We start from the raw sequence: 72,089 nt of genomic DNA, 5'->3' as shown, positions 1-72,089 counted from the left end.
TGGTGGATCACAGGATCACAAGCCTCACCCACATGAACACAGCAACTCTGGCAGCATTGAATACTCAAATGCCTGATTGAATCTTTCCCATCTGTGCGGTTGTGAAAGAATCCTGTTGATGGAAACTCAGTGTATGCAACATAAACACTAATAAACAGGCCTTTAGAAGCGCCAATGGTGCCAGAAGTTCATCACTGTTTATTTTGATGACAAAAACACATAGGGGCTAACCAATCAGAGGAGAGGACACGTAGCTGTCCTCTTGACCAGTGAGACCAGTTTCTTTGCTGCCTCTATTTCCCGCAGACGCCACAAGATCAGGTCAAGAAACTATTTTTCATGAAAGAAATACATAATATGTTGTGCTTGATTTTTGTTTTGATTCAGAGGACATGGCAGCTCCTACACTCAGTCCCAGTGAGTAATGCATTCAGTTGTTTTATCTCAGTTACATTTCAGCAAAAGATCTTCAGTTTTAAGACCCATCAGTTATATTTTTGTGTGAGCTTAAATGTTTCTTAAAAAATCTTATGTTTCAAGTCCCTGCAGCCATTTTCATGTGAGCTTAAAAGTTTCTTAAGCTTTTGCAATTATTTTATGCTATTTTCTTCAAGGCGTCACTAATGAGCTCAAAGAGTTGAGGATTGTGCTAGTGGGAAACAGAAGAGCTGGGAAGAGTTCATCAGGAAACACCATCCTGGGCAGAGATGAGTTTGATACAGTAGGGAGAACAGCTCAGTGTGTGAAGAGACAGGGACAAGTAGCAGGGAGGCAGGTCACTGTGGTGGAGGCTCCAGGATGGTGGAAAAATTATCAAAAAGAAGACACTCCTCAACTAAGTAAAATTGAGATTGAGCTCAGTGTGTCTCTGTGTCCTCCTGGACCCCACGCTCTGCTGCTGGTCATACGTGTGGATAGACCACTCACACAGACAGAGAAAAGATCAGTGCAGAAACACCTGGAGCTTCTCAGTGAGAGAGTGTGGAGTCACACTATAGTGCTGTTCACCCGTGGAGACTGGCTGGGAGACACACCCATTGAGCAGCACATTGAGAGTGAAGGAGAGAGTCTGCAGTGGCTGGTAAAGAAATGTGGGAACAGATATCATGTCCTCAACAATCAGAAGAGAGAAGATCACATGCAGGTTACACAGCTGATGGAGAAGATAGAAGAGATGGTGGCAGGAAACAGAGGACAACATTATGAAATGGAGAGACGGAGAGGAAAAATATTGGAGGAAAAAAGGAGAGGAGATGAAGAGATAGTGAATGATAAAATGATGAAGGTGAAGATAGAAAGAGAGTCTCTCAGATTACAGATGGGTGAGTTAAGAATCTCATATTCAAGAACTTCCCTTTTGTTCTGGTCTCCAATGGATTGTACATTAGCTTTCTTTACACAGTTACAGACATTTTACACAGCAGATAGGAGACATAATCAGTGCATTTATTCCTAACGATAAACACATTGACAAAATTGCCAAGTGTCATTTTTCAGACATTACCATTAAATACATTATTAACTATGTGGATTAAGTATGCATTTGACGTCATGTTGTCTCTATAGCTGACTATGATTATAAGTTATTCAGAATAACTATAACCTCCACTGATTGACTTGTGCTTCTTCATGTCAGGTGATTCTCTTCATCTATCAGAGTTGAGGATTGTGCTGGTGGGATACGTAGAGGGTGGGAAGAGTTCATCAGGAAACACCATCCTGGGCAGAGAGGAGTTTGATTCTGTAGGGAGAACAGCTCAGTGTGTGAAGAGACAGGGACATGTAGCAGGGAGGCAGGTCACTGTGGTGGAGGCTCCAGGATGGTGGAGGAATCATACGTTAGAGGAAACTCCTGAGCTGACAAAAAATGAGATTGAGCTCAGTGTGTCTCTGTGTCCTCCTGGACCCCACGCTCTGCTGCTGGTCATACGTGTGGATACTTCATTAACAGAGACAAGGAAAAGATTAGTGCAGAAACACCTGGAGCTTCTCAGTGAGAGAGTGTGGAGTCACACTATAGTGCTGTTCACCTGTGGAGACTGGCTGGGAGACACACCCATTGAGCAGCATATTGAGAGTGAAGGAGAGAGTCTGCAGTGGCTGGTAGAGAAATGTGGGAACAGATATCTTGTCCTCAACAATCAGAAGAGAGAAGATCACATGCAGGTTATACAGCTAATGGAGAAGATAGAAGAGATGGTGGCAGGAAACAGAGGACAACATTATGAGATGGAGAGACAGAAAAGAGAAATATTGGAGGAGAAGAGGAGGAGAGATGAAGAGAGAGTGAAAGAGAGGACGATGAAGGTGAAGATAGAGAGAGAGTCTCTTAGATCACTGATGGGTGAGTTCATTATCTCATTTCAACATCTTCCCTTTTGTTGCTCGTCTCCAATGGATTGTACATTGGCTTTCTTTACACAGTTACAGACATTTTACACAGTAGATAGGAGACACATGATCAGTGCATGTTTTGCTAGTGATAAACACATCGGGCCCTATTTAGACGATCAGAAACGCAAGTAGGACGGCGCCAAATGCAAGTAGCTGTGTGGGCGGCTCTATGGCGCAGTTGCTATTATAACGGCGGAAAAAACACACTTGCGCCCAGCGCAAGTGTCAAATGGGTTGGTCAAAAGGAGGTTACTCAGCCATAGGTGTGGTTTGGGTGAAATATGTAATAAACCAATCTGAGCGTCATCTCACATTCCCTTTAAGAGAGAGGAGTGCATATTCCATAGCGGCTTGTTATAATTATGGCGGAATTACCTGGTGGAAGACCGGAAAAGTTCACAGCCGAGGAGACCGACGTGAGATTTACACCAATTTTTTGGCAAGCCATGTATAATTACAAGGAAAATAAAGTATTAACCACATGAGGAAATCATTGTGATATCCATATCCAAGATATTTTAAAAATAGGCATACATCTAGCGTACACATTGACCCAAATGATTCAGGCTAATTGAAGCTGCGTGACATTTGATTTATTGTATGGCTGTGTAAAAAGCCGGGAGATAGATATATATGGGGATGCGAGAAACCCTCCAAAAGTTAGCAAAGTCAAGCAAGCATGGGAAGATATTGCCGTGATTGTTTCTGCTACGGGGCACCCGAAAACGCTATAATGACGTCCGGAGACGTGGGAAATCCAAGCTGTCAGGTAACACACGTTCTCGTGGCCTCACGGGAGGTGGATCTGCCTCGACCCGGGACCTGATGACAGCAGAGGACATCGCCACGTCTACCCTCACGCCTGAGCGCGTGCAGGGATTTGGGGGCATAAAAAAAAACATAAATAAAGTCCACATACACAGAGATGAGTTTACAAGATTTATAATAATCCTGGCATGAAATAAATGCAACAAAGCCATACAATAAATCAAATGTCACGCAGCTTCAATTAACCTGAATCATTTTGGTCAATGTGTACGCCAGATGTATGCCTATTTTTAAAATATCTTGGATATGGATATCACAATGATTTCCTCATGTGGTAAATACTTTATTTTCCTTGTAATTATATATGCCTTGCCAAAAAATTGATGTAAATCTCTCGTGTAGAAGAGAGAAGTAAAGTGTAGGCTACTGTGCAGCCAAGCACGCGTCCTTAAAATAGCGTTCTGAATACCCGCCACAGACTTTACACATTGCGCCTCTGACATTAGACTAGCTTTCTTCTGGTCAACGGCGCACGGCGTTGTTTTGAAACTGCAAAATACCACTTGCGCCTTTCTGTTCCGCCCCCGCCCATGTCAGCGCAAGCTCATTTCGACGAGCGCCTCTTGAGGGAAAATCCTGCTGTGCGCCGGGTGCAAGATAGGAATGATACATGCGTCGGTGACAATGTCAATTGCGCTGGGTGCAAGATAGGAATGATACATGCGTCGGTGACAATGTCAATTGCGCTGGGTGCAAGATAGGGCCCATTGACTTAATTGACAAGTGCCATTTGTCATACAAGTCCCTAAAACATAATGTACTATGTGGGTCAGGTATACATTTGTAAGCCTCTATAGCTGACTGTGATTAAACGTCATTCAGAATAACTATAACCTGCAGTTACTGACTTGAGCTTCTTCATGTCAGGTGATTCTATTCATCTGTCAGAGTTGAGGATTGTGCTGCTGGGATACAGAAGAGCTGGGAAGAGTTCATCAGGAAACACTATCCTGGGCAGACAGGAGTTTGATACTGTAGGGAGAACAGCTCAGTGTGTGAAGAGACAGGGACAAGTTGCAGGGAGGCAGGTCACTGTGGTGGAGGCTCCAGGATGGTGGAGGAATCATACGGTAGAGGAAACTCCTAAACTGACTAAAAATGAGATTGAGCTCAGTGTGTCTCTGTGTTCTCCTGGACCCCACGCTCTGCTGCTGGTCATACGTGTGGATGAAACATTCACAGAGACAGAGCTAAGATCAGTGCAGAAACACCTGGAACATCTTGGTGAGAGAATATGGAGTCACACTATAGTGCTGTTCACTTATGGAGACTGGCTGGGAGACACACCCATTGAGCAGCACATTGAGAGTGAAGGACAGAGTCTGCAGTGGCTGGTAGAGAAATGTGGGAACAGATATCACGTCCTCAACAATTTGCAGAGAGAAGATCCAATGCAGATTACACAGCTGATGGAGAAGATAGAAGAGATGGTGGCAGGAAACAGAGGACAACATTATGAGACGGAGAGACAGAGAATAGAAATACTGGAGAAGAGGAGGATAGAAGAAGAGAGAGTGAAAGAGATGATGGTGAGAGGACATCATAACAAGAGTGGTGAGTAACTCAGACAGTCAACCATAATCTCAGTAAACTTGTTTGCAAAGACCCCAGTGTGGGGCAACATGATCTTCCACCCCTGAGGGGCTCATTCAGCTCTATATGAAACCACAGTGTGGGGCAACATGGTCTTCTACCCCTGAGGGGCTCATTCAGCTCTATATGAAACCCCAGTGTGGGGCAACATGGTCTTCTACCCCTGAGGGGCTCATTCAGCTCTATATGAAACCCCAGTGTGGGGCAACATGATATTCTACCCCTGAAGGGCTCATTCAGCTACAGTATATGAATCCGAACCACATAGTCATATCAACCTCTTCAAATACAACCTTATTAGTTTTGTAATGGCAGGACACATTTGTGTTAACATGTATATAACTTGTTTAATTTTTACTTCTCCCTGTCAGTGACTGCAGACTTCCTGTCTGAACGCTGTTCTTTCATCAGATCTGCATTCAGCTCCTTCAGATCACAGACAGGACCAGAGGAACGACTGACACCTCATTTAAAGAAAGCAAGCAGCCTCAATCTTATTCCACCCAACAGTAAGCAAACAGTTCAGATAAATCTTTTAAGCCAGGGGTTTTCAACTGGTTTTGTCCCAGGGACCACCATTCTGACTAGAAAGTAATCCGCGGCCCACTGATGTGCCTGCGCGCTCGCATGTGTGCGTTCGTCCGTGCATGTGTGGGGAGAGGGGAGACGTGTCAGTGTAATATCAGGGCATGGTGAAGTCCACACAGCCTGTCTATTCGTGGCGAAATGGTAGACAGCGACAGTCTCATATCATTCTCTTGCCCTGTACTTATTCTTAAAAAAAAAATGCTCTCACACAGGTAGTTTGAAAGTTTGCAAAATACACCTCATTGCTTTTGCAGCAAGGTCTGGAAATCCGGCCTGGTAACTTATCCAGAACTTAGCACAGGCTACCATAGACTGGATAGGTGCAAGGCTACATTCTGTCAGCGTAAATCACCTTTATATTATTTTAGACATATTTTTCTTATTTCAGACATTTTCAAGAGTAATCTGGAAATGTGTTATCAAAGCATTTTTTTATTTTATTTTTTAAATCGCGGACCCCCTGCAATACCGCCGCGGACCACCAGGGGGCCACGGACCACCGGTTGAAAACCCCTGTTTTAAGCGGTTCATCCAAAGAAGGTGAACAGTTCATTTGTAAACAGTTGTTAAGGTTATTTATAGGTCAGTCATTTACTGGGCATTTATTTGACTTATTCTGATGTGGCTCGACAGATTGCATGGTACCTGTGTACAGATATTTGTGTTTGTCAGTTACAGTTTTATGTTGTATCGATTTTGAACATGTCCATGCTCAATCACTAAATGTATCGGTGCGTCAGGCACCTGAGGACACACCCAGATGAACCAGTCACCTGGCAATGTGTAAGTTAAAGTAACACTATGGAGTTTCTGGAGCCGCCAGGTAGGGGGCTACTTTCTGCTGGACTATTCAGTAAATTATTTGCTGTCTTGCTTTGTCTTATGTTGCACTTGCTTGATGTTTGACTGTGTTAGGAAAGTTGTTGGCAAGCTAGGCAACATAGCTATCACAATTACATTACAAAGAAGCCGATGCAAGAGCACTTATTACTAGTATCGATGTCCAAGCATGTTTTAACAAGCTTGCTAACATTGCTAATGAGATGTCTTGCTAGCGGCTCAACTTAGCGAAACCTCTTGAAATTTGCTTACTTTGTTAATGACAAATTAGCGAGTCAACAACTACCCTAACAGAGACAATATCAATGCAAGTACAACACAAGACAAAGCAAGACAGCAAATAAGTTACTGAATAGTCGAGCAGAATAGTCCAGCAACAAGTAGCCCTCTACCTGGCTGCTTCAGAAACTCCATAGTGTTACTTTAATACTAACGCCTATGGATGGTTAACAAACATATTCAGCTCAGCATCAGCTGTCTATTACTAAGTCTAATGTTAGTTTGCTACTAACATTGTAACTTGAGGTTGACTTGATTAGATTTGCGTTCATAACAAATTATATTTTTATCAAAAAGAACTGCTTACAATTCGCTGTCCCAAGACTCAGGAGGTCTGTATTAGCGCCATTGGGCCAGAAACAAAAAAACACAGTCCTTAAACCAATACAGTACATACACTGTATCTCTAAATATTTTTAGAAGAGGAGGGAGTGTGTGCTTTTTATACTTGTTTAGCAACAGACTGTGTACAATATAAAACATTTTGATTCAAATCAATTCAATTTTATTTATATAGGACTAGAACAAGAACATTGTCTCAAGGCACTTGACAGAGCTTTATTTCAAAACCTTAATTATTAATTATCAAACATCATTCTCTATGACTGTATTTTGACACTAGATGTTGGCAGGTATGTTGATCTGCAAATGAAAAACACAGAGCACATAGGAGACTCAAGATGTTTACACAGCATTGTAAGCAGAACATTGTGTTCTGTTATCCTCTTGTATTATCTTTATTATTGATCTCTACATGTTTCATCATGATCAGACTTCTTTACTGACATTTGCCCTGTTTTTAATAGTGAGTGGAAAATCCAGGAGAGACTCTGACCACTCTTTCACGAGCTCTGCATACAGCTCCTTCAGATCACAGACAGGATATGACAGCAGCCCTCTCTGTGAATCAGTGAGATCTACAGCTTCTTCCCAAAATTCTGGAATTGGATCTTCGAGTTCTAGAGCTGGTTCTGTTCGGAGCTCAGATTCCAGAGGATTAAAGTTCTCGAACCTTTCTATAATGAAGAAGGCCCATGGACACCTTTTTGAGGCACAGGAGGAATTTAACAAGGGCAACAAGAATTAGAAGAAGAGATCAAAGAAGGACAAAGTTGACTCTGATGTGTTGTTAACCATAGACTTCCTGATTACATTTGTACTTTTCAGTGAGCCTCTTGTTTACACAGAACTATATGTTCTTTCATCGTCTCATATAGTTTGCTAATTACTGTTCTGACATACAGTGCCTGTTTTCTCTGCCTTATAGCTGGTGATCAAATGTGTTGTGGGATAATGTTTATCTTTACTATGATGCTGTCTTGGAGACACACCCATTGAGCGCTATATTTTTTTTTTTTTTAACATGAAAGTGGCACAAACGATGTAGAGCAGTACAATTCTTTGATTCTAACTTGTTAGAGTTGATAACAGCTGCTGAATCAAGCTGTGAGCTGTTAAATTGATCTGAACTCTGAATCCAGTGTGAACATAATATTTTTTTTTTTTGCATTGTTATTTTTAAACTTGTAAATTGTTGAAAACTTAAGCTCAAACTTTATCTTACCGTAAATAAAGACGACAATATCACTTGTGAATCAGTTCTGCTCTTCTGCCTGACATTGAGATCCTGCTTGAATGAAGAGTGCTCAACAAATAAAATGTATTATTACAGTGCATGAAATGCCCTGTATTGTTATTCCTAGGCTTCTTCTTCTTCTTCTTCTTCTTCTTCTTCTTCTTCTTCTTCTTCTTCTTCTTCTTCTTCTTCTTCTTCTTCTTCTTCTTATTCTTGTTACCTTTTTCTGCGATTAATTCAGCCCGAACCGCTTAACGTAGAAACTTCATTCAAACTTTGTCGCGTAGGTCTTGTAAAGGACACTTATGCTATGTATTTTTCACTTTTCTAAACTTTATACTTTTTAAGATATTAAATAAAAACGAATCGAAATTTTCCCATTGACTTACATTGGGCCATTATGACATCATAATAGGGTCTTTAAACTGGCTTGCACCTGCGCTTCACTGACAGCTGCGCCAAATCAAAGGAACCCCTTCTCTGTCCCTCTCAATTTAACTGTAACTAGGAACATTAAGACACCTTCCATTCTCTACTTTTTTTCTCTCCATCTCTCCATCTTTCTCTCTATCCCTCTCAGTCTACTTTCTCTCACACTCAATCTCTCCTTCACTCCATTTTTATCTCCTTTTTTCAATATTTTCACTCTCTTTTTCTCTTTCACTCTTCTTTCCTTCTTCCACTCATCTTTCCTTCTTCCACTCTTCTTTCCTTCTTTCACTTTTCTTTCCTTTCTTCACTCTCCTTTCTTCTTTCCTTCTTTCACTCTTCTTTCCTTTTCTTCTTTCCTTCTTCAACTATTATTTCCTTCTTTCACTCTTCTTTCCTTTCTTCACTCTTCTTTGTTTTTTTCTTTCCTTCTTTCACTCTTCTTTCCTTCATCCTCTCTTCTCTCCTTTCTTCACTCTTCTATCCTTTCTTCTTTCCTTCTTCCACACTTCTTTCCTTTCTTCTTTCCTTCTTTCACTTTCATGCACTGGTATTTCCTTCAGGAAATGCATTTTCTAGTTATTATTATTATTATTTTACATTCACTCCGTCTCTGGCACACGTCCATGTGTGATGAAGGGAAACGTTTTGTCCTCAACCCCTCATTGAAACAGAGTCACTGTGTTTACCAAACAGAACATGGAGATATAGAGGGCAATTCTGGGAGTGTTTGAATTTTTGAGTGGACATAAAGTGTAGTTTGAAACTTGGCCTCTAGAGGGACTGAAGAGTGGTGTTTATCGCTCAGGCAGGGCACTGCCCAGGGAGACTAACAGTGCAGAGTGTGGAACAGTGTATCAGTGTTGAAGTGAAGTGAAAGTGAACTGAAAGTGACTTTATGGCAGAGGTTGGTGTGTGTTGGTTGTCTGGTGAGGAGCCCTGTCCCTCGGCTGTTCTGTGCAGGAGGCACTGTAGGCTCTGGAATCCAATAAATCAACATATACAGATATGCACATACATATAGACAAACACACAAATAAATGAATGTGTTTATTTGTTTTTATGTAACATTTCCGGTTGGGGGGAAAGGTAGAAGGGGAGAAATGTACGTTTTTGGTCAAGACTGCATAACACATGTGTTGAAATATAAGCAAACGAGCGCTCAAATGGCTCAAGTGTAATCGGAACTATAGTAACATGACATAGTTCCGGGGGGATGTTTTAAATCGAAACACCCCATGCTGTTCATCGACATTGGTGTCGTAAATGGCTCTATGCTGCTGTTTCTATAGCAGGTGTGTTTGCTTATTCATGGAGCTCACATTAGTTTTAGTATGAGAACTATCCTCTTGGTAAGTGTCTCAGATTCATCTAAAGGGCATGCCAACCCTCTTCATAGCAATGCATTGACGTTAAGTGTCAATCCTCGTGAAAGTTCAACGATCTACAGACCATCTATGACCATAATATTCAGCACATTGCTGTAGTTTTTGCTTTGTTTCCACACGGCGGTATTTCAGTAACACTGAAAATCTTCTTATTCCACTTCATCGTTGCTCATTCTCTGGCCTTTTACTGCATGGACTGTCAGAGGCTCAGGAGCCCAGAGGTCACAGGGGCCCAGAGGTCACAGGAGCCCAGAGGTCACAGGGGCCCAGAGGTCAGAGGAGCCCAGAGGTCACAGGGGCCCAGAGGTCACAGAATTCCGCACCAAGCTGCTCTACTGCTCTACAAGGTTGACCCTTGACCTGAGACCCAGTAATGTCTTTAGCATTACACAAAGCAAGTCTCTGCAAGTTTTTGTCTGATAGACAAGAACTCACTCACAAAAATCTTCTTCTTACTGTCTTCTTTTCAAATATATAGTTCAACACTATAATAAACTATAATATACTATAATATTTTATAACTATACTATATATTTCGAGGACTACATTTGGTGCTACGGAAGCACATACATATAGGAATACAAAAGAAAACCCATTTATTTGTGCAGTCATATTAAACTGCCACAAGAGGGCCCTAGCACTCAAGTTACACCCTACATTTGCTATCAAGACTATCAAGTGATTGTCTTTGCTGATGGCAGACAGCCTGTATAACTTGTGGTTATTTACACAATCCCTGGTTGCCTGGTAACCCTGTACCATTCAGAACTGTGATGGTGGCAGGATGTGCAGGTCTAAAGGGACTTCATCTGAGCCCAGTAAATGTGCCCACTTCATGCTGTTGAGTCCCATGGCACAGGTGTCAGTGTGGAGGGAGGTGCTGTTGAATCCCATGGCACAGGTGTCAGTGTCGAGGGAGGTGCTGGAAAGGCTTCTCTGATGTCACCTCAGATAGTAGAACTCCACCACTCTGCCCTCATCATGCCTCCTGATATCACCTCAGATAGTAGTCTGTGTGCAGGGGCAGTGTGTTCTGGACAGTCTGCATTCCTGATCGCAGTCAAATGTAGGAGAGGATGGACAAAGTACTGAGCCAATCAAACTGCTCTTTTACAGTCACGTGACACATCAGAATAAGAGTCACAAGTCACAGGAATACCAAATCTCTCAATTCTCATGAATCCTAAACTCAGTAGCTGCTGTGTTGTGGGTGTTCTTTAAAATGGCTACACTGAGTAACTGACCTGAATGACTGAAAGAATAAATCCTTGTTTAATGGAGGGAGACATAAAAGCTATTACAGTATGACTCGATACTCCCATGTTGGAATGTGACCTGTACAGACAGCAGGTATTAACCAATCAGAGGTGGATATATCAGCTCCTCCCAAACCAGCTCTACCTGTCTGTTCTGTTTTAGCTTTCACTCGTACAGAAGAGGCGACGGAGTCAGGTAAGGAAAAACACATTTTAAATCTTTAATCAATAAAGACCAATAGCAGAGGAACTGAGACTAAGTGAAAGCCAATAACAGAGGACTGAGACTAGTCCCCTAAGTGACGGACAATTTTTATCTTTCTCTCTGACTGTGGTAGGAAAAGTCTACAAGTCAGTAATCATTACACAGTTAAAGGAGCTTGCAAGTTGGCTTCTCCGAGTCCTCTTTGAACAAGAGGTCATGGACCTATCATAGCAGCTCAAAGCATGTACAATATATGTATGTGTGTGTGTGTTTGTGTATATGTTTGATAAGTTTGGCTTCTCTGAGTCCTCTCTGAACAAGAGGTCACTAGCCTGTCACAGCAGCTAAATACATGTCAAATATAAACTGTGGGTATTTGTGTGTTTTAAATATATAATATGTGTGTGTGTGTGTGTGTGTGTGTGTGTGTGTGTTTGTGAGTGTGTGTATATGTGTGTGTGTGTGTGTGTGTGTGTGTGTGTGTGTGTGTGTGTGTGTGTGTGTGTGTGTGTGTGTGTGTGTGTGTGTGTGTGTGTGTGTGTGTGTGTGTGTGTGTGTGTGTGTCTGTGGATGTGTGTATTTCATATATTTTATGTGAGTGTAAACACTTTTTTGGTCATTAATAAGCCGTTATAAATGAGTTGTAACACAGTTTTTATACATCGATGCAGGCTCACTATTTAGGAAGCTCCCCATCTTGGCAACCCACTGTATATCCCTTAATTGGGTATACTAGCCCATTGCACACTCCCTACTAGTGCACACTCGTGTTTCAGTTACAGTACTGGTTACCACCCCACTCCTTTTGAACGTGTTCTCCCTATGTGTATGTGATTTGTGTATGTTGTGTCTGGATGCTCCCTTTTGGCTCCCTTTTGCCAGTTATTAATGTCATTAACCGATTAATATATGGTGATGTGTTTCACACTTTACAATAAGGCTCCCTTTTGCAAGTTATAAATGTAAGTAACTGATTTATATATTGTGATATGTTTCACATAGTGCTGTCAGTTTAACCTGTTATTAACGGCGTTAACGCATGCCCATTTTAACGCGGTTAATTTTTTTATTTTTTTATTTTTTTAAACGTTCTTTTTGCTCTCTCAAACTGTGTAGTAGGCTAACGTTACGTTTGAGTGAATGGTGAGCACGAAATGGATGATAAAAATCTTCTGAATAGAAAGTTTACCTTTAAAGGTGTTGTGCAAAAAAAGCGAGCAACACTGTTGTCTGAAAATGTCAACAGGCAGCTGGCTGAAAGCACAGAAGTAGTAGGCTTACCTTTTATTGGTAACCTAACTGTTAAGGTTCATTGTTTTTGAGATAAGAGGCCTGACTTCTATGTTCACAGCAAACTTGAGAAAATATTAAGCCATGGTTTAACTGCACTATAGGCTGAGTCCTTGTTTATCTGAAATGTGCACTTTCTAATTTTATTTTGTACCACCCGGTTTGGCAATGTTGTTTTTCAAAAAAATAAACCATTGCATAAAGCAAGCCAATCCACTTTTCCATGTTTATAAGAGCATAAAAAACAAAAAAAATGATTGAAGGGACATTTAGAATAGATACAAATTTGGATTAATACATTTACAATTCATCACAATTAATTTTGAGTTAACTATGACAAAAATGCAATATTTTAATCGTTTGACAGCACTAGTTTCACATTTACAAACAGGCTCCCTATGCCAGTTATAAATGTTAGTAACTCATAAGATTAATGATTAGAAAGCAACTTGATCATGGATGGATGGATGGATGGATACTTTATTTATCCCAAGGGAAATGTAATGACATCCAGTAGCATCCAGACACAACATACACAAATCACATACACATAGGAAGAACACGTTCAAAAGGAGTGGGGTACAAAGTGTTTACAACCTAATTAAAAACCTAATCATAAACCATTTATAAACCTTAATAAAGGGAGCCTTATTGTAAAGTGGTACCTATGTGTGTGTGTTTGTGTGTGCGTGTGTGTGTGTGTGTGTGTGCTTGTGTGTGCATGTGTGTGTGTGTTTATCACACTATTTCCGTCTAAGCAGCAGAACGAAATGAGGCAGTTGAAAGAAAAACACAAATTAGTCAGAGATTTACTTTCAAAGCACAGAAACCAAAAACATGATTGCATGTAATCATATAATCATGTTTTTTTCATTATATTTCTCAATTCTCTCAGATATCAGAAATTGTACTCCACCTTTGGGATTGTTTTGTGGCGAAATTAGTTGTCTGCCAATTTGTCCAGGTAGCAGTTTGAAGCTTAATTCCATCAAGTTTGTGGTTATTGTGTTGAAGAACAGAGGCATTGTTCATTACACTAAACTGATCTCTGCTGGTCAAATTGTTGCATACCTCAGAGGTAGACACTCAATGAAAAACATAACATGGACTAATTGTCTTCGCAGGAGGGAAAGAACATGTCTGCTCCTACAGTCAATCCACATCTGGGTGAGAATATATTTAGTATTTCCTTCAAAACAATAACACAGATAATTCATTATAAAACTTTACCTTGTTGCTGACATGCTTGTACTTGACTTCCTGACAGGTAAAGACACTCATCTGTCAGAGTTGAGGATTGTGCTGCTGGGCTACAGAGATACTGGGAAAAGTTCATCAGGAAACACCATCCTGGGCAGAGAAGAGTTTGATACTGAAGTGAGAACAGCTCAGTGTGTGAAGAGACAGGGACAAGTAGCAGGGAGGCAAGTCACTGTGGTGGAGGCTCCAGGATGGTGGAGTATTCAAGACATAGAGCTAACTCCTGAACTGAACAAAGAGGAGATCGAGCTCAGTGTGTCTCTGTGTCCTCCTGGACCCCACGCTCTGCTACTGGTCGTAGATTTGGATGAAACATTCACAGAGACAGAGAAAAGACCAGCACAGGAACACCTGGAGCTCCTCAGTGAGAGAGTGTGGAGTCACACTATAGTGCTGTTCACCCGTGGAGACTTGCTGGGAGACACATCCATTGAACAGTGCATTGAGAGTGAAGGAGAGAGTCTGCAGTGGCTGGTAGAGAAATGTGGGAACAGATATCATGTCCTCAACAATCAGAAGAGAGAAGATCACATGCAGGTTACACAGCTGATGGAGAAGATAGAAGAGATGGTGGCAGGAAACAGAGGAAACCATTTTGAGATGGAGAGACAGAGAAGAGAAATATTGGAGGAGAAGAGTTTTCTGAGTTACATTTCCTAAAGGAAATAAAAGTGATTCCAAATGAATATGGGAACAGACAAGAAAGGATGCAGACAAGGAGGGTTATAGGCACTTTAGGAATTACATTGAATGTTTGCACATGACACATGGGATCAAAAAATAAAATGTTTGTGTTTATAACTAAGCTTTTAAAATATATGTTGCTCAGTAAAGTCAGCACTGATCCAAATTCTTACTCCTAGCTCAGTTCAAACACTGAGCAACCTTCAAGTGGAATAGGGTGCTTATAATGGCTAACCCTTCTCCTAGGTCAGAGAGGTTTGGTAGGCATTACAAATTCACGAACAGACCAGTGCAATGATTAAACATTTGAAATACTGTATTTGTTAACACTGTGATGCTGTTTTATCTGAACCTCAACACCTGTGTCACACCACCTCAGCTGTGTCACACACGGCATTAAAGGAATGCAGACTAAGAGGGAAAACCTTTAACTGCACCAAGTCAAAACAGTCATTATAAGCCATCTGAGAAGTTCTGAATAATAAACATGTGTAGATAACTAACCTACAGTGTTTTATAGATGCATCTGTTGCTTGCTCTTGGTGTTAATACTCAAGTCCAAATGCTAATATAGGAGTTGATCAGTGACAAGCGAGCACACCTGAATTTACAATTTGCTGTTCCTCCCTTCCTCTAGGGGCGCTGATCACACTGCTGATTACTACATACCTGGTAGGCAACACGCATTATCCATCCCATCCCTACATTACCTTGTAGTTATTGGTGTGTCTGTATTTCAGTTTCACACCGTTCACATGATGAAGCTCAACTTCCCCCTCGGTATCCAAGACTTATGTATGTGTGTATGTATGTGTGTGTGCTTAAATAATATGCACATTCTCTGTCATGCAAGGGCCGATTCAGCTTTGAATATGTGTGTTTATAGTAGACCCTCTCACTGTGTAGATCACAGGGCTCATTCTAAACACCACCCCTTTAGAATGAGCCCTTTGATCTACACAGTGAGAGGGTCTACTATAAACACCCTTTAGAATGAGCCCTTTGATCTACACAGTCCGAGGGTCTAATATAAACACCCTTTAGAATGAGCCCTTTGATCTACACAGTCAGAGGGTCTAATATACACACCCTTTAGAATGAGCCCTTTGATCTACACAGTCAGAGGGTCTAATATAAACACCCTTTAGAATGAGCCCTTTGATCTACACAGTCAGAGGGTCTAATATACACACCCTTTAGAATGAGCCCTTTGATCTACACAGTCAGAGGGTCTAATATACACACCCTTTAGAATGAGCCCTTTGATCTACACAGTGAGAGGGTCTAATATAAACACCCTTTAGAATGAGCCCTTTGATCTACACAGTCAGAGGGTCTAATATAAACACCCTTTAGAATGAGCCCTTTGATCTACACAGTCAGAGGGTCTAATATACACACCCTTTAGAATGAGCCCTTTGATCTACACAGTGAGAGGGTCTAATATAAACACCCTTTAGAATGAGTCCTTTGATGTACACAGTCAGAGGGTCTAATATACACACCCTTTAGAATGAGCCCTTTGATCTACACAGTGAGAGGGTCTAATATACACACCCTTTAGAATGAGCCCTTTGATCTACACAGTGAGAGGGTCTAATATAAACACCCTTTAGAATGAGCCCTTTGATGTACACAGTCAGAGGGTCTAATATAAACACCCTTTAGAATGAGCCCTTTGATCTACACAGTGAGAGGGTCTAATATAAACACCCTTTAGAATGAGTCCTTTGATGTACACAGTCAGAGGGTCTAATATACACACCCTTTAGAATGAGCCCTTTGATCTACACAGTCAGAGGGTCTAATATACACACCCTTTAGAATGAGCCCTTTGATCTACACAGTCAGAGGGTCTAATATAAACACCCTTTAGAATGAGCCCTTTGATCTACACAGTCAGAGGGTCTAATATAAACACCCTTTAGAATGAGCCCTTTGATCTACACAGTCAGAGGGTTTAATTTAAACAGACAGGGAGAGGGTCTAATGAAAGGTGACTAGATATCTGATCCAGGGACATTTTCAGTTCAGACACATAAAGACCTCCAAAACATGTAATGTTTTTTGTCTTTGTAAACGAGAGATTGGAAGCAGTTTATCTTACCCTTGTTCTCGTAAATCGCAAGGGGCGTGTCATACAAAGAGTTTTCTTCTTAAAACTGATCACAAAGTGGCTAAAATGAAGATAGGCTAAGGTAAGGTAACACCTTTTATAATAAGAACCAATATCAGTGATAAGAACTTCGTTGACATCATGCAAAAGCTTCCTTGAAGTAGTACTATGCTCTGTGACTGGCTGTTAAGTGACGGGGCCTGCACAGATGGCGGACAGGTGTAGGTTTTTTCCAGCGTAGAAAATGTTAAGGTCATTGATGCAACTGAATGCATTGCATTGTTATATTTAGTGTGAAAATCAGATAGAACTATGAACATACAGGTCAGGCCCATAGACTCCAGGATCTATAACACACACATCAGGCCCATAGACTCCAGGATCTATAACACACACATCAGGCCCATAGACTCCAGGATCTATAACATACAGATCAGGCCCATTGACTCCAGGATCTATAACATACAGATCAGGCCCATTGACTCTAGGGTCTATAACACACAGATCAGGCCCATAGACTCCAGGATCTATAACACACACATCAGGCCCATTGACTCCAGGATCTATAACACACACATCAGGCCCATAAACTCCAGGATCTATAACACACACATCAGGCCCATAGACTCCAGGATCTATAACATACAGATCAGGCCCATTGACTCCAGGATCTATAACACACACATCAGGCCCATAGACTCCAGGATCTATAACACACACATCAGGCCCATAGACTCCAGGATCTATAACACACACATCAGGCCCATAGACTCCAGGATCTATAACACACACATCAGGCCCATAGACTCCAGGATCTATAACACACACATCAGGCCCATAGACTCCAGGATCTATAACACACACATCAGGCCCATAGACTCCAGGATCTATAACACACACATCAGGCCCATAGACTCCAGGATCTATTTTTTTTTAGACCCATTCCGACTAAATATATTATACAGATAGATAGTACTCTATCATCAGACAGGTCTGGAATTAGACTTATTAGAGTACTATGCCCTTCTAATGGTTTTACTATACCAAAAGTGATTTAACAAAGAAACAAACAAACAAAGCGGTGGGCTATGTGAAAAGTATATTAAAGGCACAATATGCAACAAGTATGCTTCAGGATTAGGGTTAGGATAAGCAGTTTAACCTTAAAATAACAGCTTAAAAAATATTGGGGCGCTACAATGACTTTAAATATGGAGAATTGCGTCCGTGCCAATGGCATAGCAGGGTCGATAGGCATATAACTGCGTTCTGTAGTTTTGCCTGCCGATGCCCGCCGACCTGACTTTGATTACCTTCTGCCGATCTAGTAAGTAGCTTATTTGCCGTCTTGCTTAGTCTTGTGTTGCACATGATTGATGTTTGACTGTGTAAGGACAGTCGTTGAGTAATTAGTTTGTCATAATGTCAAAGTCAGCACATTTCAAGAGATTTCGTTAGTTTTAGCTGCTAGCATACCTTTAGCGAATAGTTATTAATCCTTAATGCACCTTTAATATAATATCAAACGAAAAGTTTTGCTGACATGTCCTCCTTTAGTAATGATGGACTCATGGCTCTCATAAACTACACAAGCCACAGATGTAATAAAAACAAATGTAATGCAAATATTAAGCAAGAATGTATAATAATGTCACCCCTCTCAAAATGCTGATTTATGAAATGGTGGAAGTGGTCATGGAAGCCATGCATAAGCGTCAAAACACAAACACAACAAAAAGATCATCATCAATAATGTTTAATGTAATAAGTTTAAACCTGAATGAAAATATATACTTTAATATTAATAAATATGTACAGGCTATGTGCTCTCTGCATACAACTTTTACTGCTGAGATATTCAAGACATTCAAGATTTGCCCCACGCGAATATCCCCCCCCAAAAATATTTAATATCACGAAAGGTAAAGGTTTTAGAGCCTAGAAACCTTCATAGAGCATATATAAACATGTGTATTCCGGTCATTTTGAGAACAAATTCAAGTGTCTATGACTTTCAGAAGCTGAGATACAGATGCTCTGGTCAAAATCTCGATGTTCGCTCGGGTTACAGTAAATGACAGCACCCTAATTTTGTTCCCCATGGTCAAATTAGCCAGAAACCGTTGAGAAATGTCATGCCGGTCATACTTCATACTCAACCTATGGGCTGCTACTGGAGTAACAAGGAAAACTTCACCAGGGCATTACACATAACACACTGATTTTAACACAAGGGGCACAAATACATTCTAAATTTAAACATAATACATTAATAACAAAACTACACATAACATAGAACACACATCATTCTGGGAACTACATACAACCAAGTAGCACACTTCTCATGTCCTATACTTGACTAGAAATAATGATAACAAGAACATTTTTTTCTACAGTATGTACAAACAGTACAATATGTACATTATATGTGCTGCCTGTGTATAACAGCAGACAAGATGTCAAACAGAAAGTTCATTCATCTTTATTATTCATGTCCATGGAGAATCAGCATTCAGTTGTTGAGGCTTTTTAAGTTCTCCATAAACATGCTCCTGCTCTCTGTTCACGTGCTTCTGTTCAGCCCACTCATAGATGAATAACTTAATGTCCAGGTCAGCAGCATAGTTTGTCCCAAGTCCCAACCATTCCCAAAGCCTTCACTGTTGAGAACCTACAGTGACTCAGTCTCTAAACTCTTACCTCAGGTTTGAGTCCAGGCTTGAGATGACATAATGTGTCCCAATTCCCAACCATTCTATTAGTGTATATGCAAACGTCTCTGTTTTATTTCTCCCCCTCCTCCATCTCCCAACTCTGAAGTGATCTTTGTGCATGTATAGTCTCCAACAGTCCCTCTATCTCCCTGCTCTTCTCCTCCATATGTCTGTTGAACTCTCCCTTTTCATTGAGTAGTGAAGTGCTGAGTCTCTGAATGGCCCGTCTCTCTCTCTCAGACTCAGACTCCATATTGCTAAGCAGCCGTCTCATTCTTTCCATCTCCCTGTCCTTCTCCTCTATCTGTCTATTGAACTGTCCCTCCATCTTCTCCTTGGTGATGGTAATGTTTTTCTTTAGTTCAGGCAGGATGATCTTCATGAGGTTTTTCTCTACTTCAGCCCTGGCCTCTCTCTCATAGCTCTCTCTCATATCCTCCATCTCCTCTCTGTGTCTCTCCTCCATCTCTCTCCTCTCCCTTTCTCTCTTTTCTCTCACCCTGATCAGCTTTCTCTCCATCTCCTCTTTCTGTGTTATCTCTCTGGTTAACTCTCTCTCCATCTCCCTCTTCTTCTCCTCATCCCTCTCTTCTTTCATCTTTCTCTCCAGTTCTGTTGTTTTCTCATTTAATATTCTAATTTCTCCTTCATGCTGCTGAATCTCTCCCTCCATCTTTGTCAGAGACTCCTGGAGATTTTTATCAAGTTCCTGTCTTTTCTCTCTCTCCTTTCTCAGTTTCCTCTCCTCCACCTCTCGTTCTTTCTGTATCTTTCTCTCTATCACTCTGAGCTGTTTCTCTGCCTCCTGGTAGGTCTCACTGCTGTAGAATCTCTCTCCGTTTCCAGACACCATCTCTTCTATCTTCTCTAGCAGCTGTGTGATTGTAGTGTCATAAGGCCTGTCCTTAACGTTGAGAAGGTGACACCTGTTCCCACATTTCTCTACCAGCTGCTGGAGCTCCTGGCTCCCTGTCTGGAGCAACTCCTCCACACTCCTCTCTCTCAGCCCCTCAGCATGGGTGAAGAGGATAAGTGTATGTCCCCAACAGCCCTCCCCAAACATTTCCTCCATTTTCTCCAGCATCTTCCTCTCCTCTCCTTCAGACGGCTCCTCTGGAATCACCAGGAGGAAGGCGTGAGGTCCTGGGGCAGACAGACGGACACAAAGCCCCACGTCCTGTCTCAGGTCCTTCTCAGAGAGTCCACTGCAGAACCAGTCTGGAGTGTCCACCACGGTCACCCGTCTCCCAGCCACCTCCCCCTGTCTGCTCTCACTGTGCTGGGTCTCTGTGGATGTGTGTGTGAGTGTGCTGGCCTGCCTCCCAAACTCCTCTGTGCCCAGGATGGTGTTTCCTGCTGCCCTCTTCCCAGCTGTGCTCCCCCCCAGCAGCACCAGCCTCAGCTCAGACACAGCAGGAGACACTGAGGGCGCTGGACCAGGACTCTCTCCTCCCACTGCAACACACACACAATCACAGTAAACCATCACACACAGCTCAGTTATTACATAGTCACAACAAGCAAACTAAGTCTATCATTCGTTAGTGAGCAAAATATTGACTACTTCAGCCCTTGCAGCCAGTTGTCTGGTTGCCATGGTTACTACTAACTAATAACTAAGCAGCTTCCCGATCTTGTGTTAGCTTTAGCTAGATAGGCCGACTGCAATGCTTCATTAAATATTCATTCTTAGAAAACATCCATTTAGCATCCAGAAACGACATATGTCCACATGTCCAGGGTTGTAAGATCACATTGCCTGAATGCTACACATGAGTTCTCCAACAGCTGTGAGAATGTTCCACCCATGACCTGAGCAGAGACACTGATGACTTACTGGATGGAGGCTCACTCTTACTGCTTCTTCTCCCCCTGTGAGGATCTGGATCTGAGAGCCCAACAGAAACAGAAACTGGATCAGAAGCCCATCCAACTACAGTGGTAAAGCTATTAGTTTCACATGCTGGACAGCAGGACTGTTTAGTGTCCAGAGTGTATTAGGTTTGCATTTCTCATACTCACCATCTACAGGACTCTCTCCTCCCACTGCAAACAGACACACACACACACACACACACACACACACACACACACACACACACACACACACACACACACACACATAAAGAGTTTAGAAATCAGAAGTCTTTGTAACAGATTATCTAGTTATTATAACCTGTAGAAGACCAAATCAGGACATTGACAATGGCAGAGTGTGAAGATCATTATTGAAATGTGGTAAATGAGCGAAGTCTGTCTGTCTGTCTGTCTGTCTGTCTGTCTGTCTGTCTGTCTGTCTGTCTGTCTGTCTGTCTGTCTGTCTGTCTGTCTGTCTGTCTGTCTGTCTGTCTGTCTGTCTGTCTGTCTGTCTGTCTGTGTCTGCCTGCCTGCTTGCCTCTCTTTCTCATAGATTGGGACGTATTATCCCTCCAGACCAAAGGTGTATGCCCTGGCAAGTCTTTCATCAATCGAAGACCCACCATGTTTAGTGTTTCTCATTTATATTTTAAATCCAGTGTTGGATTTTGGACTAACTGGAGTAGGTGGTGAAGTTGTGAAAAAATGGCGCAGGGGATGGTTGTTTTGGTAGAAAAATATGTATAATGATTTATTTTCCCGGGGAAATAAGTCTCCTGTATCGACACAAGCCAAGTTAATGAATGTGCCCAAAACTATATACAGTATTTTCCCCTTCCACACACCACACATATTATTGACATACATACAGTACATAGGAAACATAACATAAAACAAGCCTCCCCTCTCCCCTTGTGCACGCTTCCCCATACGAGCAGCAGGATGGGAGTAGTGTGTGAGAAAGTGAGAGTAACTGTGTGTATGAAGTATCAAGGGCTGTGTATGGAACAGAGAATAAATGATATGAAATAGTGGGTACCGCACTTCTTGGATGGTGATGATAATAAACGGGTGAACAGTGACAATGGTGGTTTACGTGTTTTCTGCTCTACCGTGGAAAATCGCGTCACAATCACGACATGAAGTCAGCACCTGCACTCGTCTCCTGGAGGGGTTGGCTAGTAAAATACATAACCAGGCAAGTGTGTGAGTGTGTATGTTTGTGTGTGTATGTTTGTGTGTGTGTGTGTGTGTGTGTATGTGTTTTTGTGTGGGTGTGGACGTGGACGTGGACGTGGACGTGGGTGTGGGTGTGGGTGTGGGTGTGGGTGTGGGTGTGGGTGTGGGTGTGGGTGTGGGTGTGGGTGTGGGTGTGGGTGTGGGTGTGGGTGTGGGTGTAGGCAGGGACGGACTGGCCATCGGGCATACCGGGCGTTTGCCCGCTGGGCCGGGGTGCAATATGGGCCGATGGTCCCGAATTTTATTTTTTATTTTTTTCCCCCATATAATGGTCTGACCGGCTGGCCCACGAAATTAGTTCATCAGCGGCCCTACTGACACTGGGCTGGCCCAATCACATCCCCTGGGCTGACCCAACACAAACCCCTTTCGATTTGGACCTGCCTACATAATGCATTAGGACGGTAAACAGCGTGGCCCATGGCCTTGACATGCTTGACACGCGCACGCTAGTCTGCGGCCCATTGGCCGTCTTCTTGAGTGACTAGGGTCTCGTCCAATCATAACCTTTAGCTAAACTTTGCCATCAGTTCCCGTGGATGACAGTGCTGGTGGCTACAGCCAGGGAGATACAATACAACGACCTACGGTAAGCTTACTGATCATGAATTAAAACGTCTCTAAAATATGTTTGACTTAGAACCTATGTTCTATGGCCAAGTTCGTTTGCATAGCTAAATACAAGACACGTCTGTAGCTGTTGCTAGCCCTCAGCCTACTGTACTCTGAAACAGCCAGCCGTTAGCCTACACTCTATGTTGTGTGTTTGAGTGGTGCGCGGTGCCATGTCAATTGTTCCGAAACCCCAGTATTCCCAAACCCTGGTATTCCGAAAATATGCCAATTTGTCCAGATACCGAATTATGATAGCCCGTTATACGCTCCAGTTTTCCCGTCCCCCCCGAAGTTCAGGGGCGTAGTTCAAACGTTAATGCCACCTCATCAAGCGCGTTTCCTACAGGAGGAAATAGACTCCCTTCTAGAAAAGGGAGCAATACAGCCTGTCCTCTCGGAGACGAGAACAGGGGGTTCTTCAGTCGCTATTTTCATGGAAAATATCGACCGATCTTATACCTCCATATTCTGAACAAAGCTTTAAAGTGTATGATGTGTATTGCATTTAGATTAATTAAGACCACCACCTTAACACACAAACTCTTTTTGAACTCATACAGTAGTAGGTTCAGTGACGTGCGGTGAGACAGCTGTCTTCTGGAGCTTCTGCGAGCCCGTGAATCAATGTTTCGTTGGAATCATGATGTAACGTTGTTGTAGCGGGAATACAGCAATGCTATTTGTATTTTCTAATTGGCAGGTCATATGTATGATTCTAGACTTCGCTAAGCACTGAAGCGACTGAAACGGTGAATTTTGATCACATTCAGCGAAGTTAACAGGTAAAACGGGAGAAAAATAGGGCGTCTTTAGGCCGTCCTGCCTAAAAGTAGGGCGTCCCGTTTCTTCTTATTTTTTAGTAGACTATAGGGCAGACGCCCTGCTAGATATAAGCCTGGTTGGTGTAGACATTCGAGATTAAAAAGGTGTGTTATCGAATTTAGTGGGCCGGTCTGGTTCAAAATGCCCGGGCCGATTTTTTGTCCCAGTCCGCCCCTGGGTGTAGGTGTGTGTGTGTGTGTGTGAGTGTTATGTCTCTCTACCCCTCTTTCAGGGCAACATGAGTCAGACTCCATACCTGTGGAGTGTAAATCGGTGAGAAGGAGGGATTTCACCTTCTCACAGACCTCATTATGCATAATATTTACAAATGATGAAGACAATGATCTTGCCAGCTTTTATATCCCTTCAAATATAGAGGTGTTTTCAAAACATGAAATGAATCACAGATTCACAAACATGAAGACTTACTATTTGGATATTCCCCATCCCTACTGCGTCTTCTCCTGATGGGAGGAGGATCTGGATCTAGGAGTCCAACACAAAGACAAACTGGATCAAAAGCCTATTCAGCTACTGTGATGTTTGACAGTGTGAGACATGATTCACGATACTGTGGAGGTTCTCCTCCTGATGCAAGAAAACACAGACAGATAGAGATTTACTTTAGCTACTGAAGTGTTTGACACTGTGAACAGCACTGAGTGAGACAGGATTAATGATACTGGGGAGGCTCTCCTCCTGATGCAACACAACACAGACAGATAGAGACTGAGATTTAAAAGGGAAAACAGGAACTGGAGCTGAGATGAGTGAGTACATCAGAGTGTTAATACCATGTAAGTTAAAGTAGCAGTTCATTTAGTGGGTTATTGGTTTAGAAAGAGGATCAATTGAATAGGTCATTTGGGCCTCAACACACGGTCTATGTTGCTCAACACCTACACATCTCTTATCTTGCACTCACCTGTCAGATGTTCTCCTTCTCTCTCAAGCTGTCTGCTTCTCTCCTCCACCTGTCTGTTTCTCTCCTCCAGCTGTCTTTCTCTCTCCTCCAGCTGTCTCTGTCCCTCCTCCAGCTGTCTGTCTCTCTCCTCTAGCTGTCTGTTTCTCTCCTCCAGCTGTCTGTCTCTCTCCTCCAGCTGTCTTTCTCTCTCCTCCAGCTGTCTGTCTCTCTCCTCCAGCTGACTGCTTTGTTCTTGTAGTTGGGTTCTCAGGTCCTGTAGTTGGCTGTTCCTGTCCTGCAGTTCATTTCCCAGTGACTCCAGTTGTCTTTTACTGGTCTCCACCTCACTGGTCATGTTCTCAAGTAGCCCCTCTCTCTCCTTCTCTCGTTTAGTCATGTTCTCTAGATCTGTCTCTCTCTCCTGGAGGAGATTATTATTCTCCTCTAGTTGTTGTTTTGTCTTTTCCATCTCTTTATTCTTATCTTCTAGTTGTTTGTTTGTCTTCTCCTTTTCATCATTCTTCTCCTCTAGTTGCTGCTTTGTTTCCTTCATCTCTTTATTCTTCTCGTTTAGATGTTTTTCTGTCTTCTCCATCTCTTTATTCTTCTCATCTAGCTGTTGTTTTGTCTCCTCCATCTCTTTATTCTTCTCCTCTAGTTGTTGTTTTGTGTTCTCCATCTCTTTATTCTTCTCCTCTAGCTGATGTTTTGTCTCTTCCATCTCTTCATTCTTCTCATTTAGTTGTTGTTTTGTCTGTTGTATCTCCTCCAGTCTCTCTCTGCTCTCCGTCAAAAGTGTAATCTTTTCCTCCTTGTTCTCCTCCAGCTGTCTGTCTCTCTCCTCCAGCTGTCTGTCTCTCTCCTCCAGCTCCCTGCCTTGTTCTTGTAGTTGGGTTCTCAGGTCCTGTAGTTGACTGTTCCTGTCCTGCAGTTCCTTTTCCAGTGACTCCAGTTGTCTTTTACTGGTCTCCACCTCACTGGTCATGTTCTCCAGTAGTCCCTCTCTCTCCTTCTCTCGTTTAGTCATGTTCTCTAGATCTGTCTCTCTCTCCTGGAGGAGTTTATTCTTGTCCTCTAGTTGTTGTTTTGTCTTTTCCACCTCACTGGTCATGTTCTCCAGTTGATTGATTCTCTTCATTAACTCTTCATCAGTTGCCTTCCGCCATGAGAGCAAAGCTGAGCAGAAACATGTTGTAATATGTGTGGTGTTGTAGTGTTGACTATTTAGTAAGTACACAATTTCATTATCTAATACAAATACAGTCTATAGTTAATTTCCAATCAGTCTACAAGTTTATATTCTTGCATTTGTGCCACACTCATGGAAGTGTGAGTTTTTGTGAAATGTGTGTGTTTGTGTCTGTCCGGGTGTTTAAATGTGTGTGTGTGTTTGTGTGTGTAGATGTGTATGAAGAGAAACTGATCAGTATTCCACCACTATGTTTATAATTTGTCTGTGTGTGTGTATGTGTATGTGTGTTTAAAAAGAAGTTGCATTCAAGTCAGCTGTAAAATTATCACATATACACACTTAGGCCTGATGACCACAATGACCCCCCTCCCTCGTAAAGAAACCAACTCCTCTCTGGTACTTACCCAACTGCTGAGCTAAATAAAACAGAAACAGAGATGAGATGAGATCATTAATGAGGCTCAATGGAGACAAATTCACACTATAATAATCTTAATTCACACATTACATCAACACCAATGACAGTGGTTCCCACACTTTAGCTCTGTGTGTGTGTGTGTGTGTGTGTGTGTGTGTGTGTGTGTGTGTGTGTGTTTGTGTGTGTGTGTGTGCGTGTGTGTGTGTTGGTGTGTGTGTGTGTGTGTGTGTGTGTGTGTGTGTGTGTGTGTGTGTGTGTGTGTTTGTGTGTGTGTGTGTGTGTGTGTGTGTGTGTGTGTGTGTGTGTGTGTGTGTGTGTGTGTGTGTTTGTGTGTGTGTGTGTGTGTGTGTGTGTGTGTGTTTGTGTGTGTGTGTGTGTGTTTGTGTGTGTGTGTGTATGTGTAGGTGGGCGTATGTGTGTGGGTGTATGTATGTGTGTGTCTGTGTGTGTGTTTGTGTGTGTGTGTATGTATGCATGCACATGCACACTGAGGCCTGTCCCCCCTCCCTCCTAATGAAACCCAAACACACTAACTCCTCTCTGGTACTTACCTCTCAGAGCTAAAGAACCAGAAACAGAGATGAGGTCATTAATGAGGCTCAATGGAGACAAACTCACACTAGAATGATCTTCATTCACACAGTACATAAACACACATGACAATGGTCCCCACACTTTACCTGTGTGTGTGTGTGTGTGTGTATGTGTGTGTGTGTGTGTGTGTTTGTGTGTGTGAGAGTGATAGGAAAATGCCACCAAAAAAGAAAAGAGACAAGTTTTTACACCACCTAGAGAGCAAGTAGCTATTAAAAAGGCCCAGGTCGTTGTTAGTTAGCTAGCTAGTATGCCAACTACACACACAGGGCAAACCTGCTAGCCTAACATCACCACCCATTCTACAATGGAAACATGTTTTGAAAGTTGTTAGTGTAGAGCTTGTAACTTTTTCTTGTATTAAATCTATCCCTAGCGTCTGCAATCTTTGCCAGTGTGTTAGCAGCAGCTGGTCTATTGAAGCAAGAAGGATGAAGCTATCCTGCCCACAGGGTTCAGATTCATAACAAGCTACGTATTCCAAGTCAACAGCTCCCAATCTCATTTAAAAATGGCAAGTGAAAGCAGAGATGCAGACTCAGCGGCTACATCCGATAAACCTTATTATTATTTGCTGGATTTTTACACATTTTTACTGTCTGATAAAGATTCCGACAGTAAAAATCCTCCTCCTGTGCTGAAAAAGCAAGTCTGGACATCAGCCTCATCCGTCTCTATTTTAAAACGGCATGTGGAACTGAAGCATCCAGCTAGCCTAAAGGTTTTCTCCAAGTAATTGAAAGTCAAAAAAGACCAAGAGCCCCTGCAGCCCCAAATGACCCAAACCAAATTGTCTGCAGCCTTCAAGGGTATGATTTCCCAGCAACAGGTAGACAAACTCATAATTGACTCCATTGTTGGAGATTTACAGCCTCTGAGTAAAGTGGAAAAGCCCTCCTTCATCAGACTAGTGAATGTTTTGCAACCAGGCAGATGTGTGCCTTCAAGAAGGCAGGTTCAGCAACTGTTAAATAAAGAATTCAATGAGGTTATCAGTAACCTTAAAGCTGAACTTGCTGATATTGATTTGCACCACAGCAGATTGTTGGTCAGCTGTCAACAAAGGATTTATGGGCATTACCATTAGTTGGCTGGACAAAACTGATATATCACAGAGAGGGTCATCAGTCCTTGCATGCCGCCGTGTCAGAGGAGCACACACATATGAGGTGCTGGCAAAAGTGTTGGCAGATGTAGTTTCAGAAGGAATTTCAATTTAAAACAAAATTGTGTGCACTGTGACGGACAACGCTTCAACTGTTGTTAAAGCATTCAACTGTTTTGGAGAGAGTGTTGCCATTACTGATGCTGCTGATGAAGCAACTGAAGATGATGCATCAGAAGAATCTGGCCCTGTTAGTGAGAGCTCAGATGAGGATGATGGGATTGAGATTTAGAGGATACTTGCCTTCCACCTCACAGAAGGTGCATGGCTCACACCTTAAATCTGGTTGCCAAAGACACAGGTATCTGAGGTATCTGAGGTATCTGACGAACAGGTATCTGACAAACAGGTATCTGACGGACAGTACAAAACCCGAACGAGGCCCTTCTTTTCAAAGGTATCTGCTCTATGGAACAGAGTGAAAAGAAGTCCAAAAGCCTTCCGATTTTGTTGAGGAACAGTTTGGGATTGGCTTTGTAACACCAAATAATACACGTTGGAACTCTATGATCCTCTCCATGCAGGGACTGTCTAATATCAACTATGATTGCCCAGGCCAGTCTGTCTACGGATCCTGAATATGACAGAATCCTCCTGTAATAAGTTTGGCTAGATTTGGTTTCATAACTCACTGAACACCATCATTCATACAGAGATAATCTGCATTTAAGCACCTGACAATCAACCCTGTATATGTTGTTGGCTGATCTGACTGTGGATCACATAGCAGATCTCAACCTGACCCAGTCACCACATAGTAGATCTCAACCTGACCCAGTCACCACATAGCAGATCTCAACCTGACCCAGTCACCACATAGCAGATCTCAACCTGACCCAGTCACCACATAGTAGATCTCAACCTGACCCAGTCACCACATAGCAGATCTCAACCTGACCCAGTCACCACATAGCAGATCTCAACCAAGTCACCACATAGCAGATCTTAACCAGACCCAGTCACCACATCTGGGTGCCTTAAGCAGAGCGGTTTTCTGGTCACTGGGTTGATGTCACTGACCAGACTGGGAAGTGATGGTATGTACTCATTGGTATGTGCTTGTAGGTGTGTGTGAGTGTGTGTGTGTGTGTGTGTGTGTGTGTGTGAGTGTGTGTGTGTGTGTGTGTGTGCGTGTGTATGCGTGTGTGTGTGTGTATGTGTGTGTGCGTGTGTGTGCGTGAGTGTGAGTGTGAGTTTGAGTGTGAGTGTGAGTGTGAGTGTGAGTGTGAGTGTGAGTGTGAGTGTGAGTGTGAGTGTGAGTGTGAGTGTGAGTGTGAGTGTGAGTGTGTGTGTGAGTGTGTGTGTGTGTGAGAGTGTTCATGAGTGAACTACTCTTCCATCTTCAAATAGTCTGAAACACAATACTAGTGCTTTGATCAAATGTGTGACATTAAAACACAGAACCAATCCATTAATGTATAACATGTGCATGTGTGTGTGTGTGTGTGTGTGTGTGTGTGTGTGTGTGTGTGTGTGTGTGTCTGTGTGTCTGTGTGTGTGTGTGTGTGTGAGAGAGTCTGTCATACATCTCACATATTTCCTGCCATATTACTACAAGATTGACAACATAACATGTCTATCAAAACTGACAGCTTTTACAATATATCATCAATCCTATTAGTGTTATCAATATGTCATCAATCCTAATATTGTTATCAATACATCAACAATCATATTAGTCTTATCAATATATCATCAATCCTATTAGTGTTATCAATATGTCATCAATCCTGCTATGTTATCAATATGTCATCAATCCTATTAGTGTTATCAATATGTCATCAATCCTTTAGTGTTATCAATATGTCATCGATCCTATTTGTGTTATTGATATGTCATCAATCCTATTAGTGTTATCAATATGTCATCAATCCTAATATTGTTATCAATACGTCATCAATCCTATTATTGTTATCAATATGTCATCAATCCTGATATTGTTATCAATACGTCATCAATCATATTTGCGTTATCAATATGTCATCAATCCTATTATTGTCATCATTACGTCATCAATCCTATCGGTGTAATCAATATACATCAATATTTTGTGTGAATTCGGTGCCTTCACACAGTCCATGCCCTGCGTGTACATAGCGGCGGGTCTGCAACCAATCATCTCCACTCCTCACTCAAATGGCAAAGATCCACCAATCATCTCTACTCCACTCTCTCACTCAGCAGTAATCAGATCTCAACCAATCATCTCTCACACTCACCCAGAGACTGGACAGATTCCTCCATCCTCTTCCTCTCTTCAGCAGTTATATTCCTCTTCATCTCCACCCTCAACACTGTAATACCAGAGTAGAGAGATGAGCTCTTTAAAACAGGAGGCTAATAGACATGAACACACATGGAGCACACACACACACACACACACACACACACACACACACACACACACATACACACACACATTCACACACACACACACATGTGTATGTGTATGTGTGTCTATGTGAGTCTTAATGTTTGTAGTATGTGTGTGTGCGTGTGCGTGTGTGTGCGTGTGTGTGTGTGTGTGTGTGTGTGTGAGTATGCGTGTGTGTGTGTGTTTGTGTGTGTGTTCATGAGTGAACTACTCTTCCATCTTCAAATAGTCTGAAACACAATACTAGTGCTTTGATCAAATGTGTGACACTAAAACACAGTGTGTGTGTGTGTGTGTGTGTGTGTGTGTGTGTGTGTGTGTGTGTGTCTGTGCGTTTGTGTGTGTGGCCTGATGACCGTGATGATCCCCTCCCTCCTAATGAAACCCAAACACACCAACTCCTCTCTGGTACTTACCATCTAGATAACCTAAAGAAACTAGAAACAGAGATGAGATCATTAATGAGGATCAATGGAGACAAACTCACACTAGAATGATCTTCATTCACACATTACATCAACACATATGACAGTGTTACCCACCCTTTACCTGTCTATGTGTGGGTGTGTGTGTGTATGTGTGTGTGTGTGTGTGTGTGTGTGTGAGTGTGTGTGTAAAGAGAAAATGCTTTCTAGTCATTCATCCACTAATCAGAACTCAACCACTAAAATTATATGTATGTCTATGTGTATGTGTATGAACCACTAAGTTCATATGTATGACTATGTGTGTGTGTGTCTGTATGGGTTAGTAAATGTGTTTGTGTCTACAGTGTGTCAGTCTTCTCATGTGTGTTTCTGTCTGTCTGTCTCTGTACGTGTGTGTGTCTGTGGGTGTGTGCACGTGTACACTAAGGCCTGATGACCATGATGACCCCCCTCCCCCCTAATGAAACCCAAACACACCAACTCCTCTCTGGTACTTACCATCACTCTCATCTAAAGAAACCAGAAACAGAGATGAGATCATTAATGAGGCTCAATGGAGAAAAACTCACACTAGAATTGATCTTCATTCACACATTACATTAACACATATGACATTGTTCCCACCCTCTACCTGTCTATGTGTGTGTGTGTGTGTGTGTGTGTGTGTGTGTGTGTGTGTGTGTTTCGTCCTCCTGCCCTAGAGGTTGCTGTTTTCCCTTCTCCCTATTTCTGTTGCTCTGCCTTCTACTTTATTTGTGTACAAATTCTCTGTGTTCTGTTTATCCTTTTTGTTTATTAAACCCCCTAGAGCCCATTCTGTCTTGTTCCTCATGTGTTGCCTATCAGAATAACTGGTTTATAACATTTGGGGTATTCTTCCTTTGTTAAGAAGCTTTAAAGTTGGTAGGAGAAGATAGGCCTTGTTAGTAGACAGTGAATTTGGTAAGTACCTAAAGCATTGTGACTGTGGGTTAACGCTACACCTTGATCAGCACACACCGGGTGGGCAGTGTGTGTGTGTGTGTGTAATCCGTCACTTTTTTATATGTGTGTGTCTGTATGGGTTAGTAAATGTGTTTGTGTCTACATGTGTGTCAGTCTTCTCATGTGTGTTTCTGTCCGTCTCTGTGTGTGTGTGTGTGTGTGTGTGTGCGTCTGTGTGTGTATCTACAGTATGTGTATGTGTGTGCGCACTTACACACTAACTCCCTTCTTATGAAACCCAAACACACCAACTCCTCTTTGGTACTTACCAGCATAATAACCTAAAGAAGCCAGAAACAGAGATGAGATCATCAATGAGGCTCAATGGAGACAAACTCACACTAGAATGATCTTCATTCACAAATTACATCAACACATATGACAGCAGTTCAAACACTTCACCTGTGTGTGTGTGTGTGTGAGTGTGTGTGTGTGTGTTTGTGTGAGTGTGTGTGTGTGTATGTGAGTGAACGTGCACACTAAGGCCTGATGACCCTTCCCTTCTAATGAAACCCAAACACACCAACTCCTATCTGGTACTTAACGTGTGTGTGTGTTTGTGTGTGTGTGTGTGGTGTGTGTGGTTGTGTTTGCGTGTGCGTGTGTGCATGTGCGTGTGCGCGCGCGCGCGCGTGTGTGTGTGTGTGTGTGTGTGTGTGTGTGTGTATGTCTTTGTGTGTGTGTGTGTGTGTGTGTGTGTGTGTGAGTGTGTGTGTGTGTGTGTGTGTGTGTGTGTGTGTGTGTGTGTGTGCGCAAGCATGTGCTCGTGCCGGCACGCATGAGTGTGTGTGTGTGTGTGTATTCTACACCTGTGTAGTCCTGATACCCCCGTACCTGTCAGTTGGGTAAATTCTCCTTTTTGCCTCATCTCCTTTCCACTGCACTTAATGGAGTTTCTCTCCAGAACAGCAGGCTTGTTCCCTCCATCCTTAACTCTCTGTTCCACAACAGCTCAGATCAGTGGAAGCTGCTGCTCTGAGCCCTGAGTGTGTCTTTAGTAGAAAACTAAACTACCTCAACACTGATGGTGTTAAACACTACAGAGATGATCTTCATGCTACTAGCTCAGTCTACTTATCTAACAGTATTCCTGAAGGCAGCAGCAAAACCAACAATCTCTTCTCAACTATCAGTCATTATTACACTTTTGATCACATTAAGAAGTATAGCTCTTGTTATGTTATGCTACACCATTAACCAGACTGTTAGTCCAGTGTAACACATGACTTACCAGTGTGTAACAGCACTTAGATACTCTGGGCCTGATTTACTAACAGGATTGCGCCCATTTCTGGCGTAAAATAGCGGTCGTAAACATAAAACGGTATTTACTAATGGGCCGCAGCGCATATTAACGCCTGTGGGTGTGAACAGGGGAGGTAACTTGGAGGTGGGTGGTAACGTAGGCGTGAGGCGCAATTTACATGGGTGGAGACAAGGTAAGTGCGCCTAATGATGTCATGCGTGGTATTTACTAAACTGCCTGTGGAGCGCACGTCTCCAATTTGCAGGCTAAAGCCTAATTTATACTTCTGCATCCCTCTCCGTCCTCGAAAAAAAAATGGGCGGGCGGGGGCAGGCGGTTGATTCAGAAAAAATTGAACGTACTGGTCGGGCTTACATACTACTCCGACGGCTATGCGTCCTAAAGCCTATTCAACCTATTCAACGCCGGACCGCTGGGCGGGGTAACGACTGTTTGTCGAGGCCGTAGCTACCACATAACCTCTTTATTGGAAGTCATTGATTGTTTTCCTCCCAACTGTCACTGACATGACACGGATGCTGCTTCAGGACCTGTCGGGGCAGGTGCAGTCACATGGGCCTTGGAGACATGTAGCTCAGTCAACAATAGCATGTCTAATGCTAAATATTCACTTGAGTAGGCAAATGTATCTCCATCGTGGTGGTCATTTTTTTGTGGAAAAACATTGCGATTTATAACAAAACGATATGCTTATCTTACATACAATACAGAAACTATTATAAAACGATCCAATAAAATGAATACGTTCTTATTTTCTTTGGTATTTTTGTCACATTCATACTGCAATGATCGCTGGGTAACCTTTGAATAACTACAACGCTATGACAATGCACTCATTGGCCACGAGACGGTTGCCCTTGTCAAAAAGTGGTAACGTGAATGTGTCACTATGAAACAAAGCATGCACACTTCGAACAAAATTACCCCCAAAACTCTGAGGACAGGGCCAGAAAAATAAACCCACGGTATTCATCATACATCATGCAGTGTTATAGTTATATCAGACACACAGCAAGAACATGCATACCTCAACATACAGTCGTGGGACTGCGATTTCAACCATGAATATGTTGAAAAACACATACATTAGCACACTTACTAATGATCCTCTGCCAGGCTCTCACACACGAAAAGTTGATTCCAAAACTCTCGAATTTAAGACAGAGTGGACTGACAAGTAGGCTATGCATTTGTGCTGCTTGTGGGCAGGACAAAACCGATGTGTTTAATCTGCAACGAGACGGTTGCCCTTGTCAAAAGTGTTAGCGTGAAACGTCACTATAAAACAAAGCATGCACACTTCGAACAGAAATACCCGTAGAACTATGAAGTAAGGGGCAGAAAATTAAACCCACTGCAGTCTTCATACCAATCCACATGCAGTGTTATAGTTATATCAGAAACACAACAAGAGAATGCATACACATACATGCCAATAAACATTATTCTGATTCTGATACCTCAACATACAGTTGTGAGACTGCCTTTTCAACCATGAATATGATGAAAAACACATACAGGAGCACACTCACTTATTATCCTCTGCCTGGACACCTTTAATGCCCAATTTTCAAGAAGACGATCTTAGAGAAATCGTTGTGTGTGTGGTAGTTGTTTATTCGTGCCGATTATGCTCTCACACGCCACCCTCATTGAGGCAAAAGTAATGTTTGACTCAAATGTCTTTCACTGCCGTTTTATGTAAAGTCAGTCATTCTAAATAGGTTCTACACATACATGAAATACATTTCCTATTTAATAGATGCAAAGTAATTATGCTGCCAGCATTACTCCGTAGCAAATTACGTTAGATGTCAGTTGAAGCTGGTTGGAGAAGGCACTTTCAACACCAAGCCACCAGCCAAGAGACCAACAGTGGTCGGGAGAAATTTACTTTTCGAGGGTTTATATAAAATACGGTAGCCTAATGCTGCATGCTGTGCAGCTTTGTAGTTTACCAAAGTCGTACTAAAACATTTTGACAGAAAACAGGAAATGTGAGGTCCTGACATGTGTGATTCCGGAAATGATGTTGTTTGGAAATGATGTCGTAAACTGGCCAATCACAGCCAAGGGGGTCTCCGACTCTCTCCGTCTCTTTAAGAAAAGTTAGAAAAAAGCGGTTGTCTCCGACCAGCTCTCCGACGGCTCTCCGACGGGTCGGATGGGCGGCAACACCTGGGTGAAGGTGTTACCAAGGCGTGCCAAGGCGTGCCAAAGTGTCCCTCTACGACCAAATCGGAGAGAATCGTAGAAGTGTAAAAATGCCTTAATTCTCCGCCTCATAAAAGCACGTCTTAACCAGGAAGCGCAATTTCATTGAGTCTGAAAACGTTGATATGGCAGCAGCGATAAGAGAAAGGCGAAGAAAGAAGACAGAGACAGCGCACAGAAATATTTTTTTCAACTCGCATAACACATTTTCAGTTAAATGAACCACAAATCATTAGACGGTACAGGTTAACCAGCCACGCAATACTTCAATTACTGAACCAGATCAGAGATGACATCTAACCCTCCAACCGGAGATCACATTCCATTCAATCAGTTGGTAAACATTGCAAATATTGGCACCGGATCATTTCAAACAGTTATAGTATCAGCAGTTGATATATCTCAGCCTTCACAAATATTCACACAGGTACTCGAAGCATTGCTATGGCGCACTGGTCAATACATTTCCCCACTGCCACAGCTGAAATTATAGACATCAAACAGGACTTTTTTTGAAATCGCAAACTTTCCGAACGTAATATGAACCATTGATTGCACCCACGTCCATATATATTGTAGTGAACCCATGTCCCTTGTAGAAATTATTAATCTCGCCATGTACACATCTATATTGTTATAATAGACAGTTTATGCATTAATGCCACCAATAGCATATTCTTTATAATCGTGTTCTTTTAAACATCTTGCTGTAGGTGATGGCGGGCAGAACAACATTATAGCAGCGCACACATTGAATCAGGTTCAGTGATTGAGCGAACGTGAACCAATATATCAATCTCCACTTGCTGAAGCTTCATTTTCTCTTCCTAAATAAATACCACGGAAAATGCGGAAAAACACCGTGCGTTAATGTGCGAACGCAGTTTAAGCAGCGGTCGCAATGTTAGTAAATCAGGCCCTATATAGGGCGGAGTAAACACAGATTGCCAAGCGCGATCTGGTTTGATAAATACCAAGTAAAATGCGCAAAAACACCGTGCGTTAATTTGCGAACGCAGATTAAGAAGCGCTCGCATATTAGTAAATCAGGCCCTCTGTGCTTCCATGACCCTGAACTAGTTGTATGTGTTTTGTATTTACACACACATCCCATAACTAAGTCAGCATTCCTCCCCCTACACTGCATTGCTCATCTCCACTCCTCACTAACGTCTCTTGATGCTGAAACCCTTATTCATGCTTTCATCACTTCACACCTGGGTCACTCCAACTCTCTAGTCTCTGGTGTCCCTACCTAATCACTCCAGAAACTTCTACACATCCAAACCTCAGCAGCCTGACTACTCACACACACTGGAAACTGTTCATCTGCCATGTTAGCTCCACCATTACTGAATCTGTTTCATGAACACCAACAGACCTCTGACACACTCCTGAGGGCACATACAGCCCAGTTTGGGAACCTCTGACATATAAACACACCATAATGATAGTTTAGTCAGCCATTTTCTAGAATGCACAAATAAACACACACACAAACGATAGATACTGGATTGGATTATTGTATGTGTGTGTGAGAGAGAGTGTGTATAATGTGATGTGAGAAAGAAAGGGGTAGGATGTGAAAGATTGCAGTATGAAAGTGTAATCAGGTTAGAGAGTGTAAGTGTGAGCAGGTTTAGTTTGTGACATGAATGACATCACTGAGCTCTTTACAGCAGAGGAACAGGAGACTAACTTGGTCTCAGGCCGACTCTTCCCTCCTCCTTGTGTTCTCCACTGATGACCTGGCATGTGTACACTCCTCCATCTCCTCCCCATATGATCTTCCTCAGTGTCAGAGACACGTCTCCTCTCTGCAGCTCCTGGGTGTTCACACTCACTCTGCCCTCATAGCCCTCCCTCACTGTCACATGACCATTCTTATACAGGTAGATACAGTCTGTCTCCTTAAACCACCTGATCTCCATGGCAACAGCACTGGTTTCAGGAAAGAGGTGACAGGGCAGAGTGACATGACCACCGCCAAAATTCTCCACAACAGGTTTAGGGGTGAACAGTTTAAAATCTGTAGGGGAACAGGGAGTTGTGTTAATGACTCTCACACACATACACACTCCCTCTCACAACCACACTCACACTTAAATAATACCTACATACTCACTCTCACTTTTTCACACACACACACACACACACACACACACACACACACACACACACACACACACACACACACACACACACTTAAATTACTACTACACACTTACTCTCTCTTTATCTCAAATTCACACACAGACAGAAACTATAAATGACATGTACATACTCTCTTGGTCTTGCTCTCTTTCTCTTTCACACACACACACACACACACACAAGCACACACACACACACACACACACACACACACACACACACACACACACACACACACACACACGCACTTATTACTTATTACACATCAGCTGCATTCAGGCCTTCAATCACACAAGCACATGCACCTGCTCCACTCTCTCACCTGTTCCACTCTCTCGCCTGTTCCACTCTCTCACCTGCACCACACTCACACTCACCGGAGTACTGATCACTCACACCTGCATCCTCACTCACCTGCACCACACTCACACTCACCGGAGTACTGATCACTCACACCTGCATCCTCACTCACCTGCACCACACTCACACTCACCGGAGTACTGATCACTCACACCTGCATCCTCACTCACCTGCACCACACTCACACTCACCGGAGTACTGATCACTCACACCTGCATCCTCACTCACCAGCACCACACTCACGCTCACACTCACCAGAGTACTGATCACTCACACCTGCATCCTCACTCACCTGCACCGTGTTTGCACTCACCTGGTTACTAATCACCCACACCTGACCACGCCCTCTCATCGCTACATATACTCACGCTGTCATACACACACACACACTGTTACGAACCTGTCCTTTTATTAGTTATTTTCCCCAGCCAGTTTGGCCCACCCTGGTGGTGATTAATATTGTTTCAGTGTGATGCCCTGTTTTGTCACGCCCTTTTTCTCACCTGGGTAATCTAGGTTGCCAGTGGCCAACACCAGGTATAAAGGGCCTTCCTGATTGCCTCCTGGGGAGAACACGCTGAGAGATCGCATTCGGGAGGACGCCGTGATTTTTGACCACGCTGCTTTTGAGCATTCGGGCCTTCGGCCACTTTGACCCTGCTGGACCGTCGCGCAGCCTCACCGTGCTGCCTGGCCCCAGCTGTTTCCGAAACTTTGTTTGTTTGTTTGTGTATGCCTTGTTGGTATTTGTGGCGTGTTTGAAATAAATACCACATCGAGCACACAGCGGTTTCCGTGTATCAATCTCTGCGACAAGCCTGCAGGTGGTCCGTAACACACACACACACACACACACACTTGCACACACTTATATTACACCTACATAGATAATCTGTCTCTCTTTCACACACACATACACCCACACACACTTAAATTACACCTACATACTCACTCTCTCTTTCACACAGACACTCACACACACACACACACACACATTTCAATTATACCTATATAATCAATCTCTCTCTCTCTCATACACACACATACATACCTCAAGACATACTCAATCTCTGGCATACATACTCTTTCACACACACATACTCCCACACGATTACACCTACATACTCACTCTCTCTTTCACACAGACACTCACACACACACACACACACACACACACACACACACACATTTCAATTATACCATCAATCTTTCTCTCTCTCAAACACACACACACACCTAAATTACACCTTCATAGTCACTCTCTATTTCTCTCTCACTCTCTCTCTCTCTCATACACACACATACATACCTCAATGCATACTTAATCTCTGACATACAAACATAACCTCATTAATGACTTTGGGCCCGATCACACAGGACGCGACTTTTATAAGCGCAGTCGCATCGAAAGCGCGTTGGCAAGATGTGTGCCTGGGGAAAAGTGCCTATGCGCCTGTGGAGTTAGCTAGCCAGCTAGCCTATTTGTTTTAAAGGCATTTATAAAAGGCATGGTGTAGTATACTCACCAGAGACGGCCAATTGGTTGCTCACGCAGGTCCACGCATGTGTCCGCCGTATAGAATTTGAATAATTCTTACATCTGGAGTTGTACAATTGGCCTAGTGTGACATTGATGAGCTGTGCAACTCTGCGCCTTGCGCTTAAAGTTGAGAATATTTTAACTTTTAGGCGCGCCTTTAAACCGCCAGAAAGGCGCGAGGCGCGGCGTTTAAAAGGCGCACATGAAAGGCGCGCCGTACCATAGGAAAACAATGGTTTTGCTAGCGACGCGGTTTTAAAAGTCGCGTCCTGTGTGATCGGCCCCTTTGAGAGGTTTGTTTGTTTTCAGGTGAAATAGAATATGTTAGGTTTTGTTCTACCTTCCTATAACTGAATGTGACTTGTATGCTATACAGCAAAATATTTAGAGGAATCTAGTTGAGCATTTTGAATAGATTGATGAGAAAAAATGAATTGAACAATTTGAAAATGAATCTTGGTCATAAAATGTGGGGAAACTTGTCTTAAAACCTTGTGAATGCACTTTACATGCTCACTCTGTCTCATTTGCTTATTTATCTCTGAACACACACACACACACACACACACACACACACACACACACACACACACACACACACACGTACACACACATACACATACACATATACACACACACACCATGAGATATCCCTTACCTTTGTCCATGACTGCGGCTGCCATTTTGCCTTCCTGAAACAGACACAGTAAGTGTAAATTAATAGCAGTGACTGAGTTAAATCCACTTTTAAACAGATTCCAGTTGTAAGCAGTGTTTGTGAGAAGGTGAATTCCCCTTTAGGGGCTCTGATGTAGAGGGAAGACCACATATTGGACTTGGACACACATGTTGGATGGAATAACTGACTTACAGTAAGTGAGGATCATATATAACTGACTTAAGTGAGGATCATATATAACTGACTTAAGTGAGGATCATAGCTGACTTATGTGAGGATCATATATAACTGACTTAAGTGAGGATCATATATAACTGACTTAAGTGAGGATCATATATAACTGACTTAAGTGAGGATCATATATAACTGACTTAAGTGAGGATCATATATAACTGACTTAAGTGAGTATCAAATATAACTGACTTAAGTGAGGATCATATATAACTGACTTAAGTGAGGATCATATATAACTGACTTAAGTGAGGATCATATATAACTGACTTAAGTGAGGATCATATATAACTGACTTAAGTGAGTATCATATATAACTGACTTAAGTGAGGATCATATATAACTGACTTAAGTGAGTATCCAATTAAGAGTTTTATAAATTAGTGTGAACTAGTGGATGTTACAGTGAGTATTCAGACAGGGTCATGTGACCAGTGAACTAGTGGATGTTACAGTGAGTATTCAGACAGGGTCATGTGACCAGTGAACTAGTGGATGTTATAGGAGTATTCAGACAGGGTCATGTGACCAGTGAACTAGTGGATGTTACAGTGAGTATTCAGACAGGGTCATGTGACCAGTGAACTAGTGGATGTTACAGTGAGTATTCAGACAGGGTCATGTGACCAGTGAACTAGGGGATGTTACAGTGAGTATTCAGACAGGGTCATGTGACCAGTGAACTAGTGGATGTTCCAGTGAGTATTCAGACAGGGTCATGTGACCAGTGAACTAGTGGATGTTACAGCGAGTATTCAGACAGGGTCATGTGACCAATGAACTAGTAGATGTTACAGTGAGTATTCAGACAGGGTCATGTGACCAGTGAACTAGTGGATGTTACAGTGAGTATTCAGACAGGGTCATGTGACCAGACAATACAGAAGGCAGAGGTGTGTCTTGATTAGGGGCACACATAGCCAATCAAATAGCAGAATGGTGGATTGTGTCAAGCTTTTGAAGTGTTCTTTTTGCAAGCCAGTCTACACATTGTATTGTTGTATTAAATTGAATTGTATTCCCATAATTAAACAAAGGAATGGCTCAAAGTCACCCTGATAGCTGTAGAATCAGTTTTGTTTTAAAGAAAAACAAACCAGAGCAAAATCTCTGTCTGTCTCTCTCTCTCTCCCTCTCTATCTCTCTCTCCCTCTCACACACGCACACATGCAAGTACGCGCACACAAACACACAGACACACACACACACACACACACACACACACACACACACACAAACACACTAGACTTGAGTACATGTGTAATTAGACCACAGATTCAAATCCAAATATGAAATGTTTAAAAATTGAGTGATCTGTTGTCTGTCGAACTATTATTACATAAATAATTTCTGCTCATCAAAAAGTAGGTCTTACCTCAGTCTAGTGTTTCAGCTATGGGTGTGAAGTTGTGGTTCCTCTGCTTCTAAGAATCTTATCACACCAAACACACACAGGCTGTTTCTCCTGCACACTGGACACTCCTGCTGTTGACAGGCTTCACACACACTGTGACTTCATGACAGGAGAAAAGGATCCCTGAGTGTTTAAGCGTAAACTGGATAACTCCTCTTCAGAGAGATATGGAGGCCATTTTCTCTCCCGGTAACAGTCCCTCGTCAGAAATGGCTGATCTACCAACTTCACTTCCTCTCTCAGTAGTGCTGGAATCCTGAGTGCTGAGTCTCTGGATTAGTCCTTTTCGCTCAGTCCTTCCTCTTATTACCAGTTTAGCTCAGGTTTATAAACGAGTTTACATTCTAGCTGACATTTTATCCAACGTGACCGAGATCTCGAGAAGCAGACTATGACAAGGAGGAAAGTCCAACTGTGTTGATATACGTTTATGGTATTTAGTCCTTTAATCATTAACTTCCAGACTTGAAGACTGAAGACTGAACTCAAGCAGTTATGCAGTTCTTCTCTCCACCAGCAGAGGGCAGAAGGAGAATAGAGGATTGACAACCCACATCTGAATAATATGATCCTACAGCATGCTTCATGTAAATAACAGATGTCTCATTAGATCATTATATTAAACAGGAAAGCACTTTCACCCTTGACTCAAAGGAAATTATACAGACGGTGAATGAGATGAATGGCTCAATGGGACCCCTGAACTAAAATAGAAGCTAGAGTTCAACACAAGAGTATAAATCACTTTAACATTAGAAGCATACTTCAGAAATTAGATTATGTAAATGTATTAGTCTGACAGACAGCTCCTGATATCCTGGTTCTGAAAAGTTTTAAAGTTGCCAGATTGTAAAAGTCTTCTGAGCTAGAAGTTGTAATCTGGATCAGTGCTGGATGACTTTACTGAACAACACATGTATTTAAAAAGCTAAGTTATGAAAACAGAATCTGTAGTTGATTGTGCTACTGTGTAAAGTGTGTTCTTTACACAGTAGCACAATCAACTACAGATTCTGTTTTCATAACTTAGCTTTTTAATTTAATTTAGCATTTCCCCTCCTTTACTCTGTCAAGTATTTCCTCTTGACATCTTCCCCCTGCTGCCTTGTGCTTCCACAGCAACATCACTCAAGGGCTCTCCCCTCTGATCACTACAGGTAACTACATGAAGTTTACAGTTTTTTACAATTGCTAAAACACATTCTTGAAACAGTCACTCATTTTCTCTAAACTCTAAACACAAAACCTCATCTTCAAGCACTATTTACAAAACCTCTGAATCCTCTTGCAAAATGAAACTTTCGCCTCAAAATAGTTTTACCTGTGCTCAAAATCAAACACTGCTGTCAAATCATAAACAAAGTGTTCAAAAAGATATACACTTTCAATCAGTCAGTAAACAATACACCAAAAAATAGAAAACACACTGTTCAAAACATATAGTTCTCAGGGAGAAGTACATTTTTTTTTTTTTTTACCTCAAAACAAATTTCATATTTATCTATCATTGACTTTTGATGAATGAAAACATGTTCTCTCTCATAGTAGTTATACAAATGTATTATAAATGTATTATACAAACTACTTTGCTTTGCTCTAATTTGTGTTGGTTCTTTCTCCTTCTTGTACCCCTATAGTACTGTACCCTGCATCTCACTACTCACAACTCACTCTTGTTCTTCGTTGATATGAACCTGCAACCAGTCAAAATCTATTGAGCAATCAGTACTGTTACTGTACCAAATAGAAAGCACAATGTTCAGGGCCATATAACTTGTTTACGTTTTGTCCTTATACAGCCTACAATACACTGTAGGCCTACTACAATATACACTACCACAGTAAAAGGGACACAAATCAAAGGAGTCAACGTCAACGTCCTCCCCTAATATTGTTTCTTCTATTCATTCTCAGACTTTCTCCTTCCCACCTTCAACAACCTGTTTGCTCCCTAAACTGGCTCATATTGGTTGTGTCACATCATTTGATACAAGTTAAATCAATTTTGAGTGGTTGTGTTCAGTCAATGACATTTGTTCTCTATTTGTATTTGATTGTTGCCACTTGTGTTTACCAGTATGGATGACATGTGAATTAGAGTGCAGAATGTGTTTTAAGACTGATAATGTGTTAAGAGTTTTGCTGAAAAGTCTAAGTGAGACCTGCAAATTGTGTTGTACCATGATAAATAGTTTAAGGTATTGACAACAGACTGCCCAATTAGCTTCATGAGTTCAGGCAACTGAGAACTTTGTTCACCCAGTGGGTTTTAGTGTTTTAGCAATTGTAAAAAACTGTAATAATGATCAACACCATGATGACCAACATGCACATCTAGTCCTCAGTGGCTGGTGCTAAGGTGGTTGGTTCATATATTATCCACATTATTTCTTGCAACAGAGACACACATAGGATCGAATTAGACCCCATTTATTACCACACCTTGCTACAGAAGGAAGTTCTGTTAAGAAATGTCTTTACAGCTTTACGTAGCAGTTCAGAATAATATATGTAATGTCAAATAATCCAGTTTAACTGAATTCCTGGGTCCTGGATCTTCGGGGACAGATTTTAGTCCTACTGGATTTTCTCTGCTGTGGAATTATTTAAAAGAAGAAATCTGTCACAAATATTTCCACTAATGCCACTGGAGGACAGGTATGAAAAGTCTACTGGTAACCATGGTGTCATCATGAATATAATCAGTTATAGGCAGATTATAACACACATGACACTTGATAGGTTCTGAAGTCCTGTTGGTGTGGGTTACAGTAGCTGAGGGTAAAAGTCCCCCTGATCTCCACACACCGGGACCACCTCCTCCTCTTCCTCCTCCTCCTCCACCTCCACCTCCTCCTCCTCCACCTCCTCCTCCTCCTCTGAGCTGCTCCTCTGATCACTGCATGGACAGTGTTGGGGTACCAGCACATTTAATTTATTTTATTAAAAAAAAAAAAAATTATTTATTTGTGCAGTCATATGAACTGCCACCAGAGGGCCCTAGCACTATAGTTAAACCATACAATCACTATCAAGACACACATTGTCATGAATATCAAAGGTCACATGACAAATATTTTAATACATTAAGGTGATAAAAAGGACAATGTCATGTACTTGCAGTCCCATAATGTACAGATACAACAAGAACAACCATTTATTCCTTACTAACTAAGTTTGCAAAGATGAATATATGGCTTCAGTGATTGTCTTTGCTGATGGCAGACAGCCTGTAACACTTGTGGTTATTTTGCCTGGCAACCCTGTACCATTCAGAACTGTGATGGTGGCAGGATGTGCAGGTCTAAAGGGACTTCATCTGAGCCCAGTAAATGTGCCCACTTCATGCTGTTGAGTCCCATGGCACAGGTGTCAGTGTGGGGGGAGGTGCTGTTGAGTCCCATGGCATAGGTGTTAGTGTGGAGGGAGGTGCTGTTGAGTCCCATGGCACAGGTGTCAGTGTGGGGGGAGGTGCTGTTGAGTCCCATGGCACAGGTGTCAGTGTGGGGGGAGGTGCTGTTGAGTGCCATGGCACAGGTGTCAGTGTAGAGGAGGTGCTGTTGAGTCCCATGGCACAGGTGTCAGTGTAGAGGAGGTGCTGTTGAGTCCCATGGCACAGGTGTCAGTGTGGAGGGAGGTGCTGTTGAATCCTATGGCACAGGTGTCAGTGTGGAGGAGGTGCTGTTGAGTCCCATGGCACAGGTGTCAGTGTGGAGGGAGGTGCTGTTGAGTCCCATGGCACAGGTGCCAGTGTGGGGGGAGGTGCTGTTGAGTCCCATGGCACAGGTGTCAGTGTGGAGGGAGGTGCCCACTACATGCTGTTGAGTCCCATGGCACAGGTGTCAGTGTGGAGGAGGTGCTGTTGAGTCCCATGGCACAGGTGTCTGTGTGGAGGGAGGTGCTGTTGAGTCCCGTAGCGCAGGTATCAGTGTTGAGGAGGTGCTGAAAGGCCTCTCTGGTGGATCACAGGATCACAAGTCTCACCCACATGAACACAGCAACTCTGGCAGCAGAGAATACACAAATGCCTGATTGAATCTTTCCCATCTGTGCGTTTGTGACAGAATCCTGTTGATGGAAACTCAGTGTATGCAACATCAACACTAATAGACAGGCCTTTAGAAGCGCCAATGGTGCCAGAAGTTCATCACTGTTTATTTTGATGAGAAACACATAGGGGCTAACCAATCAGAGGAGAGGACACGTAGCTGTCCTCTTAACCAGTGAGACCAGTTTCTTTGCTGCCTCTATTTTCCGCAGACGCCACAGGATCAGGTCAAGAAACTATTTTTCATGAAAGAAATTCATAATTTTTTGTGCTTGATTTTTGTTTTGATTCAGAGGACATGGCAGCTCCTACACCCAGTCCCAGTGAGTAATGCATTAAGTTGTTTTATCTCAGTTACAATTCAGCAAAAGATTTTCGGTTTTAAGACCCAGCAGTCATATTTTTGTGTGAGCTTAAAAGTTTCTTAAAAAATCTTATGTTTCAAGTCCCTGCAGCCATTTGCATGTGAGCTTAAAAGTTTCTTAAGCTTTTGCAATTATTTTATTCTTTTTTCTTCAAGGCGTCACTCATGATCTCAAAGAGTTGAGGATTTTGGTGCTGGGAAACAGAAGAGCTGGGAAGAGTTCATCAGGAAACACCATCCTGGGCCGAGATGAGTTTGATACAGTAGGGAGAACAGCTCAGTGTGTGAAGAGACAGGGACAAGTAGCAGAGAGGCAGGTCACTGTGGTGGAGGCTCCAGGATGGTGGAAGAATTATCAAAAAGAAGACACTCCTCAACTAAGTAAAAATGAGATTGAGCTCAGTGTGTCTCTGTGTCCTCCTGGACCCCACGCTCTGCTGCTGGTCATACGTGTGGATAGACCACTCACAAAGACAGAGACAAGATCAGTGCAGAAACACCTGGAGCTTCTCAGTGACAATGTGTGGAGTCACACTATAGTGCTGTTCACCTGTGGAGACTGGCTGGGAGACACACCCATTGAGCAGCACATTGAGAGTGCAGGAGAGAGTCTGCAGTGGCTGGTAGAGAAATGTGGGAACAGATATCATGTTCTCAACAATCAGAAGAGAGAAGATCACATGCAGGTCACACAGCTGATGGAGAAGATAGAAGAGATGGTGGCGGGAAACAGAGGACAACATTATGAGATGGAGAGACAGAGAATAGAAATAATGGAGGAGAAAAGGAGGAGAGATGAAGAGATAGTGAATGATAAGATGATGAAGGTGAAGATAGAGAGAGAGTCTCTCAGATCACAGATGGGTGAGTTAAGAATCTCATGTTCAACAACTTCCCTTTTGTTGCTCGTCTCCAATGGATTGAACATTAGCTTTCTTTACACAGTTACAGACATTTTATACAGCAGATAGGAGACACATAATCAGTGCATTTATTGCTACTGTTAAACACATTGACAAAATTGCCAAGTGACATTTTTCATACATTACCATAAATACTTTATTAACTATGTGGATTAAGTATGCATTTGACGTCATGTTGTCTCTATAGCTGACTATGATTATAAGTTATTCAGAATAACTATAACCTCCACTGATTGACTTGTGCTTCTTCATGTCAGGTGATTCTCTTCATCTATCAGAGTTGAGGATTGTGCTGGTGGGATACGTAGAGGGTGGGAAGAGTTCATCAGGAAACACCATCCTGGGCAGAGAGGAGTTTGATTCTGTAGGGAGAACAGCTCATTGTGTGAAGAGACAGGGACATGTAGCAGGGAGGCAGGTCACTGTGGTGGAGGCTCCAGGATGGTGGAGGAATCATACGGTAGAGGAAACTCCTGAGCTGACAAAAAATGAGATTGAGCTCAGTGTGTCTCTGTGTCCTCCTGGACCCCACGCTCTGCTGCTGGTCATACGTGTGGATACTTCATTAACAGAGACAAGGAAAAGATTAGTGCAGAAACACCTGGAGCTTCTCAGTGAGAGAGTGTGGAGTCACACTATAGTGCTGTTCACCTGTGGAGACTGGCTGGAAGACACACCCATTGAGCAGCATATTGAGAGTGAAGGAGAGAGTCTGCAGTGGCTGGTAGAGAAATGTGGGAACAGATATCTTGTCCTCAACAATCAGAAGAGAGAAGATCACATGCAGGTTATACAGCTGATGGAGAAGATAGAAGAGATGGTGGCAGGAAACAGAGGACAACATTATGAGATGGAGAGACAGAAAAGAGAAATATTGGAGGAGAAGAGGAGGAGAGATGAAGAGATAGTGAAAGAGAGGACGATGAAGGTGAAGATAGAGAGAGAGTCTCTTAGATCACTGATGGGTGAGTTCATTATCTCATTTCAACATCTTCCCTTTTGTTGCTCGTCTCCAATGGATTGTACATTGGCTTTCTTTACACAGTTACAGACATTTTACAAAGTAGATAGGAGACACATGATCAGTGCATGTTTTGCTAGTGATAAACACATCGGGCCCTATTTAGACGATCAGAAACGCAAGTAGGACGGCGCCAAATGCAAGTAGCTGTGTGGGCGGCTCTATGGCGCAGTTGCTATTATAACGGCGGAGAAAACACACTTGCGCCCAGCGCAAGTGTCAAATGGGTTGGTCAAAAGGAGGTTACTCAGCCATAGGTGTGGTTTGGGCGAAATATGTAATAAACCAATCTGAGCGTCATCTCACATTCCCTTTAAGAGAGAGGAGCGCATATTCCATAGCGGCTTGTTATAATTATGGCGGAATTACCTGGTGGAAGACCGGAAAAGTTCACAGCCGAGGAGACCGACGTGAGATTTACACCAATTTTTTGGCAAGCCATGTATAATTACAAGGAAAATAAAGTATTAACCACATGAGGAAATCATTGTGATATCCATATCCAAGATATTTTAAAAATAGGCATACATCTAGCGTACACATTGACCCAAATGATTCAGGCTAATTGAAGCTGCGTGACATTTGATTTATTGTATGGCTGTGTAAAAAGCCGGGAGATAGATATATATGGGGATGCGAGAAACCCTCCAAAAGTTAGCAAAGTCAAGCAAGCATGGGAAGATATTGCCGTGATTGTTTCTGCTACGGGGCACCCGAAAACGCTATAATGACGTCCGGAGACGTGGGAAATCCAAGCTGGCAGGTAACACACGTTCTCGTGGCCTCACGGGAGGTGGATCTGCCTCGACCCGGGACCTGATGACAGCAGAGGACATCGCCACGTCTACCCTCACGCCTGAGCGCGTGCAGGGATTTGGGGGCATAAAAAAAAACATAAATAAAGTCCACATACACAGAGATGAGTTTACAAGATTTATAATAATCCTGGCATGAAATAAATGCAACAAAGCCATACAATAAATCAAATGTCACGCAGCTTCAATTAACCTGAATCATTTTGGTCAATGTGTACGCCAGATGTATGCCTATTTTAAAAATATCTTGGATATGGATATCACAATGATTTCCTCATGTGGTAAATACTTTATTTTCCTTGTAATTATATATGCCTTGCCAAAAAATTGGTGTAAATCTCTCGTGTAGAAGAGAGAAGTAAAGTGTAGGCTACTGTGCAGCCAAGCACGCGTCCTTAAAATAGCGTTCTGAATACCCGCCACAGACTTTACACATTGCGCCTCTGACATTAGACTAGCTTTCTTCTGGTCAACGGCGCACGGCGTTGTTTTGAAACTGCAAAATACCACTTGCGCCTTTCTGTTCCGCCCCCGCCCATGTCAGCGCAAGCTCATTTCGACGAGCGCCTCTTGAGGGAAAATCCTGCTGTGCGCCGGGTGCAAGATAGGAATGATACATGCGTCGGTGACAATGTCAATTGCGCTGGGTGCAAGATAGGGCCCATTGACTTAATTGACAAGTGCCATTTTTCATACAAGTCCCTAAAACATAATGCGCTATGTGGGTCAGGTATACATTTGTCAGCCTCTATAGCTGACTGTGATTAAATGTCATTCAGAATAACTATAACCTGCAGTTACTGACTTGAGCTTCTTCATGTCAGGTGATTCTCTTCATCTGTCAGAGTTGATGATTGTGCTGCTGGGATACAGAAGAGCTGGGAAGAGTTCATCAGGAAACACCATCCTGGGCAGAGAGGAGTTTGATTCTTTAGGGAGAACAGTTCAGTGTGTGAAGAGACAGGGACAAGTTGCAGGGAGGCAGGTCACTGTGGTGGAGGCTCCAGGATGGTGGAGGAATCATACGGTAGAGGAAACTCCTAAACTGACTAAAAATGAGATTGAGCTCAGTGTGTCTCTGTGTCCTCCTGGACCCCACGCTCTGCTGCTGGTCATACGTGTGGATGAAACATTCACAGAGACAGAGCTAAGATCAGTGCAGAAACACCTGGAACATCTTGGTGAGAGAATGTGGAGGCACACTATAGTGCTGTTCACCTATGGAGACTGGCTGGGAGACACACCCATTGAGCAGCACATTGAGAGTGAAGGAGAGAGTCTGCAGTGTATGGTAGAGAAATGTGGGAACAGATATCACGTCCTCAACAATTTGCAGAGAGAAGATCCAATGCAGATTACACAGCTGATGGAGAAGATAGAAGAGATGGTGGCAGGAAACAGAGGACAACATTATGAGACGGAGAGACAGAGAATAGAAATACTGGAGAAGAGGAGGATAGAAGAAGAGAGAGTGAAAGAGATGATGGTGAGAGGACATCATTACAAGAGTGGTGAGTAACTCAGACAGTCAACCATAATCTCAGAAACTCGTTTGCAAAGACCCCAGTGTGGGGCAACATGATCTTCTACCACCCCTGAGGGGCTCATTCAGCTCTATATGAAACCCCAGTGTGGGGCAACATGATCTTCTACCCCTGAGGGGCTCATTCAGCTCTATATGAAACCCCAGTGTGGGGCAACATGATCTACTACCACCCCTGAGGGGCTCATTCAGCTCTATATGAAACCCCAGTGTGGGGCAACATGATCTTCTACCCCTGAGACGCTCATTCAGCTCTATATGAAACCCCAGTGTGGGGCAACATGATCTTCTACCCCTGAGGTGCTCATTCAGCTCTATATGAAACCCCAGTGTGGGGCAACATGATCTTCTACCCCTGAGGGGCTCATTCAGCTCTATATGAAACCCCAGTGTGGGGCAACATGATCTTCTACCCCTGAGGGGCTCATTCAGCTCTATATGAAACCCCAGTGTGGGGCAACTTGATCTTCTACCCCTGAAGGGCTCATTCAGCTACAGTATATGAATCCGAACCACATAGTCATATCAACCTCTTCAAATACAACCTTATTAGTTTTGTAATGGCAGGACACATTTGTGTTAACATGTTTATAACTTGTTTGATTTTTTTTCTTCTCCCTGTCAGTGACTGCAGACTCCCTCTCTGAACGCTGTTCTTTCATCAGATCTGCATACAGCTCCTTCAGATCACAGACAGGACCAGAGGAACAACTGACACCTCATTTAAAGAAAGCAAGCAGCCTTAATCTTATTCCACCCAACAGTAAGCAAACAGTTCAGATACATCTTTTAAGCGGTTCATCCAAAGAAGGTGAACAGTTCATTTGTAAACAGTTGTTAAGGTTATTTGTAGGTCAGTAATTTACTGGGCATTTATCTGACTTATTCTGATGTGGCTGGACAGATTACATGGTATGGTACCTGTGTACAGATATTTGTGTTTGTCAGTTACAGTTTTATGTTGTATCGATTTTGAACATGTCCATGCTCAATCACTAAATGTATCGGTGCGTCAGGCACCTGAGGACACACCCAGATGAAGCAGTCACCTGGCAATGTGGAAGTTAAAGTAACACTATGGAGTTTCTGGAGCCGCCAGGTAGGGGGCTACTTTCTGCTGGACTATTCAGTAAATGATTTGCTGTCTTGCTTTGTCTTATGTTGCACTTGCTTGATGTTAGACTGTGTTAGGAAAGTTGTTGGCAAGCTAGGCAACATAGCTATCACAATTACATTACAAAGAATTTGATGCAAGAGCACTCATTACTAGCATCAATGTCCAAGCATGTTTTAACAATCTTGCTAACATTGCTAATGAGATGTCTTGCTAGCGGCTCAATTTAGCGAAACCTCTTGAAATTAGCTTACTTTGTTAATGACAAATAGCGAGTCAACAACTTCCCTAACAGAAACAATATCAATGCAAGTACAACACAAGACAAAGCAAGACAGCAATTAAGTTACTGAATAGTCGAGCAGAATAGTTCAGCAACAAATAGCCCCCTACCTGGCGGCTTCAGAAACTCCATAGTTTTACTTTAACACTAACACCTATGGATGGTTAACAAACATATTCAGCTCAGCATCAGCTGTCTAATGTTAAATTGCTACTAATATTGTGACTTGAGGTTGACTTGATTAGATTTGCGTTCATAACAAATTATATTTTTATCAAAAAGAACTGCTTACAATTTGCTGTCCCAAAACTCAGGAGGTCTGTATTAGCGCCATTGGGCCAGAAACAAAAAACACATTTCTTAAACCAATACAGTACATACACTGTCAAAATATCTCTAAATATTTTTAGAAGAGGAGGGAGTGTGTGCTTTTTATACTTGTTTAGCAGCAGACTGTGTACAATATAAAACATTTTAAATCAAATCAATTTTATTTATATAGCACTAGAACAAGAAAATTGTCTCAAGGCACTTTACAAGCTTTATTTCAAAACCTTAATTATTAATTATCAAACATCATACTCTATGACTGTATTTTGACACTAGATGTTGGCAGGTGTGATGATCTGCAAATGAAAAACACAGAGCACAGAGGTGACTCAAGATGTTTACACAGCACTGTATGCAGAACATTGTGTTCAGATATCCTCTTGTTTTATTATTGATCTGTACATGTTTCATTATGATCAGTCTTCTTCACTGACATTTGTCCTGTTTCATAGTGAGTGGAGAATCCAGTGGAGACTCTGACCGCAGGTCTTTCCCCAGCTCTGCACACAGCTCCTTCAGATCACAGACAGGATATGACATCAGCCCTCTCCGTGGATCAATGAGGTCTACAGCTTCTTCCCAAAGCTCTGGAATTGGATCTTTGAGTTCTAGAGCTAGTTCTGATCGGAGCTCATTCTCCAGAAGATTTAAAACCCTAAACCTGTCTAAAGCAAAGAAGGCCCATGGTTACCTTCTTGAGGCACAGGAGGAATCAGACAAAGGCAACAAGAATTAGAAGAAAAATATTATTCTGACATGCTGTAAACCTGTAAGACTTCCTTCCTACTTTTAAGTGAGCCTCTTGTTCATACAAAATGTTATGTGCTTTCTGACATACAGTGCCTGTTTTCTCTACCTAAAAGTTTATGATCAAAATTGTTGTGGGATTATTTTCCTATTATATAATGTACGCCAGAATTACGTACAGTAATGATGTTGGTTTAGTTAGCAGCTAGTAGATAAGTGTTTGTTAGTATATGGAGATTATAGCTTTATGTCTGGCTACTCTAAACGCAGTTTAATTGAACTATTTTTAATGTTAGTGAGTATGTATGTATGTGAGTACCTGTGTGATATGTGTAAGCTTTCTTGTATTGTTATTTGTAGTGAGAGTGAGTATTCTATATCTACCGCGAGGATGCACATTAATGGCATCATAATGTAGACATATTGTAACGACTTCAACTACATCGTTTCCCCTCTCATCAGTACCAACCACTCAGCACGACCTACCGATCACCAGCCTGCTCACCCATCATCAACTGCCCCTGTCTCTCATCATCAACTGCCCCTGTCTCCCATCATCAACTGTCCCTGCTCACAATCACCAACTGCCCCTGTCTCTCATCATCAACTGCCCCTGCCACCCATCATCTACTGCCACTGTCTCCCATCATCAACTGTCCCTGCTCACAATCACCAACTGCCCCTGTCTCTCATCATCAACTGCCCCTGCCACCCATCATCTACTGCCACTGTCTCCCATCATCAACTGTCCCTGCTCACAATCACCAACTGCCCCTGTCTCTCATCATCAACTGCCCCTGCCACCCATCATCTACTGCCACTGTCTCCCATCATCAACTGTCCCTGCTCACAATCACCAACTGCCCCTGTCTCTCATCATCAACTGCCCCTGCCACCCATCGTCAACTGGCACTGCCACCCATCATCAACTGCCCCTGCCACCCATCATCAACTGCCCCTGTCTCCCATCATCAACTGCCCCTGTCTCTCATCATCAACTGCCCCTGTCTCTCATCATCAACTGCCCCTGTCTCCCATCATCAACTGCCCCTGTCTCTCATCATCAACTGCCCCTGTCTCTCTTCATCAACTGCCCCTGTCTCTCTTCATCAACTGCCCCTGTCTCTCTTCATCAACTGCCCCTGTCTCTCTTCATCAACTGCCCCTGTCTCTCTTCATCAACTGCCTCTGTCTCCTCATTACCCCCTTTCATCTGTTCCCTGTTCATTCCTTTGAATGTTCTACTCTTGTGTTGAGGGAAGGTGTCCAGCCGTTGAATACATGTTAAAGTAACAAACAAAAACAGAATGCCCTCGTCTCATGACACATGAACACACATTTGATAGGTTCTGAAGTCCTGTTGGTGTGTATTACAGTAGCTGAGGGGGAAAGTCCCCCTGATCTCCACAAACCGGAACCTCCTCTTCAACCTACTCCTCCTCTTCCTCCACCTCCTTTGTGCTGCTCCTCTGAGCTCATGACACTGAGATCAGAGTTTATTGTGGATAGATAGCCAGGGAACAAACACGACAGGCTAGGTTGTAGGGGAACACAGATGATGAGGAAACAGATCCTCTTGTACATAGACAAATCCACGGAGGGGCGCAGGCTCTAAGCACTGACTGCACTGGAAGGCGCTGAACGAAAGTATTCTTACTCTTAGAAATTATGAAAATAACTAAACTATCTAAACTCATCGCCGCAGCGGAAAACAAAACACTTGAGTCAAACTCGGCTAGACTATACACTGAACTATAACTAAGGCTATGAAACAAACAAAGACAAATTTCAAAGTGAACTAGAATGCGTTTCGTGAACGAACTGCGAGAGTGTGCTTGCTCTGTGACAGAGAGAACAAGTGCCTATGAATTAACATGTATTTACATCTACTCAATCAGTGTAGTGGGGCCTTCTTCCAATATATTTTAGCAAGCAACCAAGCTCAACCATTATATTTTGGCTCCACTGACGTTTAGAAATATGAGGGTATCTCAGACTTTCGTTATACTGACTTACTGAGCTAAGTGAATTGTTGAAATTGCTATCTTGGTAAAAGGAAACATCTCTGCAACAATATTAGAATGAATGCGGTTACATAGCCAGCTTTACTTAAAGTTTATTGTAAGATAGGCCTATATGTTAGACTTAATGCAGTTAGAGTTAGTCTGTAGGTGTAGTATCAAACGTAAGCAACACTTTTACTGTATAGATAGAGAGCACGTGTATCACATTGGTTTATAGTCTGTCAAATTAGTTCTAGTTATTGGTGTTCGTTGCCATACAAAGTTAGTCTTCTCTTATAAGCCTAGGTAGTACATCTGATTAGAGCTAGCAACCATGAATTGCAGATTAAGGGGTCCCCTATCTCAGTGTTCATTTTGGCAGCTATTTTTAGATTCAGTCTTAAGACAAAAATGCATATTAGTTTTAGTCACATTTAGTCATAGTTATCCTTCTTAGTTTCAGTCTAGTTTTCGAAAACTCATTACAATTTAGTCTAGTTTTAGGCACATTTAAAATTCCATATTATAGCCACATTAAACTCATTCCCTTCCCTTCTCAGGCCCAGGGACCTCCTGTGTTGTGTCAACTGCATAGTAGTCTAGCTTGCAGTACTTACATTGTGGATGCAATTAGTCTCCAAGATACAGATCTCATGCCTACAGCTGAATTCGAATTTGTTTGTAATAAATAATCGAATGTGATGATGAAGTACGGTACGCAGCGTCTTAACTGAAGCTCAACTCAACTATTAGCTTGCCGCTAACTGAAAACACATCGGAACACAGTGGCTAGCTAGGTAGCTAGCTGCTAATAAGTAACATATATAAGTAACACATCAGCAGTAATGAATCAAGTGTACTGATATTAAATGTACTACTAAATGTACTACTAACATGCCATTCTTAAATTAAAGCCAGTGACATGATGGTTAACGATTAACGAGTTAACGATGGATACCGACAATTAGCATACCTAGCTAGGTAGCATTACCATTGGATTTCAATGGCAGTTATGCTAGCTCTGGCTATCCAGTCAAAGGAGCCTTGTTTCTGGACACGTATCACTTGACGAGCGAGGGCAATACAGTCATCTGGAAAGTTTAAAATGATACTAAACGAAGGGAAATCTACTGTATGGAGAATTTTCTGCTCAGTAGACAATGCAGATTCTAATTAGGCTGGTGGATATGTCCAATGTAAGAAGTGTGAAGTTTTAATGAAATATGATTGATGCAACTGTCGTTCTCCATAACAACTTGGATTAACCTGGATGGCTGGATGAAGTTTCAGACCGAACGTCAAAGATCTTCAATGGCAAGACTTGTCGGTTGTGCCTCTGTTGGTGTCTCGTAAAACGTGAATTTTATTAAAGCATAGCGTGTGTATTGTGTAGCTATTTCATTCCGAGATTGCAGGGGAGTGAAATGCTCCGCTCTGCTGCTGGTATACAGACAGCCGGAAAGGTTAACAAACGGAATGAAATAGCTACACATTACACACGCTATGCCTTAATAAAACCCACGTTACTCACATACTGGTTAACACTGTTAGAGCGGGTGTATAAACTGTACCTGAAACTGTTGCCACTACATTCGTTTTAATATTTTGCACTCTCTATCTAACCACTTCTGCCATTTAAGAGAGCTTCTCCTATGTCAACTGATCTAATGTCAGTTGGCTAGAGTGCGTGACGTCACAATGGCTCAACCTTCCCCATGTTAGTCAATGAGAGAAAAAGGGGATGAAAAAGAGGGATAAAAAAGGAGTGGCATGGGGTACCGCCACGAAAAGTCATAGCAGCTTGCACCGGATCGGGCCGGATGTTTTGGTGTTTGAATGGCGTCTCTAGCTCAATCGGGCGAGGAGTAGTTAGCTGCAAGAAAAACGTACGGAATAAACTAGAATGCGTTTCGTGAACGAACTGCGAGAGTGTGCTTGCTCTGTGACAGAGAGAACAAGTGCCAATGAATTAACATGTATTTACATCTACTCAATCAGTGTAGTGGGGCCTTCTTCCAATATATTTTAGCAAGCAACCAAGCTCAACCATTATATTTTGGCTCCACTGACGTTTAGACATATGAGGGTATCTTTGTTGTTCTGTTTTTGTTTGTTTGTTTGCTTGTTTATTGTGAAAGGGTCTAGTGTGTTACATTTGGTCATAGCCTAATAGTTCCAGAGTCTCGTTATACTGACTTACTGAGCTAAGTGAATTGTTGAAATTGTTATCTTGGTAAAAGGAAACATCTCTGCAACAATATTGGAATGAATGCGGTTACATAGCCAGCTTTACTTAAAGTTTATTGTAAGATAGGCCTATATGTTAGACTTAATGCAGTTAGAGTTAGACTGTAGGTCTAGTATCAAACGTAAGCAACACTTTTACTGTATAGCTAGAGAGCACGTGTATCACATTGGTTTATAGTCTGTCAAATTAGTTCTAGTTATTGGTGTTCGTTGGCATAAAAAGTTAGTCTTCTCTTATAAGCCTATAGTACATCTGATTAGAGCTAGCAACCATGAAAAACCTCTTCTGAAACTAAGAAGGATAACTATGACTAAATGTGACTAAAACTAATATGCATTTTTGTCTTAAGACTGAATCTAAAATAGCTGCCAAAATTAATACATCTCAGTGTTCATTTTGGCAGCTATTTTAGATTCAGCAGCTATTTTAGATTCAGTGCATATTAGTTTTAGTCACATTTAGTCATAGTTATCCTTCTTAGTTTCAGTCTAGTTTTCGAAAACTGAGCACACTACAACAGCTGCGCTGTGTGTACATCCTCAAACGTTTTTCAGTTAACCTAATGATTCAAGGTCTCTCATGAATCATTACTCCCAGGACACGGGTTAATGTTAACTCACGCTATCGGTCACAACAAGTTACTTGGGATATGATACCTCATAGTTAGCTAACGTTAGCTAGCTAAACGTTTACAGAGGCTAACGTGAAGCTTCAATCAAAAATTATTAGCTAGCTTTCCAAGCTAGCTGACACAACCTAAACACTCGACTGCCCCTTTGAAGTCAACTTAACGTTGGCTAATATATTCTCATAACTAGTTATCATTGACAGTTACAAGCTAATTTACCAAACTCCTTTCTGTCCTAAATTGAGCAGTTGCTGGTGTGAGCTACAATATGGGAGCTAGCAAAGCCATTTCTAGCTCTACTTCACAATACTGCTGCCTAGTGTAATAAGTTAACGTAAAACATAAATGTTTATAAAGTATCAGACATAAACAGGATACAACACACCAGTTACCAATTGATATTATGTGTTTATATATACCGAAAATGTCAGTAAATCCAGATGATGATTATGCTGCTGCTGCTGTTGGTCCCGTCGCAGGTCCCGTCGAAAACCCTGGAGTCGCGACCCTGTCAGTTGTTTCCATGTGAAATCAATGGAATGCTTCACTTTTTGGCGCCGTATTGACAACTGTCTGTCACTCGCACACTGTGCTTGTAAATTATTTTTCAAGTTTGCACGTACCTATTTATGCGAGTGAAATACTCGCACTGTAGAGCCCTGGAAGGTGTCTCTTAATATTCCTACAGTTGAATGGAGAACGACTGATAGAGCGGGTGACGTCACAATGGCTCAACCTTCCCCATGTTAGTCAATGAGAGAAAAGGGGGATGAAAAAATGGAATAAAAAAGGAGTGACAAGGAGTACCGCCACGAAAAGTCATAGCAGCTTGCACCAGATCGGGCCGGACGTTTTGGTGTTTGAATGGCGTCTCTAGCTCAATCGGGCGAGGAGTAGTTAGCTGCAAGAAAAACGTACGGAATAAATAAATAAATAAATAAATAAAGAAAACTTGACGATAACAATACTGTGCTTCCCTTCGGGCAAGCACACTAATAAATAAATAAAGAAACTAGAATGCGTTTCGTGAACGAACTGCGAGAGTGTGCTTGCTCTGTGACAGAGAGAACAAGTGCCTATGAATTAACATGTATTTACATCTACTCAATCAGTGTAGTGGGGCCTTCTTCCAATATATTTTAGCAAGCCACCAAGCTCAACCATTATATTTTGGCTCCACTGACGTTTAGACATATGAGGGTATCTCAGAGTTTCGTTATACTGACTTACTGAGCTAAGTGAATTGCTATCTTGGTAAAAGGAAACATCTCTGTAACAATATTGGAATGAATGCGGTTACATAGCCAGCTTTACTTAAAGTTTATTGTAAGATAGGCCTATATGTTAGACTTAATGCAGTTAGAGTTAGACTGTAGGTCTAGTATCAAACGTAAGCAACACTTTTACTGTATAGCTAGAGAGCACGTGTATCACATTGGTTTATAGTCTGTCAAATTAGTTCTAGTTATTGGTGTTCGTTGGCATAAAAAGTTAGTCTTCTCTTATAAGCCTATAGTACATCTGATTAGAGCTAGCAACCATGAAAAACCTCTTCTGAAACTAAGAAGGATAACTATGACTAAATGTGACTAAAACTAATATGCATTTTTGTCTTAAGACTGAATCTAAAATAGCTGCCAAAATTAATACATCTCAGTGTTCATTTTGGCAGCTATTTTAGATTCAGCAGCTATTTTAGATTCAGTGCATATTAGTTTTAGTCACATTTAGTCATAGTTATCCTTCTTAGTTTCAGTCTAGTTTTCGAAAACTGAGCACACTACAACAGCTACATCCTCAAACGTTTTTCAGTTAACCTAATGATTCAAGGTCTCTCATGAATCATTACTCCCAGGACACGGGTTAATGTTAACTCACGCTATCGGCCACAACAAGTTAACCATTCTTTCAGTATAAGCAACCTTTGCATAGCCCCGCACAGCTAGGATAGCTCACGTTACCGTAGTAGGAATACAAGCCTTAGCTCACTTGACCACACAACTAAATTCATGAATTACTTCACAGGTTTACTTAACAACTTGAATTAAGGAAAATGATCCCCCGTTACGGCTAGCTGAAACTGCCAGTGGATACTCCCGTTACGTAGTGTTAGTTAGCCTTTAGCCCCGTACTCAGATGTTACAGCTGCTTAACACAGGTAGGATAGCTCTGCTTAACACAGCTAACGTTACCGTAGTGGGAATACAAGCCTTAGGTCACTATATCCACACAACTAAATTCATGAATTACTTCAAAGGTTTACTTCACAACTTGAATTACGGAAAATGTCGTCTCCAACGTTAACGTAACGTTACTTTATATGTTAGCTGCTACGGCTAACTATCAGTTTCCATTAAAATTGCAGTCAGTACACTGAAAATGCTGCCATTCAACTCACCTTAACGAAGTGGAAATACGGTAGCTAGGTTAGAAACTGTAGTTACTCTTATTCTTTCTCAAAGTTGAATTGAGAGGGACAGAGAAATACGGTTCCTCTTATTCTTTTTCAAAGTTGAATTGAGAGGGACAGAGAAAATGCGGTTCCTTGGATTTGGCGAGCGGAGGTGTCAGTGAGAAGCACAGCTGCAAGCCAGTTTAATGACCCTATTATGACGTCATAATGGCAGAGACCTCTGCCATGCAAGTCTATGGAGAAAAAAGGGGATGAAAAAGAGGGATAAAAAAGGAGTGGCATGGGGTACCGCCACGAAAAGTCATAGCAGCTTGCACCGGATCGGGCCGCACGTTTTGGTGTTTGAATGGCGTCTCTAGCTCAATCGGGCGAGGAGTAGTTAGCTGCAAGAAAAACGTACGGAATAAATAAATAAATAAAGAAAACTTGACGATAACAATACTGTGCTTCCCTTCGGGCAAGCACACTAATAAAGAAAACTTGACGATAACAATACTGTGCTTCCCTTCGGGCAAGCACACTAACTATGGCGATATTCAGGAATGCAGGTACTAGAAGGTAATCTGTATAGTGCCAAGGTATAAGTAGGACGGATTATGAAACCATGGGCCACTGGGCCTGGACGTGTAAAAGGCCCCCCTTCGTGCGCCAAACAAGTCTTGTGCGCTCACAAAACATGACTTAAATGTAATGACATTTGTTTTCACCAGCACAGTAACTAAATTCACCTGTACCTCAACAGGATTTACAGCCCACATACACATTTACTAACAAAGCGCAGGCACACTCAATTAAAGCCAACAGCAAATAAAAATAAGACCAACCACAAATAAGAGATACATTTAAGCAACCTATTTTATTGACTATGCAAAAAGAAATTGAAATTAATAACAGCTTCTTCACGCAGAGGCTCTGGAGCTCATCGGCCCCTGGGCCTGGTAGGCCTGTTTGGTCCATCCCTGAACAGGGAATTGACAGGTGTGGGTGATTAGTATTCAGGTGTGGGTGATTAGTATTCAGGTGTGGGTGATTAGTAGTCAGGTGTGGGTGATTAGTATTCAGGTGTGCGTGATTAGTATTCAGGTGTGATTAGTATTTAGGTGTGAGTGATTAGTATTCAGGTGTGGGTGATTAGTATTCAGGTGTGATTAGTATTCAGGTGTGGGTGATTAGTATTCAGGTGTGATTAGTATTCAGGTGTGATTAGTATTCAGGTGTGGGTGATTAGTATTCAGGTGTGGGTGATTAGTATTCAGGTGTGGGTGATTAATATTCAGGTGTGGGTGATTAGTATTCAGGTGTGATTAGTATTCAGGTGTGAATGATTAGTATTCAGGTGTGGGTGATTAGTATTCAGGTGTGAGTGATTAGTATTCAGGTGTGGGTGATTAGTATTCAGGTGTGATTAGTATTCAGGTGTGGGTGATTAATATTCAGGTGTGGGTGATTAGTATTCAGGTGTGGATGATTAGTATTCAGTTGTGAGTGATTAGTATTCAGGTGTGGGTGATTAATATTCAGGTGTGGGTGATTAATATTCAGGTGTGGGTGATTAATATTTAGGTGTGGGTGATTAGTAGTCAGGTGTGGGTGATTAGTATTCCTGTTACTGTGAACGAGGTGCAGGTAAGTGAGTGGAAACCAAAGGGGGCGCGGCTGGTGCAGGTCCGGGCTCTGACATGACACATACATTTATTGGAACATCAGCCTCTCCTCCAATCAATCTGTAACTGTCACCTTAACCAACCTGATTCCCCTGCCCTGGTGGACAAATACAACACGTTGCATACCTACACTCTCTTCTCCCACCTGCACTCTGAAGAGTGCACACGGTAAGGGGCGTTATCAGAATAGGCTAAAGGTACTTTTAGTTTAGTTTTTTGCCAAAAATTAAGAAGAAGTACTGTTTCATAGCTGCCACATCCACAAATTATAGTTCCTTACATTCTCCCTCAGAATAAGACATACAACAAACGTTTTAGTCTATTTTGCCAGAAACAGACACACATTTATTGGAACTAAAATTATGTAATTATTCCACTTAATTGTTGCTCATTCTCTGGCCTGGATCACTGCATGGACCTATCAGTCAGAGGCTCAAAGGCCCAGAAGTCACAGGAGCCCAGAGGTCACAGGAGCCCAGAGGTCACAGGGGCCCAGAGGTCACAGGAGCCCAGAGGTCACAGGAGCCCAGAGGTCATAGGAGCCCAGAGGTCATAGCAGCCCAGAGGCTCAAGGGCCCAGAGGTCGCACGAGCCCAGAGGTCACAGGAGCCCAGAGGTCATAGGAGCCCAGAGGCTCAAGGGCCCAGAGGTCACAGGAGCCAAGAGGTCACAGGGGCCCAGAGGTCAAAGGAGCCCAGAGGCTCAAGGGCCCAGAGGTCACAGGAGCCAAGAGGTCACAGGGGCCCAGAAGAGCCCAGAGGTCGCAGGGGCCCAGAGGTCACAGGAGCCCAGAGGCCAAAGGCACCAAACTGCTCCACTTCTCCAGGGTTTACACTTGAACTGAGACCCAGTATTGTCCCTAGCTACACAAAGCAAGTCTCTGGAGTTTTTGTCTTATAGACATAGAAATAACACCCCCAGAAACATTGAATCGTCTACTTTTCAAATATATATAGTTCAACACTAGTATATACAGTATATTATAACTTTAATATTGAACTGCCACAAGAGGGCCCTAACACTCCATTTGCCATCAAGACAGACGTTTCCATGGATATCAAAAGTCACATGACAAATCTCTCAATACATTTAGCACAATAGGACAGTGTCATGTACTTACAATCCCAAAATGCACAGATACAACAAAGACAACCCTTTCATCCTTACTAACTAAGTTAGCGAACATAAATAAATTGCCTACTTCATGCTGATGAGTCCCATGGCACAGGTGTAAGTGTGGAGGAGGTGCTGTTGAGTCCCATGGCACAGGTGTCAGTGTGGAGGGAGGTGCTGTTGAGTCCCATGGCACAGGTGTCAGTGTGGAGGGAGGTGCTGTTGAGTCCCATGGCACAGGTGTCAGTGTTGGTGGGGGGAAGTGCTGAAAGGCTTCTCTGGTGAAGGAGAGAGTGGAGGAGGTTTGGCAGCAGCAGTCTCTCCCTCTCTCTCTGTCTCTCTCTATGTCTCTCTCTCTCTCTCTCTCTCTCTCTCTCTCTCTATCTCTCTCTCTCTCTCTCTCTCTCTCTTTCTCTCTCTCTCTCTCTATCTCTCTCTCTCTCTCTCTCTATCTCTCTCTCTCTCTCTCCCGTCTCTTTCTCTCTCCTCGCTCTCTCTGTCTCTCTCCCTCTGTCTCTCTCTCTCTCTGGAGAGTGGAGGAAGTTTGGCAGCAGGAGTCCCACAAAGGTGATTCCTGAGTCAATCAGACAGCCCCATCCACAGTCACCTGACACATCATGACACATCAGGATAACAAGCCACACCCACATCAACAACAGAACACAGCAACTATGAAAGTCACGTGACACATCAGAATAACAGTCTTAAATCACAGGAATATCAACTCTCTCATCCTCATGAATCCTAAACTCAGTATCGGCTGTGTCATGGATGTTATTTAAAATGGCTGCACTGACTAACTGTCCTGTATGGCTGAAAGATTAAATCCTTGTTTAATGGAGGGAGACATAACGCTATTACAGTATGACTCGATACACCCATGCTGGAATGTGATCTGTACAAAGAGCAGGTATTAACTAATTATAGGTAGTTGTATCAGCTCCTCCCAAACCAGCTCTACCTGTCTATTCTATTTCTAATTTCACTCGTACAGAAGAGGCGACTGAGTAAGGTAAGGGGAAACACATTTTAAATCTTTGAGCAGTTTTATGTTTGAACAGGTGGACTACCAAAAACACATTATTCAGAAGATGGCATTATATAAACATTGAAATGTGAAAATAATTTTCTCGACTATAAATTATGAACAAAATAGATTTTCTTCTCAGCATTCAAGATAAGATATCTGTTTCTGTAAAGGCACGCATACCGTGTAACTTCCCGTAGAAGCCTCCAGGCATGACACTTACAACAAAAACATGGCAATAAAGCTGTGAATAACAACTTTGTACAATTGTTGATTGTTGTTGGCAAGACAAAAACAGTGATTACAGAGGGAAGCCTCACATAAGCCTGAGGCGTATTCTGAATCTGTGGCCTGATTTTTAGAGGGAAACATTTTGACAGGAGAGGGGGGTGTTAATCACAGAGCTGAATTTGAGAATCTTAGGTCTGACAGGAGAAAGGGGTTGTTACGCCCCTCTACACCCCTACTGGCTTTGCAGCGGCAGTGCAGCAGCTTTTAGGTGGTTAACCAATCTGGGGCAGTTACCCACCGGTGGGATATTTTTTTTTCATGTTGTCAAAACTCTGCAAGTTTTTGTCTTACAGACAAATAAAGAAAACCCACATGAACCTTGGACCACTTTTCTTTTAAAATATATACAGTTCGAAAACTAAATATGAATTACTTTGTAAGAAAAATATAGCTGAGCTGATGCACATTTCAGTCTGTCAGTGAGTTTTCTGCTCCTAAGGACCCACCCATTAGCAAATATGATAAGTAATGGTGATTCAGTGATCTCCATTGGGCCATGGTGTGGCGTGAAAACCTCTGGGGGAAGTGATCCATAAAGACATTCTAGGGCCATTATGCAATGGCCATTGTCTTTGTCCGAGGTCTCCCAGGTAGCTCATCAATATGCATTTGTAGGGAGACACATTTGAGAGTGAAACAGGTTACTCTGCTATTATGAATATGTAGTAGTAAAACCACACACAGTTTCTGAATGCTAAACTCACATATGTATAGCCAACACCTATGTTTACAAGTTTCAGAGTTCAAAGGTCTTAGCTCAAAATCTTTACAATGTTTTTTTGTACAAATTCTGAGCACCTCTGAATAAAGGTATTTGTATGGGTGATTTAACATTTGATTTAAATATATTTTTATTTTACTACATTCCTTTTACTCTAATGTTGTTATTGCTGATGTCCTCTATAACATAACCATATAAGCCACTTGACAGGAGAGGGGGGTGTTAATCACAGAGCTCAGTTTAAGTATCCTAGGTCTGACAGGAGAGGGGGTGTTAATCACAGAGCTCAGTTTGAGTATCCTAGGTCTGACAGGAGAGGGGGATGTTAATCACAGAGCTCAGTTTGAGTATCCTAGGTCAGACAGGAGATGGGGTATTAATAAAAGAGCTAATTTGAGTACCCTAGGTCTGACAGGAGAGGGGGTATTAATCACAGAGCTCAGTTTAAGTATCCTAGGACAGGAGAGGGGTGTGTTAATCACAGAGCTAATTTGAGTTCCCTAGGTCTAACAGGAGAGGGCTGTTAATCACAGAGCTCAGATCATGTGGGCCATGAGCGAGTTAGAGGTGACACTATGGCCTTAGGGACAATACCAAAACACCCTTAACTCAAACACTGAGAACACAGAGCTACAGGGATAGAACAGCACATTCAGGAACACACAGAATTAATTAACCCTACATCTTTTATGAAGGCATATAGTACAGTAATAAGACATCTATATACATGAATCATAAGACTTCTAATTCTTAGAAGAATAAAGGCATATGAGTAGAATAATAAGACATAAATATATATGAATCATGAGACTTTAGTTCGGACTGGAATCTCTCTCCACTCTCATGAAATAGTTTCCTTCCCTTCAGTTACCTCCCATCCTAGGCGTCAGTGCCTCTGATCGTGTTGCTATGACAACCAGCATTTACACCTGTGTATTCATCAGATCATCCCCCTGATCCTACAGCCAGAACTCCTCCTCTCTGTCCTCGTGAACAAATATAATGAATATCACCTCAGATAGTAGTGTGTGTGTGCAGGGGCAGTGTGTTCTGGACAGACTGCATTCCTGGTCGCAGACGAATTAAGGTGAGTCCCTTCACAGTCACGTGACACATCAGAATTACAGTCACGAGTCACATGAATATCAACTCTCTCAATCCTCACAATGAATCCTGAACTCAGTAGCTGCTGTGGTGTGGGTGTTATTTAAAATGGCTGCACTGAGTAACTGACCTGAATGACTGAAAGAATAAATCCTTGTTTAATGGAGGGAGACATAAAGGCTATTACAGTATGACTCGATACACACATGCTGGAATGTGACCTGTACAAACAGCAGGTATTAACCAATCAGAGGTAGACATATCAGCTCCTCCCAAACCAGCTCTACCTGTCTGTTCTGTTTTAGCTTTCACTCGTACAGAAGAGGCGACATCGTCAGGTAAGGAAAAACACATTTAAAATCTTTGAGCAGTAGTATGCTAACACATGTGAATTACTAAAATGTATTCAGAACATGACATTATCTATACATTCATTCAAAGTGAAAAATATTATCTGGACTATAAATTATAAGCAAAAGAGATTTGTTTCCTGATAAAGGCGCGCATACCGAGTAACTTCCCGTAGAAGCCTCCAGGCATGACACTTGAGTTTACAACAAAAACATGACAACAAAGCTGCAAATAACAACGTTGTACAATTGTTGATGGTTGTTGGCATGACAAAAACAGTGATTACAGAGGGAAGCCTCACATAAGCCTGGGGCGTATCCTGAACCTATGTTACAGGCAGGGGGTTGATTTCAGGGGGGAACATTTGTACAAGAGAGGGGGTGTGAATCACAGAGCTCAGTTTAAGTATCCTAGGTCTGTCAGGGGGGGGGGGGGGGGGTGTTAATCACAGAGCTCAGTTTAAGTATCCTAGGTCTGACTGGAGAGGAGTGTAATCACACAGGTCAGATCATGTGGGCCATGAGCGAGTTAGAGGTGACACTATGGCCTTAGGGACAATACCAAAGCATCCCACCTCAATCACTGACAACACAGAGCCACAGGGATAGAACAGCACATTCAGGGACACACATAATTAATTAACCCTACTTCTTATTATAAAGGCATATAGTACAGTAATAAGACATTAATATACATGAATCATAAAACTTCTAATTCTTAGAAGCATAAAGGCATATGAGTAGAATAATAAGACATAAATATATATGAATCATGAGACTTAAGTTCTGACTGGAATCTCTCCCCTCTCATTAACTAGTTTCCTTCCCTTCAGTTACCTCCCATCCTGAGCGTCAGTGCCTCTGATCGTGTTGCTATGACAACCAGCATTTACACCTGTGTATTCATCAGATCATCCCCCTGATCCTACAGCCAGAACTCCACCTCTCTGTCCTTGTGACACCTCCTGTCGATATCACCTCAGATAGCAGTGTTTGTGCAGGGGCAGTGTGTTCTGGACAGACTGCATTCCTGGTCACAGTCGAATGAAGGAGAGTCCCTTCACAGTCAGGTGACACATAAAAATTACAGTCTCAAGTCACAGGAATATCAACTCTCTCAATTCTCATGATTCCTAAACTCAGAAGCTGCTGTGTTGTGGGTGTTATTTTAAATGGCTGCACTGACTAACTGACCTGAATGACTGGAAGATTAAATCCTTGTTTAATGGAGGGAGACATAAAGGCTATTACAGTATGACTCGATACACACATGCTGGAATGTGACCTGTAAAAACAGCAGGTATTAACCAATCAGAGGTAGACATATCAGCTCCTCCCAAACCAGCTCTACCTGTCTGTTCTGTTTTAGCTTTCACTCGTACAGAAGAGGTGACTGAGTCAGGTAAGGAAAAACACATTTAAAATCTTTGAGCAGTTGAATGTTTAAACATGTGAATTACTGAAAACACATTATTCAGAAGATGACATTACATAAACATTGAAATACAATTACCTGTACTATAAGTTATAAACAGAATAGATTTTCTTCTCAGTATTGAAGAAAGAGATCTAAGAGATCTGTTTCCTGATAAACCTCCAGTCACACCTAGGATACTATTAAAAAAAACATCATATTTATGGACCTCCATTAAACATGTAACAACATTATGTTTATAAATGTGAAATATTAAGTGTGTGTGCGTGTGAGAGAGTCTCACTGCAGGACGATGTTGTTGATCTGTTTCCTGATAAAGGCATGCAGTCCCGTGAAACGTCCCGTTGATGCCCCCAGGCATGACAATTGAGTGAACAAAATGGCAGCCAGGATCAAGCCCCCTTCAGGTGAGTTATATATGTACAGTTTTACAATTTTGTTTTATCTTATTTGTGAAGTGTTGCAAGATTTCACATTTGTTAGATCCAGCTGCCAGCCTTCATGTGTCATTAATAAAATGTTCCATGGACATTATTGTACTTGGCAACAAAGCTCCTAATAGCAACTTTTTTAATAAATGCTGTATGGACCAATTTCAAACTGACCAGCATACGTATGTCCGTACATCATATCCCATAATTAAAGAAATTTGCATATAAATGACAGCAACAGAATATTGGGTTTGTAATACAGTTTACAATATGAATTGTCTTTGGTTTGAATACAGGCAACACAAGTATGTACTGCTGCAGCCATGATTGTGTCATCCATAATCTCTGTTGTGTTGTGTCTCTGTTCAATAACCATATCGCAGAATTCCACTGCCCTACTCCACACATTCTGATTTAAATCACACCAAATAGAAGAAGTGGAAAATCACAGATGGCATTCTTTCTCTCCTAACTTCTCATTTGGTGGGGCCTGGGTGTTGGTTTATGGTTCCCCCAACAAACATTCCTGAGAAGCACTGTCCCAATTGGTGATTTTCCCAGCCCCCTGCAGAGACTGTTATCTCAGACCTCTGTTCCTGTTTGTCTTGGTGTAATTTTCCGTGCTGAGGTCAAAATAGGGACAGGAGAATGAGAATGAGAGTGTCAAACTAAATGTGATATTAGAAAGTGATTTCTGCATGATGTTTGGACTAATTTTAATGGTCTCAATCTGAGTGGGAAAATGGTCTCAGTTCTACAGCTGTATATATTAAGTAAAACATAGATATCAGAGACCTGATCATTTTGGCCTCTGTGAGAGGTCAGAAGTACCTCTGGGTAGAGGGGGTTCGCCCCCACTGTGGGGGAGAACTCTCTCCATTTGGTTGTTAATGTGTGATTCTCATCTTGAGAAACCTCCTGTTTATGGGGGTAATTATAAGGCCAGATGCAGGACTGAAATGGGTACTTAAGGGTAAGACAGGCAAAGATCTTGGAGCATTCTGCATTCAGAACTCCCTCACACACACGTGTGAGTAGCCATTTCGCAGCAGCCAGGTATGTTCATGTTCTTTAAGTGTTTTTATGTTTCTGGAAGTATTTTAGCCTTAGTATTCTTTAGGTTAGGCTTTAGTTCTTCATTTTCAGACTTGAATGAATGTACTGTAATTAAGTAAATTGTGCTTGTTATAATAAATTGTTAAATTCTGACCCACTGTGCCCTCTTAAGAAATTCTTAACTAGAGAAGTCCTCTCAGGTTTCCAGTGTTTCTGTGGTCAAAATTACTTACAGACAACTGGAGTGGTACTGCAGATTTATTAACGATATCGGGAGCATTGTTACAAGCAATCCATGTTCATGAAATGTCCCACAACAATGCCCACAGTTCTCTGGTCAAACCCATCTCTTATACCTAAAACCCCTCCCTCGTACTCTTACACTGTGGCCACCTCGTCCTCCACTATAGATAAGAATATTTACCTAGGATCCCCTTACCCCAAGCATTGAGTAACTCTCTTAGCTCATCAAACCTTACCCAACAGGTCAGACAGAATACATGGCCACACTAAGTTATCAATTCAATTTATGTTATACTATGGAATCCTATACTAACCTACTTAATTAAATGTGAAACATATATTTTTTATCCCACATTCCCCCCTTGTGGTACTATAGTACCACACCTAGAGAAACTATATGTATCATCATTACATTTGATTACTAGCCTTAAACACACATAATAGCAAAACATGGTTACAAATTACTTCCTCCAAGTTATCTAATTATTGAAATGTAACTCCATATTATACATACAAATAAAAGAAATAACAATTACTCATGGAAAATAAAATAACAACATGAAATTCCAATTGCCTATCTATCATTTAAACCAGGTTTTTTCAAAATAGGGTCAGACTCATTGTACACTTCTGTTACTACCATATTTCCTCTCTCATTATTTGGGACTTCTTCGAATGAAAAAACATCTTCATACATTTCAGTTGGCATGGGACTACCCTGAAACATATAATCACTTCTGTTAGGTTTCCAAAATACATTGATCATACCAAATGTTTCACCACATAGAGTAAGGCAAAGATGCATCCACGAATCACTAACTACCTTCTATCAGACAAGTCTAGTCTCAGGTAACATCGTGACCCCCTCTCTTATCAGGTCGCAAACATTCCTAAAGTTAAAGGGTTTCACAGACTCTAGTTTAATCTTGTTTTGGCATGGAAGGCTAAAACACAGACTTTATTCGTTCCACACATCAACAAAACCAAACCCAACATCTTGTGTTTTCTCAGTTATTCAAAAACTCAAAAATAAATCCTAATCTAGTCTTCGACAGCAGAGCTGACTTGGGTCGTTTTAGACCCGCCTCAGGTAACTGTCCAAATAAAATGAAAACAAAAACAACAAACTTGTAACGGTTTTCTAGCTAAACTGAGAAAAATAGTTTGATGTGGTGCTAGTGATACCTATGAATCTATCCTGTCGTCTGTATTCTTTAGCCTCCTGACGATTGTTTACCAATCCTTTCTTATTGCCAATCCACTTCAGTGTATGTATTGTTCCAGATTTTTCACCACTCTGCCGTGTGAGAGATGTACCCAAGTGTCTCTTTCCGCATTCCTCACAGCCGTAGGTGTAGATAACAGTACTTCAAATGGTCCTCTCCATCACTGTGATTCCAATTCGTCCTCCTTAAATCTTTGATCAGAACCCAGGCTCCTGGCTCAACTGGGTGTGTCCTTTGGAAACTTTGTGGAAAGGCCGACGCCACCTATTGAGACACACAAGACAGAGCAGCAATCAGTCCTCGCATGTAACTAGTCATTTTTATATCTACATCCTCTAAGTTAGGTGGATTAGTAAACCCTGGAGCCGTCAGAGGACGTCCAGTCAAAATTTCAAAAGGACTGAGCCCTGTTGATCTTGAATGAACGGCCTCTGAGGTAGAGAAGAGCTAAAGGAAGTGCAGTCACCCAATCCATCCCTATTGACACTGTAATTTTAGCCAATTTTGCTTTCAACATTGAGTTATTTCTCTCCACAGCACCTTCACTGTGTGGATGTTATGCACAATGGGTTCTGAAGTCCATTTGCAATTTCTCAGACAGCATTTTAATAATTTTGTTGACACAATGTGCTCCATTATCTGAGGTTAGTTTCTTGGAACTCCCCATCTAGGCACAACATCTCTCCTTAAAGCCTTTAGCCACTGATATGGCATTTGCATGCTTGACTGGATAACATTCAGGCCATTTTGAAAATATATCCACTATGACCAAACAATATTCATATCCTCTGCATTTGTTCAATTAAATGAAATCCATCATAATTCTGTTCAAATGGATTTTTCAGGTGATGGATGATGCCCTTCCTTATACTCTCATTGTAACAATACATGGCTGCTACTGTAGTGAATCCTGGTGCAAAATAAATTTTGTATAGAATTATACATACTGTAATCCCATACCTCCCATAAATAGGGTGACCATAACCCAATATTCAAATGTTTCTCTCATACCCCCCTTTGCACACTGAAAATCAAAGTGTGCAACAAAGCAACAGGG

The 72,089-nt window shown here is 42.1% G+C and overlaps 3 protein-coding genes across 3 annotated transcripts; 2 read left to right on the top strand and 1 right to left on the bottom strand.

The window, feature by feature from the left end:
- Positions 1-392: 392 nt before the first annotated feature.
- LOC308365600 (GTPase IMAP family member 8-like) lies at positions 393-10,274 on the top strand (the record flags this gene model as incomplete). The annotated part of the gene is made up of 6 exons (XM_080839067.1): positions 393-417; positions 615-1,322; positions 1,637-2,226; positions 3,996-4,005; positions 4,090-4,776; positions 10,048-10,274. 6 exons carry the CDS (start codon positions 393-395, stop codon positions 10,272-10,274), a joined length of 2,247 nt encoding a protein of 748 aa, XP_080695193.1.
- A 3,634-nt stretch (positions 10,275-13,908) lies between these two features.
- Positions 13,909-14,586, top strand: LOC308365599 (GTPase IMAP family member 9-like; the record flags this gene model as incomplete). Its single annotated transcript, XM_080839066.1, has 1 exon — positions 13,909-14,586. The coding sequence occupies one exon, from the start codon at positions 13,909-13,911 to the stop codon at positions 14,584-14,586; it is 678 nt and encodes a 225-aa protein (XP_080695192.1).
- A 4,924-nt stretch (positions 14,587-19,510) lies between these two features.
- On the bottom strand, positions 19,511-40,250 carry LOC308365598 (uncharacterized protein; the record flags this gene model as incomplete). Its single annotated transcript, XM_080839065.1, has 12 exons — positions 19,511-20,895; positions 21,278-21,328; positions 25,841-26,053; positions 26,474-26,485; positions 27,039-27,047; positions 30,466-30,540; positions 31,037-31,057; positions 31,547-31,558; positions 32,302-32,313; positions 37,213-37,542; positions 38,531-38,590; positions 40,226-40,250. The coding sequence occupies 12 exons, from the start codon at positions 40,248-40,250 to the stop codon at positions 19,511-19,513; spliced, it is 2,205 nt and encodes a 734-aa protein (XP_080695191.1).
- Positions 40,251-72,089: the final 31,839 nt, after the last annotated feature.

This window comes from Sprattus sprattus (genome assembly GCF_963457725.1).
Source record: "Sprattus sprattus genome assembly, chromosome: 5".
NCBI classification, from domain to species: domain Eukaryota; kingdom Metazoa; phylum Chordata; class Actinopteri; order Clupeiformes; family Clupeidae; genus Sprattus; species Sprattus sprattus.
This window is presented reverse-complemented; position numbering and strand designations above follow the sequence as displayed.